General features: G+C 43.3%; 1 protein-coding gene across 1 annotated transcript; it reads right to left on the bottom strand.

The window, feature by feature from the left end:
- Window positions 1-30,288: 30,288 nt before the first annotated feature.
- NDFIP1 (Nedd4 family interacting protein 1) lies at window positions 30,289-62,345 on the bottom strand. The gene is made up of 8 exons (XM_054037170.1): window positions 62,063-62,345; window positions 48,551-48,638; window positions 45,596-45,726; window positions 44,057-44,144; window positions 42,337-42,461; window positions 40,001-40,067; window positions 36,109-36,214; window positions 30,289-31,298 (listed from the first exon to the last, which is right to left on the bottom strand). Exons 1-7 carry the CDS (start codon window positions 62,105-62,107, stop codon window positions 36,111-36,113), a joined length of 648 nt encoding a protein of 215 aa, XP_053893145.1. The 5' UTR covers window positions 62,108-62,345; the 3' UTR covers window positions 30,289-31,298; window positions 36,109-36,110.
- Window positions 62,346-72,089: the final 9,744 nt, after the last annotated feature.

Genomic DNA, 72,089 nt, shown 5'->3' with positions numbered 1-72,089 from the left:
ACCTTCAAGTCAGCGGCACTGCTATGGGTACCCGCATGGCCCCACAATATGCCAACATTTTTATGGCTGACTTAGAACAACGCTTCCTTAGCTCTCGTCCCCTAACGCCCCTACTCTACTTGCGCTACATTGATGACATCTTCATCATCTGGACCCATGGAAAAGAAGCCCTTGAGGAATTTCACCATGATTTCAATAATTTCCATCCCACCATCAACCTCAGCCTAGATCAATCCACACAAGCGGTCCATTTCCTGGACACTACTGTGCTAATAAGCGATGGTCACATCAATACCACCCTATACCGGAAACCTACTGACCGCTACACTTACCTACATGCCTCCAGCTTCCATCCAGGACACACCACACGATCCATTGTCTACAGCCAAGCTCTAAGATATAACCGCATTTGCTCCAATCCCTCCGATAGAGACAAGCACCTACAAGATCTCTATCAAGCATTCTTAAAACTACAATACCCACCTGCTGAAGTGAAAAAACAGATTGACAGAGCCAGACGAGTACCCAGAAGTCACCTCTTACAAGACAGGCCCAACAAAGAAAATAACAGAACACCACTAGCTGTCACCTTCAGCCCCCAACTAAAGCCTCTCCAGCGCATCATCAGAGATCTACAACCTATCCTGAAAGATGATCCTTTACTCTCACAGATCTTGGGAGACAGACCTGTCCTCGCTTACAGACAACCCCCCAACCTAAAGCAAATACTCACCAGCAACCACACATCACTGAACAAAACCACTAACCCAGGAACCTATCCTTGTAACAAACCCCGATGCCAACTCTGTCCACATATCTATTCAAGTGACATCATCATAGGACCTAATCACATCAGCCATACCATCAGGGGCTCGTTCACCTGCACATCTACCAATGTGATCTATGCCATCATGTGCCAGCAATGCCCCTCTGCCATGTACATTGGCCAAACCGGACAGTCTCTACGCAAAAGAATTAATGGACACAAATCTGACATCAGGAATCAAAATACTCAAAAACCAGTGGGAGAACACTTTAACCTGTCTGGTCATTCAGTGACAGACCTGCGGGTGGCTATATTACAACAGAAAAACTTCAAAAACAGACTCCAAAGAGAGACTGCAGAGCTAGAATTGATATGCAAACTAGACACAATTAACTCCGGTTTGAATAAGGACTGGGAATGGCTGAGCCATTACAAACGTTGACTATCTCCCCTTGTAAGTACTCTCACACTTCTTATCACACTGTCTGTACTCGGCTAGCTTGATTATCACTTCAAAAGTTTTTTTTTTTTCTCTTAATTAATTGGCCTCTCAGAGTTAGTAAGACAACTCCCACCTGTTTATGCTCTCTGTATGTGTGTATATATATCTCCTCATTATATGTTCCATTCTATATGCATCCGAAGAAGTGGGCTGTAGTCCACGAAAGCTTATGCTCTAATAAATTTGTTAGTCTCTAAGGTGCCACAAGTACTCCTGTTCTTCTTTTTGCGGATACAGACTAACACGGCTGTTACTCTAAAGCTAGAGATGAACCCATCACAGGAAACAAGAAGAACCAAGCAAGGACAAGACAGTACAACATGGCAAGGTGTGGATTTTGTCAGGGAGTGTCGCGACAAAACTCACTGACTTCAACCGGAGCAAGATTTGGAGCAAGATATATCATTAGAGGAGCTAGTTCTTTATAACTCATTGCCTCGGACTGGCCATGGGCAGCTGGTGCCACTACGGAGTTTGTTTCCACAGACTGCACAGGCTCAGCTGAGCCACTGAGCTGGTAAAGTAACTGGGCAGGCTGTGAGTTGCTGCTGGGATTTGTGTGGGATACAGGAAGGCCTGGGGGACTGGCTACTTGCTGTTTGTTATGCGGTGAAGAGGAAGCTCTAAGTGGTCTTCTGTCCTCTATTAACAGCAGGATGGAGTCAGGACGGAGCCAGCAGGCTGCAAAGTCAGCCTTGTTTTTAAACACACATGGCAGGGCCAAGCCTTTTAACCCTCCAGCACCCCATGGTTCCTGGAATAAGAAAACAGTAGCCTTTGGTCTAGAAGCACAACAGCTGCGCCTAGCTCAGGGCATTTCTCTGCTAGCTCAGAAACAAACAAAAGATAAGATTATATTGTGATAAAAGGAGCAACCCTTTTATAGGGGGTTATTAAAACCAGGCAGTCTGGACTGTATATCATGCTTTGTACTCAAGGGCTATCCTCTTACTGGACCCATGGCACAAGTGAACCATCTCAGAAACAGGACCACCCAAGGCAGTCATCTAGGGACTGTCCTGAGAATGGTTTATTTTGTATATACCATTTCTCAGGCCTCCTGATCATTAACGCCCTGGAAGAGCCGTAAGAGCCTGTTGTGCCTCTGTTCCCTTTGTTGTCCCACTTGCAAGAATAAAGTGATAGCGGAGTATTAAGAGCTCGTCTATCCAGTCAGTTACACTAATGGAGAAAGGAGCTCGGTTTTGAGTCTTGTAAACTGTTGGGTTCATGGGAGGCATCCTGGCCCTAGTCGTTAGAGCACAGGACTGCAGGTCAGGAGACAGAGCTATGTCCCCAAATCTAACCCTGACTCAATGTGGCACAGTGTGGACTTCTGGCAGTTCAATGAGATTATAGGTTCACCTCGGAACCCCTCATTTCGGTTTCTGCCGTCATTTATTAGTCTTAAACTGCTGGGGCAGCGAAGAGCCTTGGATAAACACCCGGAAGCAAACTGCCTCAGAAGATGAAGAACTCATCAAGAGGCAAGTTAACAAAGCTCTTTGCTGCATACAAACAGCTGATCCCTTTGGACCATATCTGGGGTCTGGCTGGCCTTAGTGATCGTAGAGTTCTCCTTTCACTCTAGGGATTTTAGGTCTAAATTCTATGGGCACAGGGTACGGACTGCTATTCAGGTTGTGCGCTGCAGCCCCGGACATATTTACATAGGTAGAGTCAGAGGAGAAAAATCTCCTGCATTGAATTGGGAATCCATTTTCGCCGATAACCCCTTGTTTGTTACTATGGGACAGCCTCACTTCTTCCAGTTCACTAGGCTCTCCCATAGCAGAGTGGTCTTGGGAAAGGCTTTTTACCAGCCTCTAAAATTCACTTTTGCTGCATTTATAGTGAAGCCTTTTTTTGTTGCCAGAGCTAAGAGCTAGTGTCTAAAATCAACACCAAAAATTAACCTTCTCCTGGGAAGATCCAACTTGTTCCAATGTCAAGGGAAATGCTCCTGAGTTGGTGAAAATGGCTTTTTAGTGGTATTTGCCTCAAGCCTCTCCAGGGAGCACAGGAAAGTCCTTGCCATTTTCAATGGAGACAGCTACTTGGCTTTGTCTTCATGAGCCTTCTTCTCCTAACATTTTTCCCCATGGCTCTCACCAGTGACAGCAGTGCTGGGAGCTCTGGAATGTGAACCATCATCTCAACCAATTGTTCTCAATTGTTTCCATATTGGGACAACCTCAGGATGCCCCTAACATCTAACAGTACGGGAAGGGCAAGATGGTTTCAGGGTAACGGCACCTGTGTCCCACTTCACTGCAGGAGTGCCCAGTCCGGTCTCAGGTCTCCAGACATCCCCTGTCTCTGGCCAGTGATCCTTGTCCCAGTCTTTTCTGACTGGGAGTTTTAAGGCTGCACCGCTCCCTGCCTTACATTGTGATATCCTCAGCAAGGGAGTCTGCCGAACAGCCAGTGCCTGTGCCTTGCTCTCTCCCCAAGGGCTATGAACAACATATTGCCAGCAGTTTCAAGTTACCACACAGCTCTTTCTAAGCAAGCACATTTATTCTACAGGTCGATGCATTACAGAGAAAACAATCAAAACAATAAGTATTCCGACTTGCATGTTAAATGCTTATCAGAGGTCACCATCCATCTTATGGGTCTAGAGTAGGCTGCGCTCTTTCCAACCCTTCTGCAAGGGATACAATGGATAGAAGGTCCTGTCCAATTGATGGCTCAAGAAAGAAGGCCCGGAGTCAGTTTAAATGCAGCCTTTTATTATCAAAAGCCCTTTGTGTGTTGGTTTCTAGAAAACTCAGTTTGAATCAATATATGCAAACCACCCCAGGGATGGTACCTCTCTGGATACGTTTACATCCTAAGTGATTCACCTTAATCACCCTCCACTGTTTTGGGTTCCTGGAGGAACTCTGGTAACGCCCTTCCTCCCGGAGTTACATACAGTCCCTGGCCCACAGGGACACACAAACCATTCATACACTTAATACAATATGGTCCCCAAAGACATTGCAGGGGGTTGTAATATCTGTCACAGTCATTACCCCCAATACCAGGATCTAGCCAGGATTCTCCTACCATTGAGGAATGGGGAAAGGACAAGTTGATCGCAATATATAGGAGGTCAGTCCGGATGAATTGGTGGGCCCTTCTGGCCTTCAACTCTTTGACCTCCTTACACTTGCTTGTGACTCCCAGGTTGAGGATTCCTACTCTAGATGTACCCTGAGCAGGGTTAGACGATCTGATGGTTATAAAGCCAGCACTCAGACAACATGTTCCCTCCATTGTAATTTGATGGAAAAAGCTCTGGTGTAGATACAGTATTTATCCGCTTCCTAAGGTCGCTTAATTATTAATAGCCCTGTATGTAAGCAGGAGGTTGGAGCGACAGTTTTTGTGCTTTGTTCTTTTATTCTGCACTATAACTTCACAATTGTTCAACTTCAGGACCTTGTGTTTCGATTTATGTGAGACACTATATTATGTAAAAGTCACAAATGGAAAATCCAGATAGCTACTGATTTCAAATAGCCACAATGCAATGGATTTTTCACGCATTAAAAAGTACAACTGAGAACTAACCCCAGCCAGTGACATCGATTCACACAGGCAATATACATAGAAAAGGCAAGTCCAGAGGCTTAGGCCTTGTTTGCACGACAACTTTTGGCTGAGTTTGTGGATAGACAAGGCCACAGGGAGAGGAATACGCTTGGAGGTCAGTGGAAATTTCCATTTCCCCCCCACACTATTAATTTACACTTCCTGTACCACGGAACTGAAACATAAAACCTTCCCCATCTCTGCATAGCTCACCCCTCACACCCCAGGAGAGCCTGGAAATCAGACACTATTATACTTTCTCTGCCGTATGTTGTCCCCTGCATTATTCATTTGGCTTTGAAATCGTCTCCCATTTGTTGCCAGCAATGAGATTCTCGGTAGCACTCCAATCAAGTCCGATTGCGGGAGTGGCCATTGCTCTGCCCTGGGATTCACTTTCTAACATGTTCAAACATATGTTTTTAAGTAATGCTGTTTGTGGTCGCTTTATTTTCTTATCACGCCTGTGACCTTTGCTTGTTATAGATTAGTGGCTGGAGCCAGTTGGATTGGTTTGATTTTTATTCATGGTTATTAGGAAGAGGAAGTGCCAGAAGGGATTTTGACCTTGAGTTTAAATCTATTCCCATTACAGCCACTGGGTCTTTAATTATAGATCTCTAGCTGCTCTGGTTAAAAAAAAAAAGAGGTCAAAGATGCACTTTCTTTTTATCGTTCTCCAAAGCTTCAGGAGGCACCGGATTCTTTTGTCTATGCATCATGTTATTGTAAACTCAGGGGATGCTCAGTTAATATAGCCCTTGCTTGCTAAATACAGGATACGTTACAAGGATTCGAGCTGTGTGGATTGAAAGCAAACATTTACAAACAAATTCAACCATACATGTATGGGCTAGATCTCCGGCTCCATTCAAGCTGTGATCAGCCCAAGACTGGGTTAAGGCAGCCAAAGATGGCTTTAAGCTGTTGCACTCCTTAGTCCTGAGGCCAGCTATCTATGGTCCCAAAGGGTTGCTACGGCGGGTGCATTTCAGGGATGCCCCTATCACGCCCCTGCACCAGGGGCTGGGAGAGACGATAGCATAGGAATCACTGCTCTGTGCCACCCAGAGAAACACCACAGGGCATCCCGAATTGCTGGCTTTATGGCTGCTTTGCAGTAGGACTTGGGATCTGCCCCCAGGTTATATGTGTGTATACACACACACACGCACACACACACACACACACACACAAGCATGAGAGATGGGGCTGAGTCACAAAGTTTAGATCTGAACTTCCCCAAAGTTAAGCATTTTTGGATCTGAGATTGTGTGTTAGGCCCATCTCCAATATATTTTAATGGCGTCTAGATAATCTGTTCTATCAAGGATTTACCCTCACCATGGGGTAGCAGTGTTACTTTTTCCACAGAGGCCCAGCCCTCATACACAGCTTCTTCTCCTGTTTCCTGCCTGCTTTTTTCCAGTTCCATCCGAAATCACCAGATTCCAGGCCAGACCCAGACTTGCTTGCCTGAACAGATGGAAAAGCAGGTTCTTGCAGCAAGGTGCTATTCACCATGTGAATGCTTTATCCAGCTCAAGCCCTCAGTCACAGAACAAATTACCTCACGTTTGTATTAGGTCAGCAGCTCTCTGCCAGCTGAAGGTAACAAAACGGACACCTCTGAAGTAATTCCTACCAGCGCTTCCCACCACATGGACAGCCAGTTAGATTAACGGTAGCACTACAACATGGGGGATTACAAAGAGCACAGCTCCCATAGCTCACTTGTGGAGCAGAGTTGCAGTTTCCAAAACATATCCTCATTAGTTCACTTCCTGACTGTCGAGCAACGCAAAAAAACACGTGCGGACTGCGGGCATGCACATCTGGAGAATGGAGGGTCTTTTTCTCTTCCCCAACCCCCCCCAATCTAGGCAGTAAAAGTGGAGGTGTTGCACCCACCCCACCCTTAAACTGTAGCTATGCCCAAGCACAAGAGAAACCATTCCTTAAATATGGGACCTGTTCCAGCTTGTTGATGTCAATGGGAATCTTTCCACTGACCTCAGTGGGATTTGTATCATGCCCATAGAGCATATAAAGCCAGGGTATAGAATCACATCTTGACCATTAGGCCAAGTTGAAGTGCAGCATAATTTAAGTATCTAATCAGTAGCTTATTAGGGAACTATGTCCTGCTCCCACTATAACAGAGCTAACACCGCAGATCCTTTGCTATTATGGACTCAAATTCCTAAGCAATAATGAAGGAGGAGATAGCAGTAAGTGATAGGATGTAAGAGGTCCCTGCTCTAGGACCCTACAGTAATTTTCATACAATATAAAGAAGACACCACACAGATGGCGCAGAAGAATTTGCAACATCTGCTCATACCATGTAACACAGCTCATGCCTTACTCTGAGTCACTGTCAATGCCCTTCACCCTTATTCACCACTGTATTGTTCCTTTACTCTCTTATTGATACATCATTCCAAACTGTTTCCCAATGCCAGTAACCCAGAAAGGAACACTACAGCTAAATTATATTATATGGTGATTTAACAGGGCAAAACAGCTAGCTAATGTAGGAGGCTTGAACATGTGATGAGTTTTTCCCATGTATTAGCGATATGGAAAAAACTGATAATATGCTTAAACAGGCTTATTGAAAGGCAAATACATGGCTACATATGTGACATAGGTTTGTTTTTCAATACTAGTAAGTACCTCCATAGATAGTGCCTCCCTGTCTTTATCATTTCTCTCTCTCGGTAAGACAAGCAATGTCTTTCACTAGGAAGCAGTAACATTGGCCTACCCCAATAGCATTTCAATTCGATGCAACCCTGCTAGTGAATGTCCTGTCTTGCTGTACTATCCCTTAGCACAAAGAGTTCTGTCAGTATTTGTGACAAAACAACATTCTGGTTAGATTTCTCCCCTCTTCCCACCGCCACCGCCCCACTCTGTTTTGTAGTCACAGATGTACTGGAAAATGCGTGTGTTTACCAAGCGCAGTATATAGGTTAGATCCTTGTTTTACCTTTTTTATTCTTTTCCCAGGGAGTGAAATGAACAGTTTCTAGAGTAAGAGTACCACGTCCCACATGTGCACCATTAGCTGAATTTATCCAACCACCACCCGCTCCTGAGCTGAGCCACTTGGCAGAACATTCCTGTAGTTAGGAAGGAAAAAAATCTATGGGTCAGATTCTGCATCTTTAATCAAATAAAACTCCCACTTATTTCAGCTTTGCTTTATGTGGGCTCCATCCTGCACCCTTTGAAGTCAATGAGAATCTGGCCATTGACTTCAATGGGGACAGGATCAGACCATAAAGGATCACAGACTTTGGCACTGTATCTGTTCTCAGAATGAGGATTCTCATATGTAGCAGGAGGACACCACATGAATTTGGGCTTTGAGATTTTCAGCTGCGTGCCAGGATCTGGAAAAAGCTTGGAGAAGGAAGGGCACAGGCCAGTCTTGAGAAAAGGAGCATCTCTTATCACTAGCCAACATATTAATGGCTGATGCAAGGCACTGCATAGTTTACTCCTGGGGGAATTCTGCACCACTGCGCAATGCAGAATTCTGCAGAATTTAACATGCGCACAGAATTTCCTTTCCCACACAGAAATGGGCTGCAGTGCTGCCAGCTGCCACTAGGGGCTGCTGGACTTGGCAGAGCCCAGCCCACACATAGAAGACACTGCTGGGGGGATGGAGAGGGAACTAGTGGGTTCCTGGCAGCTGCATTTCCCAGCTAGCCCTGAGGGACGGAGAGGGCAGCGCGCAGGAAACTCTGTGCAGGCCTGGGACCAAGCATCAGGCTGTTTCTCTCTCTAGATCCCTAGGCTCTGGGGCGGGGGATGGGGGCGTGTATCTGAGCTGGGGGGCTCCACCGCTGAGCTCTGGGGGTGTGCGGGTATCTGGGCTGGGAGGCCCCACGTCTGGGCTCTGGGAGGAAAGGGGTTCGGATGTATTGGCTGGGGGGGGGGACCCCGCAGCTGGGTTTGTGGGGGGAGGAAGGTGGCAGAGAAACAGGAACTGGGTTGTCATAAGGGTTTCTTTAACTCTGCTCCTGGGGGAATTTTTATGTGTGTCTGTATTGTTACAGACATACTTGCTGACTTGAAATAAATTACCAAAATAATTGAAACTGGCATGCTTATGTAGTGTTATTTTGAGAAATACAATTTGCAGAATTTTAAATTTTTTGGCACAGAATGCCCCCCAGGAGTATAGTAGTTAGACACAGGTAAGAACATCAAGCCCTCCTTGGCCAGAGCCACCCTGAGTTGGAGTCTTTAAGGGTGACATAATGTCCTGGGACATTCCTTCCACATTCCTCTTCAGGGCTTTGAAACCACCAAAGAGGAGATGAGCCCAAGACAATCCATCCCAAGTTTTACACCAGGCTGGATAAAAATCAATTATTAATATTTTTTTAATTTAAAATTGTTTTGATTTTTTTATTTTAAATCAGATTTTTTTGATAAAATGCTTTTTGAGGAAAAAAACTATCTAAAGTTAGTTTTAATTAAGATACATTATAGCTCGAAGAGATCTCATCATGGAATAGGGATTATAAATTCTGATTCTATAGTACGAGACAATATATTCACGTAATGTTTAAGAAAAGTTTTGTAAATGAGTTTCAATAGTTTATGGATTAGGGACTCAATCTTATGGAGTTCCAGGGGCTTCTGTATAGATTATTTAGGGTAATCTTTCTATGTACCCAATAGGACTCAGTGCTCAGTCTAGAAGATACCATCAGAGATGCTTAGTTTTGCAGTTCTCAAACTGTGGATTTGTGTCTCCAGAGATATCATGCAAAAAATGTTTTTAAAATAAATTAATAAATATATAAAGATGAGAAATAACAGACCTCAACCCCATTGTCCCTCTGCAAATTTGTGTACACAGAGTCAATCCCTTACCTCTCTCTAAAAGTGCAAAGTTTCAAAAAGTTCAATTAGGGTTACCATATTCTGTGCCTCCAAATGGAGGACACTCCACGGCCCACGGCCCCGCCCCCAGCCCCGCCCATACCCCCACCCCAACCCCGCCCCCTCCCCAAAGTCTCCGCCCCCTCCCCTGCTTCCCGCGAACATTTGAGTCGCGGGAAGCCTGAAGCAGGTAAGGGGGGTGTGGGGGGAGGAGGCGCGGCCCAGGCTGGCCCCCGGCGGCTCCAGCCTGGGTCGGCTCGGGCCCTGGGGTGCCGGCCCCGGCCGACCACCCCAGGCCCGCCCAGCACTGCCGGCCCCCGGCGGCCCGGCGCACCCCCCGGCTCCCCGCGGGCCCGGCTGACCGGCTCCCCGCCGGCCCGGCTCCCCGGCTCCCCAGCTCCCCGCCGGCCCGGCTCCCCGCCGGCCCGGCTCCCCGGCTCCCCGCCGGCCCGGCTCCCCGCCGGCCCGGCTGACCGGCTCCCAGCCCGGACCCCGGCCCGGCCCCGCGCCCCTGCGCCCCTGGTTCCCGGCCCGGCACCATGCCCCCGGCCCCGCACCGCCGGCCCCGGCCGAGCACCACCCAGCCCTCCCGATTTTCCCGGACATGCCCGGCTTTTGGGGATTTCCCCCCAGACGGGGATTTGAGCCCCCAAAAGCCGGACATGTCCGGGAAAATCCGGACGTATGGTAACCCTAGTTCAATGAATAGAAGATTTTTGGGGGTGGAATAGTTCTGGACAAGGAGAAGAAGTCTGGAGATAAATGTGAGAAGGGAGGGACAGGCAGTAGAAACAAAAGTGAAACTGTTTGAGCAGCATATTCCAGAAGTCTTGAGGTCTTTCTCAGTATAGCCTTCATTGATTTGAGATCTACCATACCATTCTCTCACTAGAAGGGAAAACCTATAATGGCAGCAGGCCATAAAAGAGACCCAGTTTGGGAATAAGAATCATTCAAGAAATATACGTTTGCTGATGATGTTTTAAAGAAAGTCACACTAGTGAACTGGAGGAAATCACTTAAGCACTTGGATTCAGAGACTGCTGAAGTGATAATCTCACTTTTAACAGCAGTAGCTTCTTCTGCTGGTATAAACAGAATATTTTCTTCCTTTGGACTAATTAATTCCAAATTGAGAAATCGTTCAGGACCTAAAAAAGCAGGAAAGCTTGTTTTTCTTTTCCACATTATGGACAAACAGGAAAATGAAGGTGAAGACGACTGAGTTAGCTGCAGAAGCCAATATTTCAAGTTTTTCATGTTGACCTGGCTCACATAGTTGATTTAATTTTTGTTTTTTTAAAACAAATATTTCATTTCACTGTTTTAGTTAAAAACAATTTTAACAAAAACAAACCTGATTTTAAAAAACTTGAATGTTTAACTAAATTTGAAAATTCATATGCTTGTTTTGTTAAAATATTGTATGTTTGCTGTTGAAGAAAAAAATCCAGAATACATAACGTTGTTGTTTTAGTTAAATAAAACAGTTTAAATGTCTGTCTGGTGATGTTCTCCTCCTAATACAGCATGGCAAGAAAATCCTCCAAATATTAATAATTAACCTATTGAATTGGAGATAGTTCACCTCCCAATGACTTCAGAAATATCTGTTTCAATTACCTTTGGTAAATGAAATAACCAATCATTCATTTTCTGATATAGTTGTAAAACTAATCTGAAAAGTTTTCAAAATAAATCAGTTTAAAAATGTATAATATGTACCTTCTAAAAATGAAACCTACATCTATCCCTGAGTTGTGAAGAATATGTATTAAGATTATAACAACCAACAAGAATGCACTTTTATGTAGAAATCCATGATTAAATCAAGTCTTCCTGACTAGTGATTTAAATCATGATTTAAATCAATTTGATTTAAAATTAAATCCACCGTGTTTTATACCAAGGCTAATGCAACATGGGACAGGACTTTGCGAGTTTAGCTGGTGCTATGTGAATACTCATGCAGTGCAGACATGATCAATCAAGCTCACGGCTTTTCTACAATATTCACGTCCCAGTGCTTTAAGGATCTCCCTAGTAATCCGGGATGTAACAGGTGTGGGGAAGAATACCAGACTATACTACCAGGCAGAGAAATTCTCACTTCATGAGACTACTAACTACACCAGAGTCCAACACAGCTGAGAGCCAAGGCTAAGTAACTTGGTGTTACAGCCAGTCCTGCTCTAGTGAATGCAAGTAGTTAATGTTCATCACAGGTGCAGTCCAAGGCAGAGTCGTCTTGGTTTCTTTTTACACCTACCTAAATAAACCATCCAAGCTAATTAGTCCTGGGCTACTATAAGCATGTTCCTAAGAATACCACACCTGTATAATTAAATAAAACATCCTGTTCCCAGCACTGCCTGGCAGACATTTGCTCTAGAAGGAACACTGAAGCCGCACCACCGTGACATCTGAAATTTCAAACTTCACACTGATGTAGGTAGGTAAACGCATGTGACTGATGAATATGTGCGAATAAACATGGTCCCAGACAAGGCACTGATACCGTGTGCTTGTGCTTCTGCCAGTACTATTTAAACACCGATAGACTCTGACAAACAAAAGCCCTTTTGTGCATTGTGCATCTGTGGTTACCATCCCCTGGTTTTCCGTATGGTCTAGGCTTGTGCTCAGATTATTCCAGCTTGTGCTTGCACCAGCACAGCTCACCACAGTTCTAAGGCTGAATGAAGGAGCTTTCACCCTAGCAGCAGATGTCCTACTTACTTTGTCGCAAAATCTGCCTCTTCTGGTTCTGCTGCACAGGGGACAGCTTTGTGTGGCCCACCCCGAGGTCCGCGCTCCTTCTGCACCATAGGAGACAACACTATGAGGCTTCCCTGCAGGGGAATGGGGTAGGTTTGTGGATGGGGTGATAGAGCCACAACTAGGCAGATCCGCTGGACATTCTCCTTTCATGAAGGGAGGGACACAGTGACAGAGAGGCTGAATGCCAAACAGAGCTACATCATCAAATCCTCCTACAGACTAGTGCATTTGACTAGAAATTAATCCAGTTCTAAGCCTCAGTAAAGTTAGATGAGTATTTTGATCACCTGGCTTAACTTTGTGCCGTTTCTTCCAGTGGTGCATGGAATGATAGCTGCCTAATGGGAAAGCCTCCTTATATTTATTTCCCGAATCCATTTTTTCTTTTCCATTATACTTTCCCAAATACTATAAATTTTATTTGGAGACTGGGGGCATTTGGTTGTTTCCAGCTGGCTGTAATTTTACATTAGACAGCAAAGAACAGAAGCAGATATAAAGGTATATTTTCTTTTCTTTTTTTAATTGTAGGACCCATCAAGACAACTACAGTTCTATCCTACATCATCTTAGAACTGTTTACTGATGATGTGCCCTATCCTGCAAGTTGCTGAGTACCCTCAACTCCCATCCACTACACTGAGCATTGTGGGAGCTCAATACACCTGAGGAAGCACTCAGAACCTCATATGACTCGAGCCTACTGTCTTTTTATAGTGGTAAATATGTTATTAGATATAGAGAAATAAGGCTATTTAATTACATTGAATTCCAGTTTGTCTCTACTGAGCACAACCTGTCTCCCATAAAGATTCCCTTGCTCTTTTAGACATTTACGAGCCTCACAAGGGCAAGGTAGCACTGGTGCATTTTTTTAAATGTATTTTCTTTTATCACAGAGCTTATAGATGACGAGACAGCTCTACTCCATATATGCATACACAGAGCATCTATAAAAGTATCCTATTCTTGACTTGGACTAGTTGTGTAACTGCTCCTGCCTGAAATATACACAAATATTATAATTCATACAACTGTGTTTCTTGTTCTGTAAAAATGTTTGTTTTTTTTTAAAAACACAGTGGGTAGTATTAGTTACCACATTATAAAAACGAGGCAAATCTGAACAAAAAGAAAAACCACCATTTCCTGCTACCCAAGTTTGCTGGAGACATTTATTGTGCTTTGTAAGTGATTTTTAATGCATATGAAGTCCCTGAAAGTTATTTTTTTTAAGTTAAAACACTAATGCAGTTTTTAAAAGATTAGATGTTCAAATTTATTTGTAGCTGCTCGTGTAACGTTCACATGGGGAGATTGTGCGCCCAAATGGCTGAAGCATTTGCATGCAGTTTTCCAATTTATGCACATAAACCTGCCAACTGCATGTTCAGATTAAACATGCAGGGTTTTTTAAATGAATGAATGAAAAATATTGATCAGACAGTAATCCTTCAGTCTTCACTTCCTCCTGTCTATGAAGAGTGCTGTAAAGACCCCAAACATACACAACATTTTCACACAGCTAAACACAAAAGCTAAGAAATGTCTGGTTTGCACATGAAAAATCATGGTTTAGACCTACTGTGTGACAGATAATAAATGGGAATTATCTGGTAAAAACGGTGCAAAAACAACAAGCTCTGCTCCAGGCTAAAAAACCTAGGTACCGCCTACAGTCCAAAGAAATAGCAACCCTCAGAAGTTCCTCTTAAACCCATTACTCTAAGGATAGCATGCTTGAGTCGGTCATTGCAAATCAATGGCACTGCTTTAACATGAGGATTAGGTAAGAAAGTTGTAAGAAACAATTATAGCCTGCCCCTACTTTTGTGTTAGATAATAGACAAGAGTTGATGTTTGTTGCTGGTTTCGATAAATTGAGCCCCAAATCATTGATTTGCTGATATTTAGGAACAGCTGCAATAGTTACGAGAATCTCTTTAACCAAACCTGTCAACAAAGGAGATGAAAAATAAGAAAAACGTTCAAAAATTAGTGGGAAAAGGGAGAGCGTGGGCAACTTTAACCAATGAACCAATTTTCCCCATGAGCTCATTCTTTTTTTAAGCAAATGTGAAAGAGAGTTATGCATCTTCTAATAAAGGGAACTCACTATCCAAAGGTTATTTGCAGGAGGAAATCATGTGCTGTTGCTCACATTATTGGAACACCAAACATAATGCAATTTCTAATACACTAAGGCCTGCGATATTAGTTGTTTCTGTTATAATGCTTAACAAAGGATACTGGGCATATAGACCCAAGGGAACACTTTTGCACTGGTTAATTAACTTCTTAGAAGCAAACATTGCAGGGAGGTGCCAGCCTGAGTTCACTTCTTGAGCAGCAGCTGTACTCAAAACAGTATTTTATAAAGGGACTAGCTTGAATGAACTTAATAACCTTTTCCTGTTCCTAACATTGGTAAATGTTTTTATATGATGAGTAATAAGTGTCTTTAATAAACCCAGCCTTGTAAATGCTCCATATTCAAGGAGTTTTTAAAAGCCTCTTTAATCCAACTGCTACTAGATTTGGCTTATTGTACATATTTTCCGCAACACATTTGTTTATCTTTCCCTCTAATTAAAGTATACTCTGCTCTCAATATGAAGAAATAAAAGCAACAGTATGTGCTATGAAAACTTATTTCATGATGTAATGAGATGGCAGCAAATCCCACATACTCTCTAGATATGATCTGAAAATACAGAAAAGCTACACACCGTCAAGCTACTGTAGGTCAATTTGCTTTTTCACTAAATTATGGGCCCAATCCTACAAAGTACTAAGCACCTCCTATATGATACTGAGTGGCTTCAACTTCCACTGACTTCAGGGGCACTCAGCACTTTGCAGCACCAGTTCCAAGAATAACTTAAAAGATCAGGCTACACCACACTGTAAACTGGGCCAAGATAATTCAAGTAATGAGTCATTTATATAAAGGAAGCCACCAAAAACAAATTCAAATCATTGGCTTTGTGATGGCCAAAGTGCTGCACAGTGAATGCACTTCAAACACATTTTTCTTGTAGCCTTTGGCATAAAGCAAAGTCTATGGAAGTTTTTAGGTTTAAAAAAATATCTAATAGTATTCATCAACCACTTCTTGGAAACATAATCGTGTTAAAAAAAACAAAATCAGCTGGAATGAAATGAGGAAAAATTCCTCAATCTTTTTAAGCAGTGGGGAGGTCTCCCACTAACTTGTTTCATTGCTCAGCCTTAATCCTCACTATTTTCACACGAAGGCCATGGACAATTAGCACCAAACCTTTTCCTCTGAAGCTGAACTCCCATTAGGATAGAATAAAAGAACTAAAGGACACGTTTCATAATTTCCCCCCTGCACCCCACCTGACAGTCCTCCATTCTTTGCAGACAGATTGAATTTCCTCCGACACATGGTGTTCTCCTCTCATCATCATCTCATCCTGTCTCTATCCACTTGCTTTTTCTTCCTTCAGGGGATCCAAAAGGGACTTTTAAATGGTTGCAAAGAAAAATGGTGAATCACACAAATGTTTCTAATATTTATAACAAATTAAAGAGTGGCTCCTCTCTAGCACAGCCAGTTCTTCCTGCATATAGGCTAATGATGATGTAAATGGTTAAACCTATTACTTTATTAGACTTACAATGAAATAATCTTTTGGTCACAGCAGAGGACTGGGAGCCAGGAAATCCTGAATTTGAATCCCATCTCTGCCAAAAACTCACTGTGTAAACTTGAGCATGTCAATCTCTCTGTTTCTTGATCTGTAATATGGCATGGATAACGTTTGGCTACGTTAGGAAAGCACTTTAAGACCTGGAATGAAAGATGTTAGGGTAAATGCAAAGTACCATCAACCACCAGGAAAGGTTAAATAAAAATCCAACAGTTTTACCTCCGAGCAGAAAAGTTTGGTTCCTAAATGGAACAGACAGAACACTGGGCCAAGGAAACAAGTCAGCCTTCTTGAAAGACTAAACAGTAAAGATTGGCCCAAACACCAACAGCCCCAGGCTCTAGGGAAGTCTTGTGGCTCAAACCCATCTGCACTAAACAACACATATTGGGTTTTATTTTGTTAAAAATTTCCCAATTAAAATTTCATGGAAAAACAAACAAAAGCATTTTAATCATCACACACTAAGCTAAAGCAGTTCTTAGTGAGGCAAAGAGAAAAAGTACCTTTCTTTCTTTACAAGCAGTTTTGGGTAGTCTCAGTTTAAAAAAAGTCTACACTTTAACTCCTTAAGGTTGCATTAAAGTGGATTGAGGGAGATGTCAGCTCCAGGAAACTGATGCCACATACATGAATCTACCATTTCTGCATGGAAACCCAGACATTTGCTTTGCTCACTTTGATGGGGTTTTAAAAATGTTGGATGCTGTTTACGACTTTAATGGCAGGCCTGCTTAAAAGAAACAGAGCCAATTCTTGGAATCACTGAATGAAAAAAACAAACCTAAGTTAATAGTACCTCCCCCTACCAGTATTACCACAACTCCAAATGTCATTTCTAAGGTGTGGTAAAGCCTCTCTACAAGCTAGTGGGTAAAATAGGATTAAAGATGTTACGGATGGACAAGACAAAGTAGATCATCAGGTCAGTCTCCTGGAAAAATCAGAATACTGTCATCTCAGTGGAAGATGTATCAGATATTAAAATAATACACAACACTGATACTGATGATATATAGTCTTTTAAATTGCATGTGTGACTTCGAAGCTGACATTTTAAGAATGGTACCAGCCAGGGCCGGCTCCAGCGTTTTTGCCACCCCAAGCGGCGAAATAAATAAATAATTGTGATCGGCAGCACTTCGGTGGCAGCTCTACTGCTGCCGCTTCATTCTTCGGCGGCAATTCGGTGGCAGGTCCTTCCCTCCGAGAGTGCCTGAGGGACCCGCCGCTGAATTGCCGCCGAAGAGCCGGATGTGCCGCCCCTTTCTGTTGGCCGCCCCAAGCACCTACTTGCTGCGCTGGTGTCTGGAGCCAGCCCTGGTACCAGCTCTACAAATGAAAAGAACTGAACTTCAACAGGAGGATCAAATACAACTCATTGTCAGAACCTGACTGCTATAGCCCCATAAAACACACCCAGGGCCGGATTAACCTTTTGTAGGCCCAGCACCAGACATATTTGTGGAACCCCATGGGGGCAATGGGACATGGCATGGAGGACGGGGTCCCCAGAGCAAGGGGCCAACCGGGGGCAATGGCATGGCGAGAGTGGCCCTGCTCTGCCCAGCCCAGTGCAAGGGCACTGTTAACAAACCGGCAGCCACCAGACACACACTGGCCCAGCGCCCAGCCCTGTGCTGCCAGTATGCCCCTTCCTCTCAGGGGCAGACCACACCATGCCATACTGCCCCCCTGCCAATGGCCCCCTTACTCCCTATGCCCAGCACCCCCTTGCCCAGACTCCTATGCTTAGCACCCCCCACCCAGAGATCAACCCCCCAGACTCACTATGCCCAGTGCCCCACTGCCCAGAGACCCCCACCACAATGGCACAGCGCCCTGCACACACACACTCCCGCCCAGCACTTCTCCACCCACAGACTCCCCACTGCCTTGCACATCACCATCTCCGCCCAGTACTTTCCCAGCCACAGACCCCCCACGGCCCACCACAGCTCCACCACAACAACCGCACAACACCCCAACACACAGACCTCCCCCACCTCCCATTGCCCAGCACACACACCCAGACTGCCCAGTGCGCAACACCCCAAAACATACAAACCTTCCCCACTGCCCAGCAGACCCCTCCCCCAGAGACCCACTCCCCATGCCCTGGCCCCCAGACACATTCACCAGCCCTGCTAGGAGGTGACCATGTCTGCCAGGCTGAGCCAGCAGCGCAGCCTGGACCAATTGTTCCGGCCCCTCAGGAATGGCGCATCAGCCAGGCTGGAGTAGGAGCGGGACCTGCCCGGGCCAGGCTCCCTCAGGACCCACTTGCCTAGTTGGGCCCGGCCGAGCCCCCCATGCTACCCTCTCCCTCACTACCCGAGACCAGTCCAGTCTCTGCACTAGTCCCAGGCAGCTCAGCCCCAGGGAGGGAGGTGGGGCCCCGCAGGTGGTGGGCACCAGAGAGTGTTCGGAGCTGGAGTCATGCTGGTGAGCAGGGCAGACCCAAAGAGCCCACCCAGCTTGGCCGCACCCATCTGCCTCAGGGCCAGCACCCCTGCTGAGCCTGTATGACAGAGCCTGGCTAGTTCCCGACAGGTGAGAGGGACCTGCTGGCTGGGAGCCACTCACACAGGAAGGCCTAGACACTGGACTGCACCAGGTGAGGGGCCAGACCCAGCCGTGTGGATGGGTTAGAGGGGTCCATACTGGGCCCCTTCCCAGTGTGGGCCCGGTCCCACAGTGCCATTGTAAACCTGGTACTGAACACACCCCAGGAACTGAGTCAGAGGGTATGTAACACCTCTCTGGAAAAAACCGTGCAAGGCAGGGCCGGCTCCACCGTTTTTGCCGGCCCAAGCGGCAAAAAAAAAAAAGCGGCCGCGATTGGCGACATTTTGACAGCAGCTCCACCGACGCTGCTTCGTTCTTCGGTGGCAAGTCCTTCCCTCCGAGAGGGACTGAGGGACCCGCCGCCGAATTGCTGCCAAAGAGCAGACGTGCCGCCCCAGGCACCTGCTTGCTGCGCTGGTGCCTGGAGCCAGCCCTGGTGCAAGGGAACAATTGTCACCACTGCGAAACACAACATCCTCAATTTTATAGATTCATTGATTATAAGGCCAGAAGGGACCACTGTGATCCTCTACTCTGACCTCCTGTATAGCCCTGGCCATAAAACTTCCCCAAAATAATTCCTAAACCACTTCTTTTAGAAAAACATCCAATCTTGATTTAAAAACTATCAGCAATGGAGAATCCATCATGATCCCATGCTAAATTGTTCCAATGGTTAATTACTCTCAACATAAAAAAAATTACACCTTATTTCCAGTCTGAATTTATCTAGCTTCAACTTCCAGCCATTGGATCGTGTTATTCCTTGGCTAGATTGAAGAACCCATTGCATTCAGTATAGACTGTAAGCAATTTACCCTTAACCATTAAATTAAATAAATTAAATTTGTTAAATAGTTAAATTAATGGAGATATCCTATCTCCTAGAATTGGAAGGGACCTTGAAAAGTCATTGAGTCCAGCCCCCTGCCTTCACTAGCAGGACCAAGTACTAATTTTGCCTTAGATCCCTAAGTGGCCTCCTGAAGGATTGAATTCACAACCCTGGGTTTAGGAGGCCAATGCTCAAACCATTAAGCTATCCCTCTGCCCAACTGTTTCTTTGTTAAGCTAAGTAGATTGAGCTCCTTGAGTCTATCACTATAAGGCATGTTTTCTCATCCTTTAATCATTCCTGTGGCTCTCCTCTGAACCCACTCCAATTTATCAACATCCTCTTTACATTGTGGGCACCAGAACTGGATATGTTATTCCAGCAGCGGTCACACCAGTGCCAAATACAGAGGTAAAGTAACCTCTCTACTTCTACTCAATTGTCCTTTGTGTTTATTATGCATCCCAGGATTGCATTAGCTCTTTTGGCCACAGCATCACACTGGGAGTTCATATTCAGCTGATTATCCACCATGACTCCTAAATCTTTTTCAGAGTCACTGCTTCCCCATTGTGTAATTATAGCCTACATGTTCCTAGACATACACATTTAGCCATTTTGAAGCATATATTGTTTGCTTATGCCCAGTTCACCAAGCAATCTAGCTTGCTGTGAATCAGTGATCTATCCTCTTCATTATTTACCACTTCACCAATTTTTGTGTCATCTGCAAACTTTATCAGTGATGATTTTATGTTTCCTTCCTGGTCACTGATAAAAATGTTAGATAACATAGGGCCAAGAATCAACCCCAGTGGGACCCCACTAGAAACCGAACCTGTTCAACGACTATTCCATTTACAGTTACATTTTGAGATCTATTAGTTTTTAATCCATTTAATGTGTTGCAAGATAATTTTATATTCCTCTAATTTTTAAATAAAATGTTGTATAATACTAAATCAAAACACCTTACAGAAGTCTGTTATGTCAACACTATTACCTTTATCAACCAAACTTGCAATCCCATTACAAAAAACAGATATCACTTTAGTTTGATAGGATCTATTTCCCATAAACCTATGTTGATTTGCATTAATTACATTACCCTCCTTTAGTTCTTTATCAAGTCCCATATTAGCCACTCCATTATTTTGCCTGGGATTGATGTCAGGCTGACAGGCCTATAATTATCTGGGTCATCCTGTTTACCCGTTTAAAAATATTGACACATTAGCTGTCCTCCAGTCTTCTGGAACTTGCCTAGTGCTCCAAGACTTATTGAAAATCAACATTAACAGTCCAGCGAGCTCATAAGCCAGCTCTTTTTAAAAATCTTGGATACATGTTTATCTGGACCTGCTGATTTAAAAATGGCTAACGTTAGTAGTTTCTGTTTAACGTCCTTCAGAGATACTAGTGGAATGGAAAGAGTGTTATCACCATATGATGAGATATCATCTGTTCTTTCCTCAAATACAGAACAGAAATATTTAGTGAACACGTCTGCCTTTTCTACATTATTACTGATAATTCTAACATCTCCATATAGTAATTGACCAATACCATTATCAAAATTCTTTTTGCTCCTAATGTTTAAAACACTTATTGTCCTTAACCGTGCTGGTCATAGATTTCCCTTTGTATCTCTTGGCTTTCCTTATCAATTTTCTACAATTCCTAACTTTTAATTTATATTCATTACCAGTTTCCCTTTTGTGTGTATACGTGCACGCATATACTTTTTTTTTTTTTTTTTTAAACACAGCTGCTTTCATGTCCCTTCTAGTAAGGTGTTCTTAAAATGATTCCCAATTATCTTTGTAATAAGAGGCAAAATAAACTCTCTTGTTTCTGAGCAGGCCTGGTCAACTCAATTTTTGTTCTGGTATAACTATTTTAATGGAATCAGATATATAGGGCTTGAAGAGACCTCTAGAGATTATCTAGTCTACCCATCTCCCCACTTACCTCTGCCTATGTTGAGGGAGGATCAAGTATATCTAGAGTCTAGAGACAATCTCCCTTGGAAGCCTATTCCAGTGCTTAACTATCTCTACAGTTAGAAAGATTTTCCTAATATTAACTTTAAAGTCCCTTGGTGCAGATTAAGCCAATTACTTCTTGTCCTACCTTCACAGGACATAAAGAACAATTGATCACTGTCCTCTTTATACAGTCCTTAAGACCTTTGAAGTTCTATCAGGTCTTCCCTTAGTCTCCTTTTCTCAAGATTAAATATACCTAGTTTTTTTTTTTAACCTTTCCTCATAGGTCAGGTTTCCTATACCTCTTAATTTTTTTTGTTCTCCTCTGGATTGTCTCCAATTTGTCCACATCTTTCTTAAAGCATGGTGCCCAGAACTGAGCCGAGGCCTCACCAGTGCAAGGTACAGCAGAATTACCTCCCATGTCTTACATGCCACACTCCTGTTAATAAACCCCAGATTATTAGCCTTTTTTGCAACTGCATCACACAGTGGATCACAAATTGAGTCTGAATCCCCAGATACTTTTCTGCAGTACTATCCCCAAATTTGTACTTGTGCATTTCATTTTTCATTTCTAAGTGTAGTCCTTGGCACTTGTCTTTACTAACTTTCATCTGGTTGTTTTCAGACCAATTCTCCAATTTGTCATTTTGAATTCTAATCCTGTCCCCCAAAGTGCTTACAGCCCCTCCCAGCTTGTGTCAACTACATTTTTATAAGCATGTTCTCCATTCAATTAGCCAAGTCATTAATGAAAATATTGAATGACTCTGGACAGATCCCTGCAAGGTCTCAATTGATACATCCTCCCAGTTTATCAATGGTTCATTGTCAAATACTCTAAGGCCTGGTCTACACTACGGGTTTAGGTCGACTTTAGCAGCGTTAAACCGAATTAAGCCTGGACACGTCCACACAACGAAGCCCTTTCTTTCGACTTAAAGGGTCCTTTAAACCGGTTTCTTTACACCACCTCCGACGAGGGGATTAGCGATAAAACTGGCCTTTGCGGGTCGGAATTGGGGTAGTGTGGACGGAATTCGACGTTATTGGCCTCCGGGAGCTATCCCACAGTGCTTCATTGTGACCGCTCTGGACAGCACTCTCAACTCAGATGCACTGACCAGGTAGACAGGAAAAGACCCGCGAATGTTTGAATTTCATTTCCTGTTTGCCCAGCGTGGAGAGCACAGATGACCACGCAGAGCTCATCAGCACAGGTAACCGTGATGGAGTCCCAGGATCGCAAAAGAGCTCCAGCATGGACCGAACGGGAGGTACGAGATCTGCTCGCCATATGGGGAGATGAAGCAGTGATAGCTGAACTCCGTAGCAGTAAAAGAAATGGAAAAGTATTAGAAAAGATCTCCAAGGCCATGAAGGACCGAGGCCATAACAGGGACACACAGCAGTGCCGTGTGAAAATTAAGGAGCTACGGCAAGCTTACCACAAAGCCAGAGAAGCAAACGGAAGGTACGGGGCAGAGCCGCAAACTTGCCGCTACTACGCGGAGCTGCATGCGATCCTAGGGGGTGCAGCCACCACTACCCCAACCGTGTGCTATGACTCTCTCACTGGAGAAACACACAGGGAAGACGGTTCGGGGAACGAGGAAGATGAGGATGGAGGTACTGTAGGTAGCTCACAGCAGCAAGGAAGCGGAGAAACCGGTTTCCCCAACAGCCAGGATATGTTTATGACCCTGGACCTGGAACCAGTAACCCCCGAACTCACCCAAGACCCTCAGGGCACACAGGAGACCTCTGGTGAGTGTAACTTTGTAAATATTTGTAAACATTACAAAAAAAAAAAAAAGCAAGCGTGTTTAATGATTAATTTGCCCTGGCAATCGTGGCCAGTACATCTACTGCAAAAGTCTGTTAACGTGTATGGGGATGGAGCGGAAATCCTCCAGGGACATCTCCAGAAAGCTCTCCTGGTTGAAATGGGGTGATTTTATTAAGGGGACATTCAGAGGCGCCCGTTCCTGCTCTTCTGACCAGAAATGTTCCCCGCTGTTAACCACGCGGTGGGGGGAGGGGTGAAGTGATCATCCCAGAGAATCGTGTGTGTGTGTGTGGGGGGGTGGTTTACTTGTGTTTGTGCCGCATGTTAACCGGGAAACCGCAGCCCCTCCTTTTACATTGAAACCCCATTTTAAATGGACAACCCAATTCATCCTTGATATGGGAAATGCGCTGCTGTTTGCAACCTTTCCCGCATGTTAAGAAGGTTAAAAAAGCCAAAACACTGTGGCCTACCATGGCTGCCTGCAAGCCGAAATATGCGACCTTGTAATGAAAGAGTGTACCCATTGTTCTCTAAAATGTGTCTTTTTTAACCACCTCTCCCTTCTCCTCCACCAGCTGCAAATGTTTCTCCTTTGCAGAGGCTCGTGAACATTAGAAAGAGAAAACGTAGGACGAGGGACGATATGTTCACGGAGCTGCAGATGTCCTCCCACGCTGATAGAGCACAGCGGAATGCGTGGAGGCAGTCAATGTCGGAGATGAGAAAAGCCCAATATGAACGAGAGGAGAGGTGGCGGGCTGAATCGCGGGATGAACAGAGCAAGTGGCGCGCTGAAGACGATAGGTGGCGTCAGCTTGCAGACAGACGGCAAGAGGCAATGCTCCGTCTGCTGGAGCATCAAAGTGATATGCTCGAGCGTATGGTTGAGTTGCAGGAAAGGCAGCAGGAGCAGAGACCGCTGCTACAGCCCCTGTGTAACCAACAGCCCTCCTCCCCAAGTTCCATAGCCTCCTCACCAAGACGCCCAAGAACACGGTGGGGGGGCCTCCGTCCACCCAGTCACTCCACCCCAGATGATCGCCCAAGCATCAGAAGGCTGGCCTTCAATAAGAGTTAAAGTTTTAAAATGCAGTGTGTCCTTTTCCATCCCTCCTCCCCCACCCATCCCAGGCTACCTTGGCAATTACCCCCCTACTTCTGTGAGGAACTAATAAAGAATGCATGAATGTGAAAAAAACAATGACTTTATTGCCTCTGCAAGCGGTGCTCGAATTGGGGAGGGGAGGGTGGGGTGGGGTGGTTGGTTTACAGGGAAGTAGAGTGAACTGGGTCGGGGGGGGGGTTTGGAGGGTTCATCAAGGAGAAACAAACAGAAGTTTCACACAGTAGCCTGGCCAGTCACAAAACTCGTTTTCAAAGCTTCTCTGATGCGCACCGCGCCCTGCTGTGCTCCTCTAACCGCCCTGGTGTCTGGCTGCGCGTAATCAGCGGCCAGGCGAGTTGCCTCAACCTCCCACCCCGCCATAAAGGTCTCCCCCATTACTCTCACAGATATTGTGGAGCGCACAGCAAGCAGCAATAACAATGGGGATATTCTTTTCGCTGAGGTCTGAGCGAGTCAGTAAGCTGCGCCAGCGCGCTTTTAAACGTCCAAATGCACATTCCACCACCATTCGGCACTTGCTCAGCCTGTAGTTGAACAGGTCCTGACTACTGTCCAGGCTGCCTGTGTATGGCTTCATGAGCCATGGCATTAAGGGATAGGCTGGGTCCCCAAGGATCACGATAGGCATTTCAACATCCCCAATGGTCACTTTCTGGTCCGGGAAGAAAGTCCCTTCCTCCAGCTTTCGAAACAGAGCAGAGTTCCTGAAGACGCGAGCATCATGTACCTTTCCTGGCCATCCCACGTTGATGTTGGTGAAACGTCCCTTGTGATCCACCAGGGCTTGCAGCAGCATTGAAAAGTACCCCTTGCGGTTTACGTAGTCGGTGGCTTGGTGCTCCGGTGACAAGATAGGGATATGGGTTCCGTCTATGGCCCCGCCACAGTTTGGGAATCCCATTTCAGAAAAACCATCCACTATTGACTGCACGTTGCCCAGAGTCACTACCCTTGCTATCACCAGGTCTTTCATTGCCCTGGCAAATTGGATCACAGCAGCCCCCACCGTAGATTTGCCCACTCCAAATTGATTCCCGACTGACCGGTAGCTGTCTGGCGTTGCAAGCTTCCACAGGGCTATCGCCACTCGCTTCTCAACTGTGAGGGCTGCTCTCATCTTGGTATCCTGGCGTTTCAGGGCAGGGGAAAGCAAGTCACAAAGTTCCATGAAAGTGCCCTTATGCATGCGAAAGTTTCGCAGCCACTGGGAATCGTCCCATACCTGCAGCACGATGCGGTCCCACCAGTCTGTGCTTGTTTCCCGGGCCCAGAATCGGCGTTCCACGGCATGAACCTGCCCCAGTGACACCATGATTTCCACATTGCTGGGGCCTGTGCCTTGTGAGAGGTCTATGTCCATGTCAATTTCCTCATCACTCTCGTCGCCACGCTGTAATCGCCTCCTCGGCTGGTCCGGGTTTCGCCTTGGCATGTCCTGGCTCTGCATATACTCCAGGACAATGCGCGTGGTGTTCATAGTGCTCATAATTGCCACGGTGATCTGAGCGGGCTCCATGATCCCAGTGCTAGCTATGGCGCCTGGTTAGAAAAAAGGCGCGAAAGTAGTATCTGATGGACCAGGAGAAGGAGGGAGGGAGGGAGGGCCGAGTGACGACATGGCGTACAGGCACAGGGAATTAAAATCAAGAAAGGTGGCTGTGCATCAGGGAGAAACACAAACAACTGTCACACAGAATGGTCCCCCCAAAGATTAAACTGAAAACCCTGGGCTTAGCAGGCCATTGATTTCACGGAGGAAGGAGAAGCAAATGAATACAGAACAAATCTATTTTTTACATCTTAAGCTGGCAGCCGACGGTGCAGCATGAGTGATAGCCTCTCCAGTACGATGATGACGGATACCAATCATAAAATACCATCATCTGCCAAAAGGCAAGGGGCTGCTGCTGTGTAGCAATGCAGCCCCACGTCTGCCAGCCCCACGTCCGCCAGCACCCAGCATCGCCCTCGGCCTCTTCTGGGTGCTTAGCAGACAATACTGGGCAATTGGCAGAAAATAGTATATTACGACTGGTAGCCATCATCATCGAAACAGTAGCATGTCTGCCCAGGTGGCCATGATTGACAGCCACTCCAGTACGACGACGACGGGTACCAGTCATAATATACCATCGCCTGGCAAGGGGCTGGTGCAATGCAGCCCTATGGCTGCCAGCCCCACGGCTATCACTCATGCTACACCGTCTACCGCCAAAAGGCAGTTAGCAGCTGCTGCTGTGTAGCAATGCAGTCCCACGTCTGCCGGCACCCAGAGGACATATGGTGACGGTGAGCTCAGCTGAGCGGGCTCCATGCTTGCCGTGGTATGTTGTCTGCACAGGTAACCCAGGTAAAAAGGCGCGAATCTATTGTCTGCCGTTGCTGTGATGAGGGGGGAGGGGCCTGACGACATGTACCCAGAACCGCCCGCGACACTGTTTTGCATCATCCGGGCATTGGGATCTCAACCCAGAATTCAAAGAAAAGGCGCAAACCACTTCTCAGCTCTCTGAGCTGTGGCACAAACGTAGTATCTGACGGACTAGGAGAAGGAGGGAGGGCGGGCCGAGTGACGACATGGCGTACAGGCACAGGGAATTAAAATCAAGAACGGTGGCTGTGCATCAGGGAGAGACACAAACAACTGTCACACAGAATGGTCCCCCCCAAAGATTAAACTGAAAACACTGGGTTTAGCAGGCCGTTGATTTGACGGAGGGAGGGGGAAGCAAATGAATACAGAGCAAATCTATTTTTTACATCTTAAGACGACGGTGCAGCGTGACTGATAGCCCTCGGCATCTTTCTGGGTGCTTGGCAGCAAATACTGGGCGCTTGGCAGTTAGTGTATGACGATGGTCTTCAGGCCTATTGCACGATCGGGTGCTCGGGGAAGACTCTGCTAATGTGCGATGACCCGACTTGTAATAGGATGGCTAACAGTCGTAATACACCATCTACTGCCAAAAGGCAAGCCCCACGGCTGCCAGCACCCAGATCGCCGATGAAGGCTACCAGTCTACTGCACCGTCTACCGCCAAAAGGCAGTTAGCAGCTGCTGCTGTGTAGCAATGCAGTCCCACGTCTGCCGGCACCCAGAGGACATATGGTGACGGTGAGCTCAGCTGAGCTGAGCGGGCTCCATGTTGTCTGCACAGGTAACCCAGGTAAAAAGGCGCGAATCTATTGTCTGCCGTTGCTGTGACGGGGGAGGGAGGGGCCTGACGACATGTACCCAGAACTGCCCGCGACACTGTTTTGCATCATCTGGGCATTGGGATCTCAACCCAGAATTCCAAGGGGCGGCGGAGACTGCGGGAACTGTGGGATAGCTACCCATAGTGCAATGCTCCGGAAGTCGACGCTAGCCTTGTACTGTGGACGCGGTCCGCCGACTAGAGCACCTAGAGCATTTTATGTGTGGACACACACAATCGGCTGCATACAACCGATTTCAATAAAACCGGCTTCTATAAATTCGAACTAATTTCGTAGTGTAGACATACCCTAAGTATGGCTTTTCAACCAGTTGTGCACCCATCTTACAGTAATTTCATCTAGACCACATTTTCCTAGTTTGCTTATGAGTATGTCATGTAACTGTTTCAGAAGCCATAAATCAAGATAGATCAGGTCTACTACATTCCCCTATCCACAAGGGCAGTAACCCTGTCAAAGAAGGAAATTAAAGGTTGGTTTAGCATTATTTGTTCTTGACAAATCCAAGTTGGCAATGTATCACCCTATTATCCTCTAGGTGCTTACAACTGATCTTTTAATAATTTTGGTTAGAGGTGTGATTTATTTATTTTTAACTGAAATAGCTATGCTGTAACAACCTCTAGTGTGGACAGTTATGCTGATATAAAGGTTGCTCATAGAAATATAGCTTATTCCTCTTCCCATACAGGAATAGTTATACCAGTATAAAGCACCTTGGTATCACTATAACTGCACCCACATTAGGGGGTTGTACTTCTTTATACCAGTATAGTTAAAGTGCTATAATTTGTTGTATGCAGACAAGCCCAGAATCTCCTAGATCTCTTATTCCATACACAGCTAGCTAAAGGGTCCAAAGCAGCTTGACATTTCTTATATGGAAATTGAGAGATTTTTAAACCCAAAGTAATTCACTATAGGGTCAATCTCTCTTTTCATCTGTGCTTAAGCCCTCTAGATTCCCAGAAGTAAATTCTCCTGTTACCCCATCTTTTAAATTATCAAAGTGAACCCTTACTGGGTCATTCTAACGGAGAAGTATAGACCTCTGCAGCATTTTCTCTACTTCACATGCCACCCCCTCCCCCCACCACACACTTAGAACCTGTTCCTCTTGCATTTCTGTGCATGTTACTTCCATTTAATGGGAGTTGTATGTATAGGGTTAGCAAGATTAACCTAAGCCCTTGATCAGAATGCAATTTTATCTAAATAAAAAGACAGAGGAAAACACAGCGGTGTGGCATAAAGCTCTTATAGGCATAAGTTTGGGATGGCTGCATTACTGAGTGAGCTATACATGTCATCCCAAATATGTGCCAATAAAGCCTCACCATCATGTATTCTGCATATGCCATGGCATGAGATAGAGGACATTACAACTGTCACGGGGGCAGAAGTGAATACTCAACTTAGGCTTCAAGCCACTATCCTTTATTGTGGGGGGAGTGGGGGGGGGGGAGGAAGGAAGGAAGATAGTTTACATTCAAGGAAAAATATATTTTTATGCAAGGTTGATATAAAAAAAAACATGCCTGCTATTTAAACTTGCTCAAGAATTTAGAATATTGGGAGTCCTAGGGTGATGAACTAATGGGCAAGGGAAGAGGCCAAAGGTGTGCGATAAATTAAATTTAATCACACAACTGTCAGCACCACCTGTGTGGTATAAAATGGTTTAACTGCCATAAGATTTGCTTCTTAACCTCAAAATAATTATTTGAACTTGGAATTTAGAGAAGCCAGTGTGGAACTCCATTTAACAACAACAGATCCTTCAAGCCCAACCATTCACCCATTTTTACAGAATATTCCCCCCACATCCTTATATGCCCCTCCCCCCCAAAAAAACTAATGATTCCTTAAACTATAACTGATATCTTAAACGAGTAATTGAACATCTTGGGCAAGTCTTTGGCCACCAAATGAACAGAAACAGGAATGTAAAATATTCCAGTTCTCTGAATATACAAGACCAAATAAGGCCCAAACGTCAAGAGAATAAACATGAGGCTAATCTACCAAGTTTGGGCAAATGTGAATTCGAGTTCTCTAATGCTGCAGATATTACTTTGCAGGGTAAACTTAATTCTTCCTGCTGCAAATGTGTATACTTATTCCTATTTAAAAAGGAAGGCTCTGTGTAACCTGCACAGATCTTTGTAAGTTCAACTGCTCATTTGTCACAACTGTATAATCATGAAGACTATGAATAAATCATTTGACAAACAGATAGAGTTATACATTCTAGACTAGCAAAAACAATTTAAAATTGTTCATATAACCACTTGTTTCGAAACTGCCAGAAGGATAGCTAGTATTTGTACATTGCCTGAAGGACTTGACAAACTGTTTATATAAAGGGAGAAAGACCTTGAATTTCAGAAAATAGATGTGTAGAAAACTTTCTTCTAGCAGAAAATAAAGTTCCATTTGTACCACACTGGTTTGCAAGACATTAAATAGATGGTATTCGCAGCTGATATCCAGATCCCAATAAAGTTCATTTTCTAAATTAAACACTTGTCTACAGCAAAAATTGCTACATAAGTGACATTTATTAATGTTCTGCTATATTTACAGTTTTAACATAGTAAAACTCCAAAGTGAATTACCACTTGGCAGAAAGCACGAAAGTGCACATTAAATCTACACTTATAATGCATCATAGTTTTTGCTAACACAAATTATAAAAGCAAGAATTACAGGTATGTTAGGGATCATCTCAAAAGTCCCAAAGCCAACAACAAAAAAATGATGACCTCTCTTTTGCAAGATCAAATTTTTTTTTTTTTTTTACACAAAGTTGCGTTATGATCTTTGAGCTTTACACTACCAGTATATATTGCGGAAATCCCTATATAGTCCAAAAAGTATGCAGTATGAAAGTAAAATATACTGCAAGATTTAGAAGAGACTATAAAAAAACCCAATACTGGTGCCACCTTCAAAAGAATACTTTCCCCCCAATTATGCCATAAAGAATCTATTGTGCACACTGATTTTACTTTCAGGTATAGAGACAGCACAGTTTTAGATTTAACAGCAGATAGATATGTGCAAAAATGTAGTCATAACAAAACAGTCTTCCAAACTTTTGAGAACACCCCTTCAAAATAGCCAGCATTATACATATTTTACACTAAAATATTGGATTCCAGAATCATTGTTAAGATGGAGAATGAAATAAAGCAAGACTGCCCCCTACTGGCTACAGGGGCATAGCTCATGCTATACTACAAATACTATATAAGGCATTATTAGTACACCACAGACTTGACTGCAATAGCTTTTTCAAACATTAGCCCACTAATGATTCAATGATTACAGAATTCTGCATTAACTATTAAAATTTTACACCTAGAAACAAATAGAAAGAAATGCTTCTCTTTTTCAACAGTACTTTTATTTATTTATTTATTTATTTATTTTAAAGCAGGTGATTATTTTTTCTTCTGTGTTCAGAGTCTTGATTCACTTCCTGCAGGTGTCCTGTTACTTCTTGAGGGAGAATTCATTAACGCAGGAAGACATTTGCCAGAAAACATCTGTCAGAGAAGGATATTGAATATTGAAACTATAGTTAGATGGTTATTTTGGTTAAGAGAAGGATGTAGTTCATAAAGAGTGCAGGATGTTGGAAGACATATGACATGCATCTGAGCACAGTTACAAGATTATAGCGATGGTACAATTACACAGTAGTTTTCTGCCTATTTGACAATTTTAGAGTTCAAACCCCTTTAGAACATAAAGCAACAGAAAAAGGAAGGCAACGGGCCAGATTCTGCTCTTGGTTATGCTGGTGTAAATCCATAACAACATCACTCAAGGCATTGGAGTTAACCTGTATTTGAATAATGGCAGAGCAAACTTTAACCCCATGTTTGGTTTGATTTGTTTGCGCCCCTAATATGGCTACATGCTAGCAAACATATGGGATATAGGAGAAGCCAAACCTCCTAAACTCTCTATCCTGATTACTCGGGCTGCGATGTTTTTGCAGCAAGGATAAAGTATGAAACTAGTACACCTACAGTGTAGTTTGTATCTTCTGCTTGGATACTGATTTGCCCTGCCAAATGCACGCAGTCATATACCAGGAAGATTTCCAGCAGTGATAGATAACATGACCCATTAGAACACAGTATTTAAATAGCATATGCCAAGCTTTCAGCCAGGTTCATTTTACTGTTAACTACTTTTGGCTTGCACAAAGCACCCTCCCCAGTCCCTCAGAAAACTAAAACCAACAATCACCGTCCTAACAGTGATAGGTTCCAGAGCATTCTGTGCACTTCTGTCACTCACTAACAGCGGATGGGATTTTATCCAAGAACAGCTCTGTTCATTTATTTATTTATTTTTTTAAGTGATACACACTGGCTTGTAATTCAAGTTAACTAAAAGCTATATCTTCAGAAAATCCCCACTCCAAGTTCACAAGCCACTTGCAAGCTATGATCCTTGGGCCTCTTCTGGAAGCCTGAGCCATGCTTTGGAATCTTTTACCCTCTCCTCATTCCATGTCCTCACAAGGTCAATCAGTACAGGCATATGTGGAGAAGGTTCTGACATGCTGGATTCCATCACCAAATTTAAATGATCTAATTCTAAAAGGATCTGTTTTTTAAGGAAAAGTAAACAGAGAAAATGTAACACTAACTTCTTCACAAGGTTCCCAATACATAGGTGGTGATTCTTTCCACCACCTACCTTCAATATTACTGCAAATTGTGTATTTATAATATCCCCTCTCTATTAAGCTCAGCATGTCTGGCTCTCATCAATGGTGTTATGATGTGGGTGGAGTGCACTAGCAAGCAAATGCTAATTAGAAGTAATATTTTCGTTTCTTCAGTGGTCAGCATTTTTCACAGCTATTGATTCTCGGAGACTTTAAGGGCATTTTAAAAACAAAACACGTGAAAAGTCTTCTTTGAATTAGGTCTACTTCCGCTCTCTCAGAAGGAGAAGTGGCACAAGGGCAACTGGAAGAGCTGGTGTTTTGTTCCTACAAAGCACCTACACAGACCACAGAGGCACAGCAGATGTAGAAACCCCAGGGAGATATGTGCAGCTACAGCAGCTGCATGGGGACTGATCAAATATGTGCTATAATGTTTTTTAGACATATGCAATGCAGTCCAAATAGTTGACTTACACAAGTCAGTCTTTGGTATTATTGCTAAGGACAAATTAGCCTCTATTTCATCCTTAAAACGGCATGTTTAGAGAAGGATGGGGGTATATTCCCGGGGCTATGGGGAGAGTGAAGAGGGTAGAAAGAACTTTTTTGTTGCTTTGATTTACTCGCTGGCGGTTGGTGTATATCCAGATAGGATTTCTGTTGTTGCTGGATGATCATTATTATGCTGTTATAAGGCTTTCAGGGCACCTACAGTTCTTTGTATAGTTTGTTTTAAATCTAAATAAATAAAACAGATGTGGTTTAACACAGGAAAATCCAACATTTTAGGGTCACAAAATCCTTTAATAAAACTTTTTGTCTTCTCTGTAGTCAAATGTACACCTCACATATAATTATATTCAATTTGAACAAGACAAAGAATCTGAAAGGACTGTCAAAGAGAACTCACATTTCAGTATATATAGCATATACATGCTTGTCAGAACTGAATAGTCTGTGTTGATTACACAACAGTCGTCCGCTCTGGCACAGCTAGATAATATTTATGGGTAACTTTATAAATTTGACTCTTCTCCACAGCATGCACAAGCTTTGCCATACATGAGATGTCTCAGTCAAAGAGGAGTAAAAGGTCATAATTGGGGGTTCTCAAACTGGGGGTCGGGACCGCTCAGGGGGTTGCGAGCGGTCAGCCTCCACCTCAACCCCACTTTGCTTTCAGCATTTATAATGGTGTTTAATATATTAAAAAGTGTTTTTAATTTATAAGGGGGGGTCACACGCAGAGGCTTCCTATGTGAAAGGGGTCACCAGTACAAAAGTTTGAGAATCACTGGTCAGAACCATTCTGATAAGGACTCTAGGCCCCTTCATATAGTTTTTTTTTAAATTAGGTTCTCTATGCTATGAAAACAAATAAGCCAAACACAAACAGTCAAAACAAGCTACTGTACATAGGAACAATTCCAACAGACAACACTCTCACATGAATCAAATTCCCACCCTCCTTGTAAAGAGCAAGCAATACTCAGATCTGGTTCTGCCAATTAAAATTTTAACTTACATACCTAATCTTCACTGTTAATTATGGTCTTGTTCTCAGCCTCCATAACATCTATCCCAAGAATCTCCTTTTAGTATATATCAGAGGGGTAACTGTGTTAGTCTGGAGCTGTAAAAAGCAACCGAGAGTCCTGTGGCACCTTTAAGACTAACAGATGTATTAGTGTACATCTGTTAGTCTTAAAGGTGCCACAGGACTCTCTGCTGCTTTTAGTATATATGTATCTCAATTCCTTTCTTAGCAAAACAAACCAGACTTTTGGTGACTAGCTACAATTAATATATGGCAATATAGATGTTCTTACAATATACGCCTTCTTTCTAGATACAAATATGGAATGAAGTTAAGACTACCCTTCTCAAAACTTCTGCATTAAAGAATCAGGAGAATGAGATCACCACCATGTAGTGGTTGTTCTAGATACTAGAACCAAATGTATGAATTTAATGTTAACCTCTAATATCCTCTAACTTTCATAATAAATAATTTTTAGATATATAGTCAAGTTTTTTAAATTGTGAGACGGTAGGTAGGGAAATAGCAGCTTCCCTTCACTGGCACCAGAAAAAGTAAAAGAGGAATCTGATTTGAGGAAGGATGCTATAGTGATACCAGAAGTGTTTTGAAATGCTTCTCTTCAATATTTCACATTATTGGTTTATCTGAAGAGTCCAACAGAGTGAAGTTTAGGGCATGTGGAAACATCAAGGCCTAAATTTTCATAGTGCCTAGTGTTTCTGGATGCCCAACTTGAGACATCTTAAAGAAGCCTGATTCAGAAAGTGCTGAGGACCTACACTTTGAAAGACAAGCCCCTTTAATGTGTCTCAGGTTGGGCACCCAAAAATGTAGGCACAAAATCACTACTTGCATTTCAAAACAAAGGCTTCAAGGTCTATGCTACCAGGAACCAAGCAACTCCTATAAGAAATGAAGAGTCAAGTCACTTGAAGAGCAAGAAGACCAGAATACCAGTTGCTGGGACCAGAAATAGCTTTAGCATTCAAGTATTAAATACATGGCTGTACAACCAGTAACAATGTGAATTTAAGAGGGGTTCAGAGGTTACCACAAACCCTAAGAAGGGGAAAACCCAAACAACCAACCCATCACATAGTAATTTCTTTTTATAGCATTTTCAGGTTCAGTTTAATAAAGCAAAACCATTTGCAATGTGTGTTGTTCCTGCCTAGTGAAGAGACAATGGAACACGAAAACAAAGCCTTGGTTTTGAGAGCCAAACAATTTAATGACACCTGATTTAAAGTTTTGTGTTTCTGCTATTGCCCTGGTTACAACTGCTTCAGCTCTGTCCTGGGGAAAACTAGCTTCACCGAGCATCGTGTTGCACTCATCATCTGGGAAGCAACTTCTTTCTTACAGGGATTTTTTTCTGCCTCAAGAGAAAGAAAGTTAATGCTAGCCATTATCTATTGTATGAAGGAAATGCGCTAAACAAGCTGAACTACTTTAGCCTCCATCAAGGTCCCACCAAGATTTCAGCAAAGGACAAGAACAAGACAAGTTAATGTGCAGCCTAAAAGTGGGTGAATTTTAGATGTTTAAAAAAACAAAACAAAAAAAAACCCTTAAAATTATTCAGGTACTACAATTAGTTAAAGGCATGTTGGAGTGGCTTTCAGAGTTTCTCCCAGAACTTGGCAGAGAATGAGTAATACAGAAAACCCAGATGAAGTGCTGGTTCTGGGCCATAAGCCAAAGATATTGCTATATGCCTCTGCTCAGGCTTGGTCTGTGACCTTAATTCATGTTGAAGGTATGCCACATGTTTCAAGCGCATTACTAGTTCTTAAAATCACATCCTCCAGGGTGCACAAGTGTACCAAGTAATAGGGATCTGTTCTGGTATTTCAAATCTTGGAATCTAAGGCATCTAAAATTCCCTTCATCAAATTCTGGAACAGATACTTGATACTTCAAATTAAACTCCTGCTGTGTTGTCATAGGGAAGCTGGACTAAGAAGCATGTACAGTAGCTGGTAGGCCAGGAAATAAAATATCAGCCACTGACTTTGGCCTATGAAATTATAGCAGAGCAGACCCAGCCTAAAGAAATTGCCCAGTAAAGTAAAACAAAAACAAAAAACAGCAAAAAAACCCTCAAAAAGTGTATAAGATTTACCTTTAGTAAATAAAGAGAACTCTGGTCCTGGGGAGAGTGGAAAATGTATCCGGCATCTTCCGAACCTTTGCATAATTGATAAATCCTCTGAGAAACAGCAGAAAGCCTAAGTGGGGAAAAAACCACATTTGTTCACTTAAGAAACAAAATCTATATAATTTCCAATGTTTTCTTCTCTACTTAAGAAAGGACAGTCCATCTCAGAATGTCTTACAGAGCAGGCCTCTGATTCTTAGCACTTATGGCATTTAACTGAATATAGACTTGTTTCTGGACTATGATATTAAAGCTTTAGATTTCCATAGTAATGAACAACAAGAAAGTTTATTTTAAGGGTAAACCTAATTACCAAGAAGTTAGTTCTACAAATCTGGAAGTCAGCTAAAGAAATCTAAGGGTATGTCTTCACTTACCGGAGGGTCCGGCGGCAGGCAATCGATGTTCTGGGATCGATTTATTGCGTCTGGTTAAGATGCGATAAATCGATCCCAGATCGATCCCGGAAGTGCTCACCGTCGACGCCGGTACTCCCGCTCGGCGAGAGGAGTACGCGGCATCGACGGGGGAGCCTCCCTGCCGCGTCTGGACCCGCGGTAAGTTCGGACTAAGGTACTTAGAATTCAGCTACGTTATTAACAGGATGAATGCTTTAGTGATCAAGCCAATCTAGAAAAGGTAGTAACTCAAATAAATGAGGAATAGTTTTATGAAATTTAGTCATGTTTCTTGGAAATTTATGATTATGTCACTAAAGATCCGGTATCATTTTCTCTGACATATTCAGTACAATTCTGCTGCAATCTTTTTACAGTTGATTTTTGCTGGTTCCTGGAGTGTTTCCTACGACACATTTTACCTAATTTAAGAATCTTGGCTTGTTCTGAGTTGCTTGTACTAGGTTAGCAATTCTCAAACTGTGGGTCGGGACCCCAAAGTGGGTCACGACCCCCTTTAAATGGGGTCACCAGGGCTGGCTTAGACTTGCTGGGGCCCGGAGCTGAAGCTCGAGCCCCACTGCCCAGGGCTGGCTTTAGGCCGATTCCGTTGAATCGGGCCCCGCGCCTAAGAGGGCCCCACGCCCAGTGGTGAGCTGGAGCTGGTTCCCAAGCTCCGGCAGCTGTCCGCCCCACCCCTGGCCCCAGCTCACCTCCCCCTCCTCCCCTGAACGCTCTGCCCCCCCTTCTCCTCCCCCTCCCCTGCTTCCCGCAAATCAGATGTTTGTGCGGGAAGCCTGGGAGGGTTCAGAAACACGCAACGGCTTCGCAAGTTAAGCTGGGGCAGGGGGGCGCGAGAAGGGCTGCAGGGAGGCGCGGCGCAGCCCATTCCGGCTCCGGCCCAGCGATGGCGGCGCAGCCCCAGCCCCGTCCCGGGCCCCGGCCCCAGTGTGGGTAAGTGGCATGGTAAGAGACCAGGGCCGGGGGATGTTTTGGATAAGGCAGGGAGTCCCACGGACAGGGAGTGGGTGGGGGGGTTGGATCGGGCAGAGGCTCTGGGGGTGTGGTCAGGGAATGGGGGGGGGGTTGGGTAGGCGTGGGAGTTCCGGGGGTCTGTCGGGGTGGTGGTGGTGGATGGGCTCGGGGCACTCAGGAGACAGGAAGCAGGGCGAGCTGGGTAGGAGGTGGGGTCCTGGAGGGCAGTTAGGGTGTGGGGGTCTTGGGAAGGAGTGGTCAGGGGACAAGGAGCAGGGGGGTGTTGATGGGTTGTGGTTTCTGAGGAGGGCAGTCAGGGGCAGGACCTGGGTGGGGGTCGGATGGCGGGGGGAAGGCGCTGTACTCACCGGGTGGTTCCCTACTGGGTCTTCAGCAGCGGGTCCTTCAGTACTGCAGAAAACTTGGAGTGAAGACCCGGAGTGCCGCCGAGTGAGTCATCCCTGCTGGGGCCCCGTCGAAACGGGCCCCGCACTTCCTAAAGCCGGCCCTCTGGGGCCGAAGCCAAAGCCCAAGGGCTTCAGCCCTGGACAGCACGACTCGGGTTGCAGGCCCCTGACGAGGGGCTGAAGCCCTTGAGCTTCAGCTTTGGCCCCTCTGCCCGGAGCAGTGCGGCTCAAGCTATGTCTTGTGTGTCCCCGCCCTCCCAGACAGTGGGGCTTGGGCAGGCTCAGTCTTCAGTCCCCTCTCCTGGGGTCATGAAGTAATTTTTGTTGTCAGAAGGGGGTCACGGTGCAATGAAGTTTGAGAACCCCTGTACTAAGTAAAGGAATTCTGCCATCTAGTGGTGACTTAGTTTGTTGCACATAAAGGAGGTAGACCATTATTTAGTACTTAGGTAGCACTTTCCGTCCGATGCTCTCAAAAACTGTGTAAGTATTGATGAACTAAGCTTCCTACAGTGAAAGGATAAAAAATAATTGTAGAAACATCAGAAGTGTGCATTGTGGAACCAGAAACCTTATTGTCTGTCATGTTGCTGCTTATTTTGTGTGTTTATATGTAGATTATATATCTCTTCTACATATGATTGGGATTTCTAGATTAAGAGTGTTATAGAAAAGAGACTATTATTACTAATATATATTTGGTTGTGATACTTTTTTCTATACTTAACCTTATAGAAAATAAAGGCATTTTATTAAAATATTACAAATTAGAAATTAGAAGCCCCAGTCCCCAAATACACCATTTTTGATGGGGTCTCTTTCTTGAGTAGGGAGTTTGCAGGATCAAGCTCCAGAACAAAGTCTTTGAAATGGAAAGTTGAAAACGGTGATACAAGAGATTTATCTTACTTATCTTATGCACCATTGAAAGAACAGACCCAGTAAGTTTCTGAATTGAATTACTTTTGAGATAGATTTCAGTAGACGATTAAAGGGAAAAAATATATATTAAAAATATTACTCATTTTCCCAACATGACAAACAACAATAAGATTTCTGGTTCCACACTACACACTTCTGATGTTATTACAATTATTTTTTCTCCTTTCACTGCAGGAGGTTTAGTTCATCAATACTTTTTCCAGTTTTTGAGAGCATTAGATGGAAAATGTTATCTAAGTACTAAATAATATTCTTTTACCTCCTTTGTGTGCAACAAATTAAGTCGCCGCTTGATGGCAGAATTCCTTTATCTAGTACAAGCAACTCAAAATATGCCAAGATTCTTCAATTAGGTAAAAATGTGTCGTAGGCAACACTCTAGGAACCAACAAAAATCAACTGCAAAAAGATGCAGCAGAATTATACTGAATATGTCTGGGGAGACTTTGGGGTGGTCTTTTCAGGCAACAGGTTGCCTTAGAAAGGTGGTCTTTTGTACCAGTTTCACTGTACTATCATTTTTATTCTTCCACATAGGTAGATTTACAGCTAAATATTAGCCACAGAGTCAAAGAACAGAATTGCTGAGTATCAGCTGGCTACAACTCCAGGAGGCATATTTGGAACAGTGACATGCATTACAGATTGATACTACAAACTTAAGTATCACTTGGTACCCATGTAACTGGTGTTTTGGTGCAGCAAAGTTGATCTACATATTTGTAGAAAATTAATTTCTCAAAGGGCCCACCAGTCCTCATGATGGTCCCAAGAGTGTCTGAGACTCAGTATAGGATTTAGAACAAATCAGTCTACTTGCATTTTAATCACTTGAGTGCCATAGTCCAGTGATTCAATTCCTAGCAGCTACTGTCAGTGTGAGGAAGTGCTGCTCTCTGATTTTCTTACTCTTTTTTGGTGAGAGGACGTGTATGCTTTTGCTCCTTAATTTTTTGATGACAGTAGAGGAATTTAAATACACACACACCAATCTAGAAGACATTCACTACCAGAATAAAATCATTTAAAAAAGATAATATTTTGGCCGTACACCTTTAAACATCTGGTAACGAATACAACAACACTTGTCTCTAAAAGACTTTTTGCATAACTTCAAATGTTATAAGGACTTACCTAATACAAGGAAAACCCACCAGAGCCAGTACTGACCATCAAAGTAACCAGGGAAATAGGTTGAGAACTAAAAAAAAAACCAGAAATTATAACACTTGATACTTTCTGGGCCCAATCCTGCTCCCACTGATGTCAGTGGTAGCCAGACTGGGCCCTCTATGGTCTTGTCTACACTGGAGGCAGCATGTAGAATATGTGTATCCACAAGCCACAGTGAAAAGCAGGCTGCATCCACACTGTAGTGTGTAGTCACACGGGACAGTGAAAGGATCTAGCAGTGGGATACTACACTGCTTAAAATAGCAGTGTAGATGGGGAGGCATTTCTTGGAAGCGTAGAGGGCTATCCAGGGTATATACCTTAAGGTTCTGGTGCACCTTTACTCTTCTTGCCTAAGCAGTGCCTCACCATCTACACTCTAACTTTATACCTGTGCTAGGGAGGCATGCGGTATATGTACTCCACAGACCGCCATAAGCATAGACATAGCCTTACTGTAAGAGAGGCACAAGTTACAAATCCCAATTATTAAAAACTGCTCCACTGTGACCAAGAAGATGTATACAAGACAGTTCAACACTCACTAATACCTCTCCTGAGATCAGAGTAGGGAGACACTGCTGAATGACAGCTCTTCCCCTTCTCCCTCACCCACCTGCTGCCTAACAGCCTCTGCCAATTTTGGAAGCGAAAGGCCAGGCTTGCAGTAGTAACCCCTGCTAACTACACTTCAAGGTTGGATGATGTAACAAAACAGCAGTGATGCCGAAGTTAAGCTCTTGTAGGTATGAGGAATCCTCAGACTTGAAAATCTGTTACTGGGAAAACTGCTTCCTATTAAATGAAAAGTGCCCTTGGTGCTGATATAATTATAGAATCCAATTTCATTATGTTGTCAGTGGTAGATTATTAACTTGATTTTTCATTTTTTTAAAGTTTAAATCAGAAGAAGGATAAGTTCGAAAAACTAGATACTAAGGCTGAAATCAAATTCACAGTTAAGGCTGCCAGTCTCTCTCACTTCATTTTCTTATTATCTCAGGAAATGGCACTTAGGTCTTCTGTATGAGACACCTGTAGTACCTAAGCACTGTACAATGGAGACAGTTATCTCACTAGATGTCATATTTGCAGGATCTGAGTCCTGGCACAAAAGGATTAAGGATAAAGTGATGACCTTAACTCTGAATCTCTTTGCTTTTGGTCTTCAGAGCCTATTTTTTTATTGGTTTCCCTTGCACAACATCTGCCTGCAATTTTTCTAGTCACAGGCTGCACACATGACATGTTTGCTTGGACAGAAATTGCTTTGACATTTTCACAAAGATATAGCTTTATAATTTTTCATTCCTTTCCCCATTAAAAGCCTTTGCTTTCCTGACCTGCTTTATTTTCACATAGAAGATTTTTTTTTACTTCAAGAATAAAACATCTGGGGTAGGTAGTATCTCTTTTAAACAAATATTGCTTAACATACAGCTACATATTACACAAGCTGCTTTTCTTAATAAGAAAGAGACACTTATAAAAATGCAGCACTCCTCTAGCACATTATTCTTATTTATTACAATAACAAGGACCAGCCTACCATCCCAGAGCAGTGTCACGTTACCAGCTCTCTTCAACCTCTAGACAGTCTATAACAGCCCCCATTCCCAAAGCACACTGCTAGATGTGCCACAGCAGGCAAGTTTACTGTTTCAGATGAGAATAAAGCAAGCAGAAAGAGTTATTTAAAAATCACACCTGGATCGAAACAGTCCCCAAGGAACTTTTGTGATGGTCAAGGAAACAAACAAGCTAATCTTCAAAAAGGAACTGCTGAAGGATTTAGGGCAAATTTCACTCTTGGCATGAAGAGTCAGCACAAAGCCCTCTATGCCTCACATTAGCCTTACTGTGAGTTGCCTGAGGGGAGCAGCCATGCAGAGAGGCCTTATATCCCCTGTATGCTGTGGGGGTCCGCTCCACACCGCCTTGAACAGGTCAGAGAGCAGAGGTCTTTGTGGAAGCTGAAATGTCAGACTGAGTGGTGCCACCAGTGGGTGTGGAGTGGCAGCAGCTACTCACGTGGGTTGGGGCACTAGCCACAGATGCATTGTACCCCTGCTCGTGGGGTGGGAAAGGACAGGATTCTTCCCCTTCCAAAACACTCTGCTTAGTGCACAGTACAAAGCCCAATAACCCAGGCTTTTGCAGGTGCAAGTTTTGCCAGGCAAAAATGCTATTTAATTGTGTACTGAGATGAGCCACTTATTAAGCAATGTAGCAAATACACAGAGGCCTTATGTTTGTCTGGGCTGCCTTTTTGTTTTTGTTTTTTTGCACTAACTTACCCTGACAATCAGGATCCACTTAATGAGAGACAGACCAAACCCCGAAATGGCCCCATATCGTCCTGCAGCTGAAGTGGTCAGACAGAAGGACAAGAAAAATCCAATCCAGTTGAAGAGGAAAGCCACTGAGAAAGCAAAGGGAAAGCAATAGGTCAAAATGGCTGGAAGCTGAAGCTAGACAAATTCAGACTAGAAATAAGGCGTAAAAAATTAACACTGAGATTAATGAACTACTGGAACAATTTACAATTGGATTCTCAATCACTGACAATTTTAAAATCAATATTGGATGTTTTTCTAAAACATCTGTTCTAGGAATTATTTTGGGGAAGTTGTATGGCATGTGCTATAGAGGAGACTAGCTGCTCACAGTGGTCCTCTCTGGCCTTGGAATCTATGCATCTATTAAGAGCCTCTTCATATTTTTAGGCTGTCTTCTTCTCGTGTCTGTCCACTACACATCACAGTTTTTTCCAGTGTTGGGCACATGTGTAGCCCTGCCGAGATCTTCCACAGTACATGGTTCCTTGAGGAGCCAGCAGACTAACAGATGTTCCATTGTTTGTGTTTCACCGCAGTCACATATATGTGGGTCACTGGAACAGCCTCACTTCCACATACTGACTTTTGACCTGCCCACTCTTGTTCGGAGGCAATTTAAACTTCACACAAGTTGTTGCAAGTGAAATGAGTGTTGGCTTCAACCAGGGTTTGCCCACAAATCTTTATGAACAGCAGACAAACTTAGATTTAATATCTGACCCTCTGTGCATTCTGAGCTGCGAAACCCTACATCCCCCCTTTTAACTCAGACTAAGAGAAAATGCCTCATGACAATTTAGCTACACTATATTTCCAGTGCTTTCATGCTCTTCCCATACAAACGCAGAGACAACTGCTACTAGCCCTTTCCTAAAATACTGAGAGCTACTTCATTTTTAATATTAATCCATTACCAACTAAACTCAATTTTTAAGAGTTCAAACAGAGTATGGGTTTGCCCCCCCAAAATAAAAAATATATATAGTTCCAGAAGTTTGACTGAACCAAATAAATAACTAGTTTTCACAAAGAGCAGAGATGTTTTAGGATTTCTCAATGACACGGTCAGCAGCATACTATGTGAATGAACAGCCTTGGAACTCCTGATCATCCATTCATTTTATACAGCCTCTTTTTTTTTTTTTTTTGGGGGGGGGGGGGGGGGAAGGTGTAGGACGAGACAGCATTCACCATACTTGAGCACGCTCTAGTGGTACATTATGGAGTGGCAGGAGTCTCTACTGCTATTACCCTACGGCTAGAAATTTTGGTTTGCATTATGGGAGATATATAAGGCAAGAGTTGGTTTAGTAGTGAATGAAGAGGTGCATCTCCACATTCTTGTCACTGCCTTATGGAGGTGAACAGCTCTTCACAACATGTTATTAATGAGGTTTATAGGGAGCAACAGAAACAGATATTGGGGGATGAGCTTTAGTGAAAAAAAGAAGAAAAAGAAGGGGATGGGGTTTGTTTGTAATGAAACCCTAGACTAACTTGGAGAGTTTGATACCTGCCTGAATGGTAGATCATTTCTAGAGGAGGAAGGGAAATTTTTTCCTTCCCAGAATTTCATACTGCCATATCTAGTTTTTCCAGCTCTACGTCACGTACATGAAAAGGTTAACTTCTTCTTATCTGGACTGAGGAAAAGTTCAAGGTTCTATTGGGTACTTACTGAAGAATGTTAGCATGAAGATGCCATCATTTCCTATCCTCAGCTGGTCAGTATCATCAAAATCATCCCGTGCCACAAAGTCATCCTCCTAAAAGTGAAGAGAGAACAGGGAATGGAGGGAGGTTAGGTTTAATGCAATCAAAGTCATACAGCAAGCCTGAGGTTATGAGCTTACACAAGATTTTACGGGAAAGGACTATCAACTTGCAGAGATCACAAAGCTCACATTGCAAGGGTACAGAATATCTTTTCATTCAAGAAAAAACTCCTTAAGGACAACAACATTTCTGCATCTAAAACTTCTCCCCTTTGTACCTGAACAATTGCTAAAGATAACATAAGACATGAAATACTGACTTGTCAGGTGAGATTCCCTCTTTTAGGTAGCCCCCCCGAAAACAAATAAGGATACTCCCAATACTGACCACACAATTTATCTCCCTGTCTTTGTCTAACATTTTCCGTCACTGGGATAACATCATATGTGGTCTCAGTGGGACTCAGGCTCTTATGGGAGAAGAGCTACTAGCATTAGACAGCAGATGCTGGTAGCACTACTACCAAATGCTAGCTGCGATCAAGGAGCATGAGGGAGGAGGGCAGACAGCAATGGAAGAAGAGAAAAGGAAAATCTCTTGTCAGAGACAATGGATTTTATTATTCACAGACCAGAAAAGACCAGGAGTGACGAGGAAAGCCAAGTTACCTAACAAGGTAGGAAAGAAATCAAAATATGACCGCCTACTGTTCAAGTTTTGTTCTTCTTTGATGAGTGGGTAGGATATGGTCTACCAGACAAAGGTATGAAGTGAGCCTTGACCTCTGAAGCTTTGCCAACTCCCGTTTCATAACAATGAATTTGAACTACAGGAACTCACTCAAAAATTGGGTGCTGACAGATCTTCTGATGGGAGGTACATTGGAAGTACAAATTAGTAAGTTGTAAGATAAACAGCGAAGCTACACATGTAGCCTATATCAGCTTGCCAAATTAATCAGTACTGCATGCACTAGTGCAGGGGTAGGCAACCTATGGCATGTGTGCCGAAGGCGGAACACAAGCTGATTTTCAGTGGCACTCACACTGCCTGGATCCTGGCCGCCAGTCCGGGGAGCTCTGCATTTTAATTTAATTTTAAATGAAGCCTCTTAAACATTTTAAAAACCTTATTTCCTTTAGATACAACAATAGTTTAGTTATATATTATAGACCTATAGAAAGAGACCTTCTAAAAACGTTACAATGTATTACTGGCACGCAAAACCTTAAATTAGAGTGAATAAATGAAGACTCAGCACATCACTTCTGAAAGGTTGCCGACCCCTGCACTAGTGTTATTGACATGTCTTACATCATGCCAGTGGACCAGACAAAAAGTTTTTCAAACAAATATTGTAGAACACTGAAAAAAAACCAAAAAAAAAAAAAACGAGAAAAAATAAATCAAGATTTTGATTAACAAAGTATTTAAGTTAATTCAGTTATATAAATTCTACAAATGGACCTTTAGGGACATTCAGCACACAAAGTGAACTTACTCTTCCAGGAACCAAGGGAATGGTAGCTTCAGCCTTACTTCGCTCCGCTTCATCGTAACTAGGCAATGTTGTGGCCACATTGTAAGAAGGGGGCTTGGGAAACCCTGATTCGTCTTTGTAGTCAAAATATTCTGCAAAGAGAGAGTTTACATGAATTGTAGGATATAATGTGCCTCTGACGCCGGATATAAGCAGCTCTATAACCGGCAAAGAAAACAAAGTACGAAGAAGATCATGATTTTAAAATTACCATGTATTCTTTGGTGAAAGACTGTAATTTAAACTCACATGTATTGAACTATAATGCCATAATAAAGAAAACATTAAAGCAAATTTGAGACCTACAGTAGGATACTAACAGACTTTCAGAAGGGGAAGGGAATTCACCCTAAATAAATTAGTATGACAGTCATCTTGATCTAGACAAGGAAAAGCAAGAAAAGTTGAAACCTTGTTAGAAACATATGCACACTATGATACCACATACAGATATTCTTGAGCTTTTTAAGGACTGAAACATAAGAGTTCCACAACAGATACAGAGTATGAACAAGACCACTTTATCGAGGGTGCACAAAGGCACCTCCCAATCTAGAGCAATAGAGACAGGAACACATGCTGTGCCTCCCCTGATTTCAGTAAGAGACAGAGAAAGATATATTTTCAAATTTCAAATGGTTTTGATGAGTAAAAGAAGAATCCCCATAAGGTATTCAGCCAAAGGTGGCCAGTTTGTCTGAAAAAGACCCCAGTTTCCTTTCGAATGTCTATTTACTTCTTTGAGCAGTATAAATTGGGACAGGGAGGGGAGGTTACCACAATGATGGGGCTATCTTTAATCTTCTCCTTTTTCCCCCCTCCCACCTTGGTTTCCATATGCTACCTTTATGCATCTGATGTGCCTGATTCTCAAATGTGATTCTGACTTTTTATTAAGAAAATGTGGGTGGGGGAAAAAAAATCAGGATCTAGATTATGACCAGCATGAATGTGATAGCTCCTCTGAAAAGTATTATTGGCTTTTAACTCAGGTATGATCATGCAGGAAAGGTAGCTTCCTCATGGGCACTCTCCTTAGAAGGTTTAACCAGTCTCCATTCCCATTTTTACCAAGAGATTATCATGTCCATGATCATAATTATCTCTATAATGAAAATGATATAATGAATGCTAGTCCAAACCTTCACATAGTGCAGAATATGTAGTTTTGGTGCATGCATATTACATCTGTGTTGCATACACATCTATTTACAGGTGCCAATTCAAGATGCTGAATACAATCTAGAAAGTTAGAAATCATAGGACTGAAAGGGACCTTGAGAGGTCATCTGATCCAGTCCCCTGCACTCATGGCAGGACTAAGTATTATCTAGACCATCCCTGACTGGTGTTTGTTTAATCTGTTCTTTAAAATCTCCAATGGTTGAGATTTCACAACCTCCCTAGTCAATTTCTTTCAGGGTGCTTAACTACCCTGAAAGTTAAGAAATTTTTCCTAATGTCCAACCTAAACCGCCCTTGCTGCAATTTAAGCCCATTGCTTCTTGTCCTATCCTCAGCGGTTAAGGAGAACAATTTTTCTCCCTCCTCCTTATAACAACCTTTTATGTACTTGAAAACTTATGTCCACTCTCGGTCTTCTTGGTTTGGGACTTAGCTACCTTAAATACTGCCTTTACACCCATACCCAGGTGTGACTGCAGACATCAACTGGCTTTTACCAAGTCCCTAGATGTGAACTCAAGGTCTGGAGGAAGGGTGTTTTCAGGCCTGGTCTACACTGTGGAGGAGGGAAGGGGGAAAATCGATCTAAGTTACGCAATTTCAGCTACGTGAATAACGAAGCTGAAGTCGACGTACTTAGACCTACTCATCGCGGTGTCTTCACTGCGGTGAGTCAACTGCTGCTGCTCCCCCCTCGACTCTGCCTGTGCCTCTCGTGTCGGTGGAGTACAGGAGTCAACGGGAGAGCGCCTTGGGATCAATTTATCGTGTCTAGACTAGACGCGATAAATCGACCCCCGCTGGATCGATCACTGCCCACTGATCCGGTGGGTAGTGTAGACATACCCTCAGAGGCAAATCTCTGTCTGTGGAAACTACTCCCTGGAGTAAGCACCAAAAGATTGAATTTGTTAGAACAAAAGTGCAAGGTTCATGTTTTGGGGCAACATTTTATCAAATGGGTCTGAACAAAGGCATTTTTTCTAACTTTTCTGATATCTTCATTTTAAACTGATGTTTGCTTTATCAGATATGTGTTCTGATGCCACAGAACACATACTGGCTAAGTTACTGAAAAAAAGATAAGCATAGCCTCTTAACGGGTCTATTTCTACTGGATTTCTGCTCTAATTAGCAGAGAGTAAGAAGACTGCCATGTTATATCTGAGTTGAGCTCTCTTCCAAGCTTTCAGCTCCAGCCACTTTTTTTTTCTATAGTTGCAGATGACGAGTATTTAAAACATTGTAATGCATTCAAGCATTGTTAATCTACAGTATCATAAAAGCATTTGTATATACTTCACAAGACAAAAATTCAGCATAATGACCAAGAAAGAAGCCCTGAAAAAGGGCAGTAAAGTAAAAGACACCAGTAAAGATACCATTAAAGATCACTGGGAGAAGCAGATATTACTCAAATACCAGATCATTACAGACCACAAATCCTCACTGCACTACCATTTTCACCTTCTTCTGTATGCTAAGAGCGCTGTAGAAAGTAACTTGAGCACCATTTTATGGAGATGACATCAGTTGATTGCCACCAAGGCATGTTTTCTTTCAAACCACAAATAACCACAATCTCTTTGGATCAGGTCCCATACTTCCCAGTCTTAATAGATGCTGCAATGTCAAACAGCAGTGAGCATATTATAGAAAAAGAAACAACTAAAGGGATGGGAAAGAAAACCAAGAAAAAAACAACATTTATTTCCTTGCTGTTCATTTTACCTGCATTCTCCCCAGAAATGCTGCTGTAAGGTGGAGGGGCATCGTTCACAGTATGTTCAGTCTCTCCAGGCTCTTCCTCATTCTGCAACTGAACAGAATCATTTACATTTTAATAGGGCTGAAGAAAAAGGACAAATAAGTCGGACTCCCCCATAACACAGAAAATTACACAATCATGGTGTCCTGGTCAAAATCCAGTTGGGTTAGTTACATTCTGCCTACCTAAATTACCCCTGCACTTTCAGGTGCATATGGCAATCTCTTCTTGTCTTAAACTGTTGTACAGAAATGCAGTGCACTGTTAAACACTTGACACATTTCACTTCAGAGGTAGCCAAAGTAATCCCATTGGTAGATTTTAATCAACGTGCCAGTTATGATAAGTTTGTATGCTAAGTCATATTTCTACATTTCTGGTTCCAGACTGCTACAGCACATCCATGTGTATTTACTGTTGTACCTTTCCACTTCCCCAGCACTAATTTAAAAGCTATCAGGTCATGCTAATTGTGACAAGACCAAATTGCACTTGTTTTCATAAAAAGAGGAAATGGTAGGAGACATTCAGTCAAAATCTCCATTACCATCTGTGGCTTTGCTAAGAAAACTGGTGCTCAGCTGAGTTATGCAAAATAAACTGTTTATCAGTCAGTCATGCTGTGGATAAGAGGGAATCCAGTGGTGAGATTTGTAACTGTACACTCTGTTTTGGATTAATACACACACACAGTATAAATTGGCATATAGCTTTTCATATATACAGTATGTGACTTGTATTATGCAGAGTTTGCAAACATTCTTTGATCATAAAAGCTGGCAATACTGGGTTAGGCATGTCCAAAGAAGAGTGTATCAGCTATCATCTAGCTACTTCACTCTTTCTATTGCACATCACTGAAACAACAACAACAACAACAACACACACACTTGCATAACAAATAGACTCTCAGATTTAGAAAGATTTCTTGGGTCTGAACCACTTTCCTACATCTGGAGAGAGAGAGATTTTTTTAAAAAATCATAATTAAATGACAGTAACACTGCAAATGGCAATTCTTTTCTTAATATCTTCCTGGACTACCCTTCATGCATAATAATGCTAATATCCTTGAAGCCATCTGAGACATTTTTCTTCCTTTTCTCTACTGAGACACTTATGACCTCTTTTCACTATTGCAGGGGTAGGCAACCTATGGCACGCGTGCTGAAGGCAGCACACAAGCTGATTTTCAGTGGCACTCACACTGCCTGGGTCCTGGCCGCCAGTCCGGGGAGCTCTGCATTTTAATTTAATTTTAAATGAAGCCTCTGAAACATTTTAAAAACCTTATTTACTTTAGATACAAAATAGTTTAGTTATATATTATAGACCTATAGAAAGAGACCTTCTAAAAACGTTACAATGTATTACTGGCACGCGAAACCTTAAATTAGAGTGAATAAATGAAAACTCGGCACATCACTTCTGAAAGGTTGCCGACCCCTGCACTATAGTATCTAACTGCCTCCCAAGTACTTAAAAACAAAATTTTCTCTCTCTTCCTCTTCAGCCTGCAGAAGTAACAGATCTATTACTTTTAGGGATGAGTTTCTGTTTTAGTTGCACATATGTGAAGTCCTTGAAGGTCTTGTTTTACATGAGCTTGGTCTATATCTTGTGTTCAGTATGTATCTTTTGCTGTTCATACAGTCAACAGCTAAGGCTCAAACTGCATCCATACTGCTTCTGAAAGTCAACCTCAAAAACTTTAAGGACCACATATTCAAGTAATGTATGTGTGCAGTTAATGCATGTGTGCATTGCAAACATGTGTGTGTCTAGGTTACTTGAAAATCAGGCCCTAGAAGTTTGCTAGAAAATATGTGGGGGTCAGATTTAAAAAAAAAAAAAAAAAAAAAAGTTAAATGGACAAATCACATGCCTAATTCAGTTGTAAAATTATCATGATTGCATACACAACAGGTAATTGTGCATGCAAATGGCTAATTAGGTACAATATAAAGTCTCCCTAAATTCCTCAAATCTTCATTCTGGAGATGAATTACCAACTCCACAAGCCTCCAAAATTGCCATTATTCTGAACAGTGGCTTTCAACCTTTCCATAACAAGTCTCCCTTTTCTGTACCAGGATCCCCTCCACTTCCACTGAGATCACCCTCCCCTTCTAGCTAGGATACCACTCATTTACCAATATGGGCACACTGGTAGCAATTTAGGCTATGTCTACATTTACTAGATCAGCTACAATCAATGCAGCGGTGTCAATTTAGCAGGTCTAGTGAAGACCCACTAAGTCGATGGGAAAGCGCTCCCCGAGTAAGGTAAGTCGGCAGGACAGCATCTCCCGTGGACACAGCGTAGTATAGACACTGTGGTAAGTCAATCTGACAGTGCCTTACTTGGTGACTTTGGGCAAGTTCCTTTTCTCGGTTTGTTTGTTTTCCCATCAAGCTACTAAAAAATTGCTCACAACAGGAGAATTCTGATGTAAGCACAACTTGACTTAAGTCAGAGCAGTCTCCTGCTCTAACTACTACACCATACTCCCCCCCATCTAATCTTAAATATATAATCTAAAAAAAGCTTTTAGATAAAAAGTAGTATCAGATTAATTTCCTGGACATGCCCAGTTCATTAAATACTATTTTATTAGTCCAAATGCCAATAGGTAGGACAAGATGAAGTAATCTGGGGACAAGAATGATACATGTAGTTTGGTCATTAGGGAAAATATTCTCAATTTGAAGAATAATTGTATTCTGAAAGGAGGCAGCTGAGTTATCACTGCAGAGAGAGAAGAACAGGTTGGAGAAAACACAGCAGGTAATCTAGGGAACAATCCCGTAAAATGCAGAGATTCAGACCCGATGACTCTTCTGTCTTCCCCTTCTATGAAGTGTAGGCCCCATTTCAATTCCTGAAAGTTACACTTGAAAATGAAAGCCTAAAATACTACCCAAGAAAACTGCAGCTATGTAATCTGCTGAGAAATAAACTTACATAAAAATTCATTACATTAACAGTGAATGAGGTAAGGGTCTGGCAAACTAGATGTTCTGTTATTACTCTGAGTAGCATCACCTGCTATCTTAACAGTGCAAGGAAGTGTCCCACTGCCTCTCTAATGTTTATAAGTAAAAAAAAAAGGGGGGGAAGGGGGGAGGGGAGGAGGAATTAGAGACTTGAGAGATGTAATCCCAAAGGGAGAGAAAGTGAAAGTGCTGGCTAAATGACATAATATTACAAGATATAATAAAGAAGAAAATGCACATGTGATGGAAGAGGGCAGAACAAAAAATATTCTTGCAATTAAGAAGAGTTTAGAAGATTCCAAGGCCCACAACATTCTAAATAGTTATAAGAAAAAGATTTCCCTTCTAATGCACATGGTACGCAGACATGCCTTGCAGCCTTTTTAATGTTTCCAGGCATCTAAAATTCAACTAAGTGCTCATTAACAAAACAATAAGGGTTCATGTGGCAGGAAGAATGAATCATCAGGCCTCAAGTGGCCCAACACTGCCATGACAGCACTAGTCTTGCATTTTCCATGCAAGATGGTGCAGGCACCTGGCATACACAATTAAAAATGCTTTATTATCTGCTCTTGCAAGAGATTTTTCCCCCTTCAGGCTACTAAAAAATTGCTCACAACAGGAGAATTCTGATGTAAGCACAACTTGAGTTAAGTCAGAAGCGAGCTTTTTCATTCACTGATCTAGGCCAAGAGTTACTTTCCTTTTGATTCACTGAAGTATTTTACTTTAAGAACATTCTTTTTTGTTGGGTTTTAAAGAAAAAACGTTGGATTAAAACGTTAGTAGATATTTAGAGTGTTAGTTTAAAAAAAATCAGCTAAGTATTTCCCCCTCAATTACTTAGATATTGGAGCAGTAACGTGCTGTGGTTAGAGTATGTGAGAGATGCTGGAATATTCCATTCCCAATGAAGCCATGAGGTCACTGTAGGCTATGGTGAAGGCACTCACCCTCTGCGTCTCAGTTTCTTCTTGTGTAAGAGGTGTATAACAATATTTACATATTTCACAGTGCTGGTGTGAACTTTAACCTTTGTAAAATACTTTGAGAACTTTGGCTGAATATTTTTCTACTGAAATGCAAAGTCTTCATTTAATAACTAAAATATTTTTATTTTAGCAATCTTTCAAAACATACTGTTACATGGGCTTCAGATATAGTATCATTTCTGAAATATCTTTTGGTTAAACTCCATGTCTAAGTTATCCACAGATCTCACACACCAATTCCAAACAAGTGTTTAACAATCCATACCCTGGGTACTGAATAGCACATTTAGATGTGTTTTATAGATAATCAGGAGTAAAATCTGCAGTTGACATACTACTCAACAGCACTGCAGGATTACTTTTGAACAAATTACAAAAGCTATCAGATTTCCTAGCAAGTTCTAACTCTTAAAAAGCCATAGTCAGAAAACAAGATGCTTTAGAAGAATATCAGCATGTGATACTCGGGCATTCAAAACTGAATCTAACAAATTAAATTAGAAGATTATTGCAAATGGAATGGAAAGAGACAAAATGAAATCCATTCTCCATGCTTTTCTGAACTATTACAAGGGCAATCCTACAGAACGGAACAGGTGCCGAAGCGTCTGAGTAGAAACCTGCCTTTTAGATGTCCACAGTCACAAAGCAAATTGAAATCAAACAGAATAGCCTCCAAGAAAGCCTTTGAATTTTTTCTTGTAAAAATCACTCTACAAAACCGTGATTTATTACCCGCAGAAATAAATGAATGCAGATGGGTCTCTGATATTACTGCCATGACAATATGGCAGTGTGCAACAAAACAAGCTCTAAATAGAACTCCATGCCCAAGTGTTCCTGAAAAAAAAATCAAACTAATGGTCTCAAGATTGAAAGTCAAAGTTTTGGCCTGACCAATCTAGCACTCAAAATCATCCCTATAAGATTTGGGGGTGGGAGAGAAAAAATAAGGAAACAGTTTCTAGCTTCCAAGAGGTGTTTCTAAACAAAAGAGAAGTTCTAAAATATGCCTTGATTGTGTCCATTTTAACAAGTTCACAATCAAATTAATTCATCCACCATTTTTGAATGAGTGAATTTTAAATTACATTTGATTTTAATTTGACATCTTGTAGATATAAGCCAAGATCTGTTTCAGTACTGCTAAACATTAATTAGACCTCAGTGCCTGGAAAGAACAGATGAGCACTGCAGTCTTAGGCCACAATCCTACAAAACTTATGCACATGCTTAACTTTACTACTGTGACAGGGACTGACTACTCATGGTAGTGAAGTTAAGTGTGCGCATAAGTGTTTGTAGGATTGAGGCCTTAGCAAAAAGATGACAATGCAGTTTAATTATTTTTTCGAGCTCAAACATTCTTGTTTTTAAAAAGTTCCTTAATATAAAGTTTCCAACTTAAAAAAAAATCCAATATAATTTAAAACATGCAACAAAGATGACTACTTTACCATTTATCCAATACTTCAGTTGTTATCAGTGGTCTTCTATGATTCAGTATGTTCCATTAAAATTTAATCACTCAGTTTTTGGAGGGTTAAATCACTAAGAAACCTTTTAATAAAAAGGATTCACAGACTGGAAAAATTACCATTGCCACTAGTTCACAACTGTATATTCTCATTCAAAGGAAACTCTGGTAAGTACTCAGTAACACCCGTGTTACTGGGCAGAATCTACACTGAACATGTATTTCAGTTACGGAAATACATGCTCACAACTTCTGGTGTGCTCAAGCAGAATTGCTGAACAGTCCCATATTGATAACATATAAGAAGCTCTAACTGCAGATAACTTTCATCTGATCTCACATCTCATGCTGTTTCTATGGCAGTGTAACGAGTTCTAGGAGACTTCTAAAAGGAAAACACTGCACTCGCAGACTGCATAAGAATCAATACCAAAAGTTACAGCCTTTCACCACAGTGAAAATCACAGAAGCTGTGAAAGCCAAGTATAAACAAAACACACTTTCAATGTATATATTTCTAATAAATTAGAGACTAGTACAGAGAGCCAATAGCCTCCCTATATAAAGGTTACAAGTAATTTTCATTATAAAGCCCTATTTTTGTCCCCCTATAACTTTGACTTGAAATAGGATATGACCTAAAACTGCCATATTTACTTTAAAGGCAAAGGAAACTATTTTTGCAATCTATGAAGGAGAAAAAAGAAACATTTCTAAATTTGAGTTAGTTATTTAACATTTGAAATGTTGACTTGTGTGTGATGTTGCTTTGGGTCCTTCCAGCTCAAAATCTCCAAACTTTCTATTATTGCTAAAACTCCCTGAAAATTCATGCAAAGAGAAAAAGTTGTAATTAAGCAAAGTGATTAACTCTTTTTTATTGTGGATAATTTTGTGTCCATTGATTTTAATGAGAGTTGTGGGCCCAAAGCTACTCACATTAATGTAACTGGAAGTTTTTTACCATTCACTTAAATGAGAACAGGATCAAGCACCACAGCCCTGATCCTGCAATTTGGTACATGAAAGTGAACCTCTGTACAGCTCCACCCACACGGATACCATAGGCCTTGGCTACACTGGCGCTGTATGGCGCTGCAACTTGCTGCGCTCAGGGGTGTGAAAACGCACCCCCCCCGAGCGCAGCGCTGTAAAGCGCCAGTGTAATCAGTGCCTGCAGTGCTGCACGCTCACTCGCAGCGCTGCAAGCTACTCCCCTCGGAGAGGTGGAGTACATACAGCGCTGCGAGAGAGCTCTACACTCTGTACACACAGCGCTGTGAATTCCCAAGTGTAGCCAAGGCCTTAGAATCATCTGTGGCCTTGTCTCAAAGGACAGAATGGGTGTTTTCTTCAACACGGTTAGCTCAACTGAGTCAATTTAATGCAACTGAAAAGCCATCTTAACACTCATTAAGTCACAGGTGAAGGGTCTGTCTACACATGGAGCTGTTCTGAACTCCGTAAGTGGACATACTTATTCCAGAATAAGAGTGCCTTGTTCCTGTTTTGCTTTATTCCAGAATGAGTGCCTTGTTCATAGGTTAAGCAAAACAGGAACAAGGCACTCTTATTCTGGAATAAAGTGTGTCCACACACGGAGCTGTTCAGGAATAGCTACTGCACTTGAAATTCACACCCTACCTTAATCCGAAACAACTTTCAAATGTAGAAAAGCCCTCTTACCTTAGGGTATGTTTACACAGAAAAAGCTGTGCACAGGTCAGCCACCTGAGCAAGCTTGAATCCAGCAAGCACAGGTAACAATAACTATGAAGACAGTGCAGCGCAAGCTTCAGAATGGGCTAGCGAGCCAAGTACGTACCTAGGGACCATGCTGGGCTTCTATTCCCCATGCTGAAGCCAATATTGTTACTCATGCTAGCTGGATCATTCAAGGCGTCACGCTGCACGGTAAAGCACATGACGCCTCTTCACTCCCCTTTAGCTAACTCAACTGAGGTAACAAGACTGAGGAAGAAACAAAAAGCACCAATATCCCTTGGAAATTTCATGCCATCAAAACTTCACCTAAATGACAACAGTACATTTACCTATCACATCCACTACTAACTGCAAGAGTTAAATAACAAGGAAATGAATAGCTGTGGACATCATAAATCTAACTATGCCCACACAATAAAGCATAAAATAAACATGTCCTTTGCATTTGTTTTCATGCCTTAGAGATTAAAACCTCACTTCAACTGGAAAACTGAATATAACCTTAACTACAGAGTTGCTACTGATGTCTCCATAACCTTTATATTTAGTTACAACTTCTAAAGATTGCTGGATCTTCCCAGACTCTTACACACACCTACACTGCAATAAAAGACCTGTGGCATGACCCTGGCTGGCTCAGGGCAGCTGACTATGGTTCACAGGGCTCAGGCTGCAGAGCTAAAAATTGCAGCACAGTCATTCAGGCTTGGGCTGGAGTCCAGGCTCTGAAGCCATAGGGGAGGTGGGCCTCAGAGCCCAGCCTCCAGCTTGAGCGTCTACACTGCAATTTTTAGCCCTGCAGCCCAAACCTAAGTCAATTGACCAGGGCTCTGAGATTTGGTGCCACGGGGTTTTTGCAGCGTAGACATAACCTCATCCTGATCCTGAGCCACTCCAGAGGCTGAAGAGGCCCTCAGCATAACTTAGACAACTCTAGAAGCCAAATTATGGCAGCTTCCTGGGGCTCCCCTATGGGACACAATGCTGCCCAAAATTTCCACAGCACTATGTGCTATGGCCCCATTCCCAACACATCCCTCCCACTTCAGCCTTCCTCTGGCATACCTCCCTACGCCACATCTTATGAGGGGGTTCCTGAAAGACAGCCTGAAACTGTCTTCCGCAGTTACCCTGGCCAGCTCCTGTAAGCTACTCCAGCCCCTTTTCTCTAACGTAGAGGAGATGGAGTGGGGTTGAGGATCTCACCACAAATGACTTAAATCTATCAAAGAAATACAGCAGACTCTGAGCCTAGTGAAAAAACAATAACCATTGAAAGCAGAATATACATTATTAGATTAATTGTTGCATCACTTTGAGAGCACAAGCATATGCTATTTTTGATCAGTATCATCTCGTATTTGAGCCAATCACAATGGTTAAAAATGCCGAAAGATTATCTTAAAAAAATATCAAAATCAAACACCATTTTTATGTTTGTCTTATTGGTGAAGTGACTTAGCCTCCGATCGTGCACCGAGACAAGGCTCATGGCGGATATGGGGCCTGCACACAGTTCTCAGTGGAGGACTGGTACTGGGAAAGAAGACTTTTTTTTTTTTTTTTCTTACACTGAATTTTACCATTCATTCCTGTTGTCTTTAGGATATCTAGACAAACTCATTTTTTCTGAAACAATAACTTCCAGTTTTTGGAAGACACACACTCATAAAAACATTTTACACATGCTAGTCGTCCCATGAACTCAATGGGAATGTTTATGCGCATAAAATTCAGCACATGCATAAGTGTTCGCAGGAGTGGGGCTTAAATTACCATACTGTCATAATACATCTAAAACCCTTATATTTAGCTTGCCATGGACCAGCCAGTAATTCACCACTGCTATTATACAATCTGAAACCCACTGACAAATTAAAAGTAAGAGAAACGTTAAAATCAGGATTTCCACCCTCCTCTACCCTTTCATAATCCTGTAACATAAAAATTAAGTGTGTGATTTCAATGTATGAGCCTGTTCTATGGGTTGCTTTCTGGGAGCACAGTTTGTCAGTTTACCAGTTCCTGAAATTAAATATATCCGCTGTGGTTATTAACTCAGGGCTATATTTCATGTCATAGTCACAAGTGACTGATCCTTATTCACTTATTCATTACAATACATAGCAACATGGGATAAAATTGATTTAAATTTGACATCTTCAGTGTTAGAAAATGATTCTCCTCATCCTTTCTACAGCTAAATGTCAGCTATGCATCTTTATTTTCATAGCATACACTTTTGGAGCAAGACAGACCACAGCATACCAATCAATCCAATAACATATTTTTTAAGAGAAGAAAAGAAGAATTGAGAAACTAAGATTTTTTTCCCCTTTCCTGCATGTCCCTTAGGGTCCCGCACTCCAATTACATTTACTCTCAAAGATTCTGTATTATGACAGCCTTTTCATGGTACCTTCCATTTTCTGATGCTCCTTTTGGAGCAGGGACAATCTTTTTAATCTGTAAAGTACCAGGAAAATTACAGCACTATAATAACAACAACCACCCTGTTATGTGCATGGTTAAGAGATTAATAGGACCTGGCAAAATGACAGCTTTGATTTCCTTACAGAGAACTGTGTAATGTCATTCTTATCAGTCAGAAGGGAATTAAAGAGTAATACAATATTCTCCTTCTAGGGAGCAACATGCTTCCTCCACATATACCCCCTCTGGGCTCAGGACCATAAGACCAGAACTTGAATCCTTCTGTAACACAGGCTATGACTTCACTAGAAACACTGCACTAGCATAGAGGCAGCACTACATACTGTGCCACTACAGCACTTCCGTGTAGACACCCACTACAGCGATGTCAGGGGTTCTCCAATTGCTGTAGTTAAGCCACTTCCCTAAGAGACAATCGCTAAATTGAAGGAAGAATTCTTCTGTCGACCTAGAGCTATCTAAACCAGGGGCTACGTTGGCTTAACTATGTCACTCAGGGGTGTGGATTTTTCACACCTCTGAGCGACGTAGCTAGGTCGTCCTAACTTTTTAGTGTAGAACTGGCCACACTCTGGCTATGTCTACACTACGGGTACTACAACGGCACAGCTTTGATTCTGTAGCTGTGCTGCAGCATCTCCAGAGTGTAGACGCTTCCTACAGTGACAGAAGGGGTTTTTCAATTGCTGTGTGTAATCCACCTCCCTGATTCTTCCATCAACCTAGACGTGTCTACACTATGGTGCTTCTTCACATCCCTGAGCCTCGTACCTATGTTGATCTGAATTTTAAGTGTAGACCAGGCTTCTGACTCTCAGAGGGGTCGTGCAGATTAATGTTTAAATACTTTGAGATCCTGAGATAGAAGGTACTACAGAAGCACGAATATTAGCGTAAGAAGTTTGGCGTAGAAGGAGTAAAGCTTTTTTAAATATCTGAGACCAAAAAAATATGACTGAAAACTTTCTTAATGGTGAAAACACGTAAAATCTATATATATCTCAGATATATTTAAAAAAGCTTTACTCCTCCCACCCCAAACTTCTTACGCTAATATATATATTAAAAGACTAAATAGAGCTTTATCTAGCTTTTAGACATACGTAAAAAACCCTAACCTCTGAGTTGAGAATAATCATGAAAAATTTAATCCTAATGGGAAATCATTTTGAAAGGTTAAAGCACTCTGAAAAGAGAAAGTGCTGTTATGGTTTACTATCTACAACTTATTATAGTGTCACTACTATGACACTGTAATAAGTAGTAGATAGTAAATATTTCATACAAATTCATTCTTCCCTTAAAAATCTAATATGTTTTTCACTGCCCATACTGTTAGTTTACTTTCTGCACTTCACTCAGCTAGAACAATTAAGACCAGTCAGTTTACCTTTCTAGTTCTGATGCACTAGCACAATGCTGAAATATTTGAATTACAAATGCAGGAGAATGTTTAAATTCAAAATAAAGCATTATTTTAATTAGAAATATTCTAATGACATCGAAACTATTAATTTAATTTGGGTTTGGTAATTTTCAATACCTGCCCACATGGGAAACCTATATTTTGGAGACTATCTCACATAGGCCCTTTAAACAACAAAACAAAATTTAAAAAATTATCAAAAGGAAACCTTCCAGCAAGCTCAGGCAGGACCCCTGAGTCTGCACTGCATACAAGAACAGGAAGAAAAAAATAAATACTGTGTGAAACCAAAACTGAAACTAGGAACGGAAACTATATACAGAATCAAAAGATTTTTGTAATGCTTTTATACTGATCATAATTATTCTCCTTTGTTTTAATTAACTCTACATGTTGGAATGTGTGGGTGCAAGGGTCCACTCGTACTGTCAGTTGCAGGACTGAGGCCTTTGTCTGTCTAGTTTAGAGTTCTGTTTCTCAAATATTTTGCTAGACACATGTTCCAAGCAATATACATTTCCTTCCCACAGAAAGCCTGAATCACGTGGAGCGAGGGGATGGAATTCAGTTCCTCAATATGTGGGCAGACAGTGGGGCTCCACTTCATCTTCTTTATTGTTAATAATAATTATTTGTGTATCACAAACAATATGCCCAGATAAGGACAGTTTCTGCCCAAACACGTTTTTAATCTAAGCGAGTCACATAGAGAAGACCAGATGTAAAAGGAAATCTGGAAGAGGGGAAAACAGTAATTTAAAAAACATTATCTCTGCTTACGGACACTGCAGAAGAAAGTAGTTTTTAGGAAATATCGGCATAAAATAGTGGCCCTGACAACTGGGATTGGGAGATCATTAAATGCAGTAACTTGCAACATGGAACTACACACAGACAACTAAGAAAGAAAATGAGCTGAACATCAAGACCAGGGCCGGCTCCAGGGTTTTGGCCGCCCCAAGCAGCCAAAAAAAAAAACAAAAAAACAAAAACCAAAAAAAAAACCCCAAAACACAAAACCACCCCCCCCCCAAAAAAGCCACGATCTGCAGCGGCAATTCGGCAGGAAGTCCTTCGCTCTGAGCAGGAGTGAGGGACCGTCTGCCGAATTGCCGCCAAATAGCTGGATGTGCCGCCCCCGCTCTGGAGTGGCCACCCCAAGCACCTGCTTGCCAGGCTGGTGCCTGGAGCCGGCCCTGATCAAGACTAGCGATATCAAAGGCAGATATTTAAGTGCAGATCCATCCTCATTGTTGCACCCTCCCCCAACCGTCTGCAGCCAATGACCAATTTAATGCCAGTCTACTGAGAACTTCCATTCAATCCATCACAGGATAGGCACCAACCACGATGTGGCTGCTCGCCTCATGCCCATCTTCCCATGCAGACCTCAAGTGGCATGCAAAACCTTATTCTGACCCTCTGTGCTTGGATGAGTTTAATGTCACATACATTAAATTATCTCACCTAAATTCCCACAATTAGGGATTTTAGTTTCGAACTCTTCTATCCAAAGACCTATTATGGAGAAGGTGCTTTAACCTGTCAGTGACCGTGAAAAGTCCAAAACACCCAAATAAATGTTACATCCTTGGTTTAGTTTACTCCTGCCTGAAGATCACTTAACTATTAATCAGCACGAAGTAAATTCATCCCATTAAATCATGCTGATGCTAACCCAGGATTCGGCTATACTAAGACACATCGGACCCCCCCAAATTCCACTGGCACACTCCACCAAGCAATACTGTATGTGCATTCAGTGCCACCCGGCACAGGGAAGCCCCATCTGTGTATGTTGTGATCACACTGATGAGCCCGGCCTAGATGATTTTGTGCAGATTTTCACGCCCGCTTGGCCAGGCTGCATTACGGCCAGGACCTCTGTTCCCGGAGGCTGATGTCTAGTTCTTCCCCCGACCTGTAATGTTTAGGTGGGTCACGGGCTCTTAGCCAAGGAACGGGCATTGACTTTTGGAATGGGGGGGTTACAATCCACACAGGAGTTTGCCTTGGATGGTCTCACACTCCCGGGCCCCCCCACACACCAGCGGCCAAGGCTGCCAGGGTTGTTTCAGTCGGACGGGAGGAGCGGCCCGGGGAGCAGTGGGGGGCTCGCGCAGCCCCACGCCCATGCAGGGGCGGCAGGGTCCCGCTGCCCCTAGGCCCAGGGCTCGGGGTGCCCGGCAGAGCCCGGGGGCTGGCGGGCTGTGGGGTCACCCTCCCCCCGGAGGAGGGGCTCTGCTCCCCGCCCCACACCGGGTCCCACGTCCCGACACCGCTCCCTATCTCGGCCGGGCCGGGGAATCGGCTCTCCCCGGAGCCCCACAATCCCAGCCGTGCGGCCTAGAAAGCCGCGGCGCTCGCGTACCCGCCCTGCCGGGCCCCGCTCGCGCCTCACCTGCTGGTATCGGCCGCTGCTGGGCTCGGCGGCCGCCGCCGCCATGGCGCTGGAGAGGGAGTGTCAGGCGGAGAGAAGAGAGCGGGCGGAGGCCCCGCGGGGCGGGCTGGGGTCGGAGGGCCCAGAGACGAGTCGGGGCGGCTCCGCGCAGACACCCCTGCCTGCCTCCCACACTCAATGGGCGCTGCCTGCCCCTGCTGCTGCTGCTGCTGCTGGAGGCGGAGGTTGGCAAGTGCAGCGCTGCCGGGTCACTGGCTGCTGCCTGCTCAGCTCCAACCACTTCCCTTCCCCCCGCTGCTGCCGCCCTCCCTCGGCTGTCACATGCCTGCCTCTCCTTCGCTGTCGCACTACCTCCCTCCCTCGCTGGCCCATCCCTGCCGTCTCCCCCGGCTCACTCCTGAGCCCCGGGGCGTCCCTCACACCAGCCCCCAGCCACTATTCAGCTCGATACGGATTGGGTTTAATAGGTACACATGGTAACCATGGGGCATTCCCAGTTTCCCACCTTCTGCAGGAACCAAGCACTTTCCTAAGGACCGGTAGGATGGACCCTGCCCTCCTCTTCTGAAATTGGTGCCTTGCACTGTCTGACACACCCTAGGACACATAGTACATGGTAGTCCTGCTTAAGGGACTCGCTCTGGGTACCCTTGGTGCACAAATTCCCTCAAAAGGTGTTGGGCTTCAGACTTGGTCATGTTCCCCTTACATCTTTCTCCACATTGGTTACAAATATGGTAGCATGTCCTCTAGGGATGGTGTACCATGCACACTCCCTATCCCTGCTCTCTGGAGTTCTTGGTAGGCAATGTGCCTATTCAATTGAAAATGAGGCATCTGGGTGTCATGTTGGCCCAAGGATATGTCTATGTAAGAGCCAGCTCTTCTAGATGTTCCTCTGAGTTGCCTTGCAAGGGAGAAGAATCTGTGTGTTGCAGGAATTCTGAGGAAAAGCTGGGAATAGAACATGGATCGTCTCACTTCCAGGCATGTGACTCACACACAAACCTTCCATGTTAGCATCATGTATGATTTATATTATAAGAGAAAAAGATTTACAACCCAATAATAAAATATCCCCTCTGCCCTTGTATTGTATGATTGTATTCATTACTGATCATTAAGAAATATCTTTTTTAAAAATCAAGAGGTAACAGGTGCAGTTAGAGCTATAAAGGCTCATTGGGATTTGCCCCTCAATGAACCGATGGGCAAGGGGTGGGGGAGCGCAAGGTGGAAGTTTCACCTAGGGAGCAAAATATCCTTGCGCCGGCCCTGACTATATCCACTGGATGACCCTTGTTCACATGTTTGTTGACCCCCCCCCCCCAAAGAATTCTAATAGATTTGGGAGGCATGATTTCCCTTTACAAAAACCATGTTGACTCTTCCCAATAAATCGTGTTCATCTATGTGTCTGATAATTCTGTTCTTTACTATAGTTTCAACCAATTTACCTGGTACTAAAGTTAGGTTTACCGGCCTGTAATTTCCGGGATCGCTTCTGGAGCCTTTTTTAAAAATTTGTGTCACATTAGCTATAACTCCAGTTATCTGGTACAGAAGCTGATTTAAATGATAGGTTACAGACCACAGTTAATAGTTCTGCAATTTCATATTTGAGTTCCTTCAGAACTCTTGGGTGAATACCATCTGGTCCTGGTGACTTATTAAAGTTTAATTTATCAATTTGTTCCAAAACCTCCTCTAACTCTAATGACACCTCAATCTGGGACAGTTCCTCAGATTTGTCACCTAAACAGAATGACTCAGGTGTGGGAATCTCCCTCACATCCTCTGCAGTGAAGACTGATACAAGTAATTCATTTAGTTTCTCCGCAATGGTCTTATCTTCCTCGAGTGCCCCTTTAGCACTTCAATCATCCAGTGGCCCCACTGATTATTTAACAGGCTTCCTGCTTCTGATGTACTTAAATTTTTTTTTGCTGTTAGATTTAAGTTGCTCTTCAAATTCTTTTTTGGCCTGCCTAATTATACTTTTACACTTGACTTGCCAGAGTTCATGCTCCTGTCTATTTTCCTCAATAGGATTTAACTTCCAATTTTTAAAAGATGCCTTTTTACCTCTAGCCACTTCTTTTACTTTGTTATTAAGCCGTGATGGCACTTTTTGGGGTCCTTTTACTATGTTTTTTTAATTTGGGATATACATTTAATTTGAACCTCTATCATGGTGTTTTTTAAAACTTTCCATGCCGTTTGCAGGCATTTCACTTTTGGGACTGTATCTTTTAATTTGTTTAACTAGCTTCCTCACTTTTGTGTAGTTCTCCTTTCTGAAATTAAATGCTACTGTGGTGGGCTTCTTTGGTGTTATCCCCCACACAGGGATATTACATTTAATTAGAATATGGTCGCTATTACCAAGCAGTTCAGCTATATTCACCTCTTGGACCAGATCCTGTACTCCACTTAGGACTAAATTAAGAATTGCCTCTCCTCTTGTGGGTTCCAGGACAAGCTGCTCCAAGAAACAGTCATTTATGGTATCAAGAAATATTATCTCTGCATCCCGTCCTGAGGTGACATTTACCCTTTTAATATGGGGATAGTTGAAATCCCCCATTATTATTAAGTTTTTTATTTTTATAGCCTCTCTAATCTCCTGGAGCATTTCACAGTCATCATCACCATCCTGGTCAGGTGGTCAGAAGTATATCCCTACTGCCATATTCTTATTATTCAAGCATGGAATTTCTATCCATAGGGATCCCATGGTACAGTTTGGTTCATTTAAGATTTTACTACATTTGACTCTATGCTTTCTTTCACGTATAGTGCCACTCCCCCACCAGCATGACCTATTCGGTCATTCCTATATATCTTGTATCCTGGTATTAGCATATCCCATTGATTATCATCATTCCACCAAGTTTCTATAATGCCTGTTATATCAATATCCTCATTTAATACCAGGCACTCAAGTTCACCCATCTTAGTACAGTATTTAGACTTCTAGCATTTGTATTAAGAACCTATAAAATTTGTCACTTTTTAGCTGTCTGCCTTCATGTGATGTAGTTGAACGGGACACCTTTTAATTTGACTGTTTCTCATCAGATCCTACCTGTACTTTATCATCTTCCATCCTCTCTTCCTTAATAGGATACAAAGAATCCCCATTAATAGATCCTCAGCTGAGGGATGTCTCTGTCCAAACCACATGCTCTTCCACACCTGTTGGCTTTCCCCTAGCCCATAATTTAAAAAATCCTCTATGACCTTTTTAATTTTACATTCCAGCAATCTGGTTCCATTTTGGTTCAGGTGGAACCCATCCTTTCTGTATAGGCTCTTCCTTTCCCAAAGGTTCCCCAGTTCCTAATAAATCTAAACTCCTCATCCCTACACCATTGTCTCATCCACGCATTGAGACCCTGCAATTCTGCCTGTCTAACTGCTCCTGCGTGTAAAATTGGAAGCACTTCAGAGAATGCTACCATGGAGGTTCTGGACTTCAGTCTCTTACCTACCAGCCTAAATTTGGCCTCCAGGATCTCTCTCCTATCTTTCCCTATGTAATTGGTACCTACATGTACCACAACCACCAGCTCCTCCCCAGGACTACACATAAGCATGTCTAGGTGTCTTGAGAGATCTGCAACCTTTGCATCCGGTGGGCAATTCACCATGCATTTCCCCCAGCTATCTATATTTCTAATGATCAAATCCCCCACTACTATTACCTGTCTCTTCCGAATAACTGGAGTTCCCTCCCCCAGAGAGGTATCCTCAGTTCTAGTGGATACCATGACATCATCTGGAGAGAGTGTCCCAACTATGGGATCATTTCCTTCTGCTCCACTTTGATGTTCTCCTTCCCTGAGACTTTCATCCTCCTCAACAGCACTAGGCTGTTCTATTCTGCATGTAGTTGCAATTTTCATTGGTTGTAAGTTGTAATGATAAAAAGTGCTCTGTCATTTCTGGAGTGCCCAGTTTGCTGTAAAGAGGAATACTCCCACAGCACACATCTCATACCCTCCTCCTACCCAGACTGGATTATTCACAGCTATGAGTTGTTAACCCAGGCACGTAGCTAAGGCTCTACAAGTCATGGACTATTGTGGGGGAGGGGAAATAAGTATACCAGTGGTGCCAAGATGGCATGGAGGGCGGTATTATGAGCACACTCCTACTCCCATTGCAGTCAGTTGTAGAACTAACTCTCAATGACTTCAAAAGGAGCAGGATTAGCCCTGTGCTTTTACAAGGCCTAATGGTTGTAATGATTCTCCAGGTTGCTGTGGGAGTATGCTAAGCAGCAGCTTTTGGTATCCCTTAGTAAAGGTGTAGATTATGCTCCCTCCAGTGCAGTTTATTGGCACTTGTTGAGCACAATCATTACCACCCCCTGCTCCACCAAGACAATCCCCCTTCCAGGGCCGGTCCTACCATTTGGGCAAACTAGGCAGTTGCCTAGGGTGCCAAGATTTGGGGGGCGCCAAAAAGCGGTGCCCCCCAATTTTTTTTACAGCGTTCCTACGCCCCCTCCCCGAGTGCGCGGTCGCCGCTCCACTTCTCCCGCCTCCCAGGCTTGCAGCGCCAATCAGCTGTTTGGTGCCGCAAGCCTGGGAGGGGAGGAGGTGGAGCAGAGGTGAGCTGGGGTGGGGAGCTGCCGGGGGGGGGGGATCTGCTGCGGGGGGGGCGCCTCAGAACGTGGGGGAGCTGTTATGGGGGCACCTCAGGGCAGGGGGAGCGGGGAGCTGCCGCAGGGCTGGGGGGGTGGGTGCAAGATGGAAGTTTCGCCTAGGCAAGAGCCGGTGCGCCGTACCGGGGCGGCCCAGCTTCCCCAGGTGGCAATTTAAAGGGCCTTGGACTCCCAGCAGTGGCTGGAACCCTTTAAATTGCCACCAGAGCCCCGCTCCTGGAGCCCTGGGGTAGCAGCGGCAGCCGGGGGCTCCGGCAGCGGTTTAAAGGGCCTGGGGCATTAGTGGCAGCCGAGCCCTGAGCCCTTTAAACTGCTGCCGGCGCCCCCGGCTGCCGCTGCTACCCCTGCAGAGGAGGGGAGGGCACTTACCGGTACAGGGCGGGCCAGGACTGGCTCTGACCCTCCTATCCTTGCCCCTTGCACCCAAGGCCCCACCCTTTCCGGGGGCCAGAGCCAGCCCCAACCCAGCCCCGTACCGGTAAGTCCCTGTTTCTACTTTCACCCCGTAAGGCACTCAGTTTGGTACCGCTATAACTTTTTCAGTTAGAGTTGTGATTTTTTTTTACTAATATAGGCCATGTTGACACTATCAAGTTTGGTCAGGTATGAAAACACCATACACCCTAACTGACATAGCTTTGCTGGCAAAACCCCCTGTAGACACAGCTATGCTGACAGAGTGCTTCTGTTGGCACAGATAACATTGTCCAGGGAGGTGGTGATAGCATGCCAACAGAAAAACTCCTTCTATTGGCATTTGCTGTGTCTACACTAGGAGGTTCTGCCAATATAGCTATACTGGCAAAGCATTTGTAGTGTAGACAAGGCCAAGTTACAGCACTACAACTCTTGTCTGGATGCAATTATGCTAGTATAAAGGTGCCTTATACCAGAATAGTTTATTTCCCTTCCCATATGGGACTAACTATAGTGGTATAAAGCAACTATATCAGTACAGTTAAAGCATCACAAACTTTTGTGTGTAGACAAGCCCTCAGAAAGTGCAGCAAAGATCTTGGTATAAATGCTTAGCTGCATTGGATCAGACTAGATAAAGTGAGTTTAAATCATCAGGAAGGTTAATTGTGTGATAAGGCACTGTACTGAGACAATGGGGATCTGGGTTGTATACTTGAGTTTGCCACAAACTCCCTGGGTGACCTGAGGCAAGTCACCTAATTTCTCTGTGCCTCGGCTCCCCATTATTGAGGATAAATTCATTGTGAGGCACTGAGATACTATGGTGATGGGGGCTGTATAAGCATACAGTGACAGTACTGGCAAGCTCTGGGCCTCCTAATGCAGCTGGGGTTTGATGGTGACTTGTGTCACTAAGCCCCTACTTCTGACAAACTCATGATCCAAGACTGGCATCCAGGTTCTGCTGGCAGGAGCCAGACAGTGAACCAGGCTCCCAGGGTGCAGTAGTTTCACGTTTTTCCTTCTTATTCATCTGTTTTATTCTTTTTTTTTTTTACACCGGGGTGAGAGGAGAAGTGGAACATGCCCAAGCAGTGAGGGATGTCAGATGGTAAAGCTGAAAGAAGCCATGTCAACTGAGGGATCTAAAAGAGGGTCCCTGGTAGTGGTGGTGTTTTACAGACATTAAAACAGGAATTTTCATTCCCCCCCCACAAAATTAAAAGCTTCTCAAGCAGCTCCCAAAGGGGAAAATCCTGGTCTCTAAACTCGGCTGGGTTCTGCTGAAGGCAACACAGAGAGTAAGAAAAATATTCTGCTTATTAGTCACCTATTTAAAATGTACCTGCTCTGAGGAGCAGAATTGTTTGCTCCCCACAATCTGCTAGATGTGAGGGAAGGAAAATGAGCCTGTAGAGGTACCATGGAGCTGTTTAACATTTAAATCACTGACAAGAGTCGACTATAAATAGGAAAACATTGAAATGTGTAAATAATCATACCTGCACATGGACTGCATGTTATATTCACACAGCTGCTCATTACACAGACCTGCATAATATGCAGACACACATAGTACACAGAGCATGGCCGCTCTCATAACTGATGCCTACACCTGGGTATCTCTTGGATTTTTTTCCCTCCTGCTTTGGGGTTTTATTTCTGCTTTGCTTTTGTCAGAAGCTGCCCATGGCCACTGTGCCTTTGTGCAGTGTGACGAGCAAAGTATCTTTTGAACAGAATGTAAAACAAGGTCCTGACCATTTGTGACCATTAAAATTTCATGGCATTTTTATGAGATGTGGGGAGTTAATCCAAGTGTCCTGGGCAAAGTCTAGTTCATGTACTATGAATTAGGTTCATTCAGCCTATTCTTGATGATTGGTTGGATATTGTGGGATCAATCCTCAGATGCAGCAGTGTTCCACTTAGTGCATCTGAGGGGCCAAAGGGCCATTGAAGAATATGCTGCAGACAGTGACAGGTCTGGGCAAGTGCCATGTAGAAGCCTTTGAACCTGATAGTGTTCTAATCACAGCAGATTGGGTGACCTAGCTGCTTCCACCCAAAGTGCCATTGCTGGGAGAGGCTAGTGCTGTCGCTCTTGTAATAAATTCTTATGCAGTCTGTGTCTTCAGTATTTGCTTTTTAGAAAACTCAGAGACCTGACCACGTTACCATAGTAACAGCATGAGATGTGAGCTCTGATGAGGGTTATCTGCAGTCTAGAGGTTCTTGTGTATTGTCGCAGGGGGACTATTCAGCATTCTGTCTTTGCACACCAGAGGTTGCACATGTGTTTCAATAATTGAAATGTTTATTTAACACCGATTTCAACAAGTGACACTGATATTGATAGGGAGATTTACCAGATTTTCCTTCAGATGACAATATGAGAAAAGAAGAACCAGGGATCAAGGCTCTTTTTTTCTGACCCTATGGACCAGAAGTTCAGGCTTGAAATTAGACAAAGGTTTCTGACCGTCAGAGGGGTGAAATATTGGAACAGCCTTCCGAGGGAAACGGTGGGGGCGACGGACCTGTCTGGTTTTAAGATTAAGTTAGATAAATTTACGGAGGGAATGGTTTAATGGTAAAACATATTAGCCAAGGAATACCAAGCAATGGTAGGTAAATAGTATAATGGCTAACAGGGGTCAGGCTGGAGACTCTTGCCTACATGCTCGGGGTCTTACTGATCGCCATATTTGGGGTCAGGAAGGAATTTTCCTCCAGGGTAGATTGGCTGAGCCTCTGGAGGTTTTTCGCCTTCCTCCGCAGCATGGGGCAGGGATCACTAGCAGGAGGGTCTCTGCCAATTGAAGTCACTAAAACACAGGATTGGGGACTTCAACAGCAGAGTCAAGGGAAGGGGTAGAGACGGTTTTGTGGCCTGCAGCATGCAGGGGGTCAGACCAGATGATCATAATGGTCCCTTCTGACCTTAAAGTCTATGAGTCTATGAGAACTGGTCAGAACTTAAAACTATCACTGGTCCCTCTGATTAGCAATGTTTGCTGGCATTGATCTAGAACTGAACATTTCAAGTTACAGCTCTGAGATCAGTGTTTCATTCCCCAGGGATTGACAGAAGTCATAATTATAGCCTATGAACTATCTTGAGATCAACAGGTATATTTAAATGATTTAACTCACAAGGTAAAAGATAAGAAGCACCATCACACAGGGCCATTGATACAGGTGGATTTATTGGCCATTATATTTCCATCTCATTGTGTGGGGGGAAGCATGTTGGGGAAGCCCAGACTATCACTGCAGCTGCTAATGATGTACTCACTTTGTGGACGTTCACAGCTCTTCAGGCTTTGCCTCCTTTAGCCAACACTACACTCTTTTAAATTATTAAAATAAGAAAACCACACAGGCAGGATCACAAGAGAAACTCCCTGTGAAATTATTCTTAAAAATAAAAAGCTCTCTAAATAGGAAATAATGAAATAATCTGAGAGAAAAGCTAGATTTATAAGTGCCTGTGACAAGGTATAAAGGTGCTCCTTAAGTCCCAGCATGTAAGGGGTTACAAGGAGAGCCCAGGTTCTCTGTCTATCACATGGGGGAGCTAGGGTAGGGCTATAAAAGTACAGATGAAGCTATTACAGGGGTCAATAAGTATCTTTTCCCCTTATGATCCAACTTGCTGAAAGCTAGAAAGGCCTCTCTCTGGTGCTTGTTACCCAGTGTTCTGAGTTGTTCTGCTCTTGTTTTTTTAAACTTTTGTGTCTGAAAGCCAGCCTTGAAGAAGGGGACTTGAGCTGTGCTATAATTTGGGATGTTATTTTACCTTCCCTGACAGGTGTCTTGAAGTGCCTCCTTCAACCAAACATAAAACAAACTGCCTCTGGGCCCTGTAGTCCTGTGTTCCATTTCTCTGTGTCTCAGTTTCTCCATCTCTGAAAGAGAGAAGATGGATTGGATAGCATGATTGGCTGTACCTCTGTATTAAAGACTGGTAGGGGGGGAAAATTGATCCATTTCATATAAATTAGGAGGGCTCTAGGAAGTTGCTAGTACAGCCCTCAGATGGGTAAAGTTTGAGCATTTCTAATGTACACTGTGGGGAGGCTCTTGGAAATATAGGCAAGGCAGATATGCTTATGCATCTAAAAATGTATCAGCTTGTTTGGGGTAATGTTTTAACTGACTTTCTGTTCATTTATGAACCACAAGAAAGTGCTAAAATAACTTAATAGGGGAAAGGGTGAGGGACAAAAGAACAGTCACACATTAAAACTACAGAGGAAATTTACTTCTGCAAGGTCTACCTGTCTGTTTCTGAAATCTGGCATCTGCCTAATGAAAAAGCATTACAGCCAACATAAAGAACCAACTCTCTTCAGCCACAGGATGCATTACTTCATCACAAGGAGAGGGGAAGCAGAGAATTGAGGCTGGGATGAGGTGGCCCATTGGCACAACATCCATTTCTGCTAATACTGTACGTTACCTCAGGAATGGGAGGTAGGGAGTTTTGTTGTGTGTGAAGAAGATGAATCAGCCCAGAGCCTGCTTCCTTTTCCACCCTTGGCTATCTACCTACTACAGCATTTATACCACTCACCTCACCATGGTATCTGATCATCCATCAATAATAAAATCCCTAGTACTTATAGTATGTTTGTCCAATAGATTCCAAAGCACCTTACTAAGGTGACTAACAGTTATTGTCCCCATTCCATACATGGGGCAAGGAGGCCAAGAGAGACAGAGTGATTTGCCAAGGTCAGGCAGCAAGGTGTGCTGTTTGGATGTTCAGTGATCTAATTTCCCCTTTTCTGCCCCAACTAGAAATCATCTTCTTCCTCTCCTTCCCCTGTTCTGGAGGTAAAGTGAAGCTGGAAAAGTGAGTTTTAGGTTTGGTTTGGAAAGAGGCAAGACTTGTGGACTGTCTGGCCCAGATTCTCAAAGATATTTAGA

This window comes from Malaclemys terrapin, chromosome 8, assembly GCF_027887155.1.
Source record: "Malaclemys terrapin pileata isolate rMalTer1 chromosome 8, rMalTer1.hap1, whole genome shotgun sequence".
NCBI lineage: Eukaryota > Metazoa > Chordata > Testudines > Emydidae > Malaclemys > Malaclemys terrapin.
Note: the sequence above shows the minus strand (reverse complement) of the source record. Positions and strands in the feature narration are given on the sequence as shown.

Bases quoted from the DNA above. Each gene is read 5' to 3' on its own strand.
- NDFIP1 (XM_054037170.1), bottom strand. From the start codon at position 62,107: ATGGCGGCGGCGGCCGCCGAGCCCAGCAGCGGCCGATACCAGCAG. The intron at 48,639-62,062 runs GTGAGGCGCGAG...GATTCTGTTCAG, and splicing joins GCAGCGGCCGATACCAGCAG to TTGCAGAATGAGGAAGAGCC. The intron at 42,462-44,056 runs GTAAGTACCCAA...TTGCTTTCTCAG, and splicing joins CTTCATGCTAACATTCTTCA to TGGCTTTCCTCTTCAACTGG.